Genomic DNA, 72,089 nt, shown 5'->3' on the forward strand with positions numbered 1-72,089 from the left:
CATTCTTCTTTCTCAAGATTGCTTTGGCTATTCAAGGTTTTTTTGTATTTCCATACAAATTGTGAAATTATTTGTTCTAGTTCTGTGAAAAATATCGATGGTAGCTTGATAGGGATTGCATTGAACCTGTAGATTGCAATTTCACTATATTGATTCTTCGGATCCATGAACATGGTATATTTCTCCATAATCCATAATTCAGTTCTTAAAGAAACATAGCTCCAGCTGCTCCAAAAAATCTTTTCAGTCTTGCTCCCCCCAAAGAACTCAGATCCTCCTCTTCCATAGTGAAACTCCTACCCCTAATGGATTTCCTGTGCTGTTAAATGTAGCTGGAATTATTTAAAAAATAATGAGCATCTTTTAAAAAGCAAAACACTGATGATTCCTCAAAGGAAAAAAAGAAATCTGTTTTGTTAACTAGTAGCCAGATACATTGATTCAGATATAGACTCTACATTTTTTAAAATTTTTAATTAGGATAAAACATAACATAAAGTTTACCGTCTCATTATTTTTAAGTGTACAGTTCAGTAGTGTTAAGTATATTCATATTGTTGTGCAACCAATCTCAAAATTTGCAAAACCAAAACTCTACACTCATAAAGCAGCTCCCTATTTCCTCTTCCCACACAGCCCTTCAGAGAACCATCGTTCTATTTTTTGTGTCTATGTCTTTGACTACTCTGTGAAGTGAAGTGAAAGCCGTTCAGTCGTGTCCAACTCTTCGCGACCCCATGGGCTATATAGTCCATGGAATTCTCCAGGCCAGAATACTGGAGTAGGTAGCCTTCCCCTTCTTCAGTGGATCTTCCCAACCCAGGGATTGAATCCAGGTGTCCCATATCGCAGGTGGATTCTTTAACAGCTGAGCCACAAGGGAAGCCAAGATTACTGGAGTGGGTCGCCTATCCCTTCTCCAGTGGATCTTCCCAACTCAAGAATCAAATCAAGGTATCCTGCAATAGCAGGTGGATTCTTTACCAACTGAGCTATGAAGGAAACCCAAAATTTAATAGAATTTTGAAATTTAGTTTAATTTCCCCCCTTTGTTGTGATAGAATGGATATGTAGCACTGAATAATGTAAAGGTGTACAGCATGGTAACTTCTCAAACATGTACTGTGAAATGATTACCACAGTAAGTTTAGTTAAATTTCACTGCCTCAGATAGTTTAAAAAAAAATGTTTTTTCCCTTGAGAAGTTCTAGTCTCTTGCTGCTACTGCTGCTGCTAAGTCACGTCAGTCGTGTCCGACCGTGTGTGACCCCACAGACGGCAGCCCACCAGGCTCCCGTCCCTGGGATTCTCCAGGCGAGAACACTGGAGCGGGTTGCTATTTCCTCTCTAGTCTCTTAGCAACCAGTCACCATGTTGTCCACGACATGCGCAGTACGCGTTTATCTTATGACTAGGATGTGTACATTTTGACCACCTTCATTCAATTCCCCCACCCTTTTCCTTCCTTTTTAAAGCTGCACGATAGTTCAGCCATATACCACATTTTATTTATCCCTTCACAGACTCCACGCTTTCGAGATATACAGAGTCTTTCCATGGCTGAAGAGATACAAGACTGTTTCAGTGGCTAGGTAACAGCTGTTGGATGTGGTTTCTGGATAAAAGAATGAAGGATCAGGATCTCTGCCAGCTCACCTAAACAACCAGAAGGTTTCATCTCTGCTATCAAAAATTCTGTTTATTTATTTATTTATTTTAATTGTTTTTTACATACTCTTATCTTTTATTTATTTATTTAGAAACAATGTGCAATTGAGATTTAGTTTTAATGAGAGAGGGAAAAAGCTATGGTACTTGCTAGAAATTATGAATTCTTTTAGAAAATTTAAAAGTGCTAACCAATAAAGAAAAGGTAAGATTACCCTTTATGCTCAAAAACTGGATTTTTCTGTGAAATTTTAGTAAGTGGAAGTAAGTTGCTGAGATTTATAGAAATTCTGCCAAGTATGTATTAAAAGGTATTGAATCAAGGTGAAATAAGCTCTATATCCATCCAAACTGCAAACGGTTCCAGCTTTCTCTTTTGATTTGCAATCTTACTGCATACTTTTAAAGGGAACAGCTAAAGTGATTTAATTGTCAAAGTACTAAAATGTTGATCTGTACCCTTTTGTTAAGCTATCTGTGGGAGAAGATTGGCTGGAGGTTTCAGAAAACAGATTTTGGTGTTGAATGCAAGAGAGTCCCTCCTCTAACATCAACATTTAAAAAATATAATCTGAAATGTGTGAAAGCTGTTTCAACAGTAACAAAGACAGAATTTCAGATATGTAGATCAAACTAATAAATACCTTTAGCTTGAACATTCAAAATATTGATGTTTGATTCACCACATTCACAAATTATTAAAAAAATTACATGACAGTTTCAATAGATAAAGAAAAAGCACTTGATAACATTTAATATATATTCATGAAAACTAACAAACTAAGAGTAGAATGACATTTCCTTAGCTTGATAAAAGCTGTTTACAAAAGCCCTGTAGCAAGCAACAAAACTTTCCTTTTGAGATTGGAACAAGACATGGATGCTTGCAATCATCACTTCTATTCAACACTGTCCTTGAGGTCGTAGTCTGTGATATATGAAAAGGGAAAAAAAATGAAAAGGTAAAGGACTGGAAAGGAATAAGCAAAACTGGCATTACTTGCAGACCCTATGATTTTAGGTATTTAAAAACCTTAAATAATGTAAAGATAAATAATTAAAACAGCACAGTTCTAGATATGAAACCAGCATTAACAAAACTAATTTTATTTCTACATTCTGGTAAGAAACCAAAATTGAAATAAAAAATTCACAATGGCATTAAAAAAAAATGAAGTCCTAGGAATAAATCTACCAAAATATGCACAAGACCTCTTTAGGGAAAATGGTAAAACTCTAATGATAGACATTACAGAAGATCAAAATAGTTTATGTGGTGCCGAAATGAGCACTGCAGAAGATCTAGAGAGATAGAAAGATTTATTTATAGATTGGAAGAGTAATATATTTAGTCTCTTCAAATAGATTTATAGATTCAATGCAATCCCAAAGAAAGTGCCAGCATAACAAGCATATTGTAAAATATTTGTGGGAATGTAATTGGATAAGAATTACTAATAACAGGAACAATGAAGAAGAGGGAAGAGTGATCTGTGGAGTAAACAAAACCTGTACATAACAACATCCCTGTGTATCTAACACCATTATGTGTTACCATTATGCTCATTATGCCCATTATGTGTGTCTACCAGTATGCCCAAGAGAAAGACTGAAGTGGATGCTACAGGAGATAAAACCAAGGTGAAGGACAAACCACAGAGAAGATCTACAAGATTATCTGCTAAACCTGTCCCTCCAAAGCCAGATCCCAAGCCTAAAAAGGCACTTGCAAAGAAGAAAAAGAAGGCACCCAAAGGGAAAAAGAGTGATGCTAGCAAGGATGGGAATAATCCTACAAAAATTCGAGCTGCCAAAACAGACAAGATGCAGAAAGCTGAAGGTGCTGGAGATACCAAGTGAAGTTTCATGATTCCATCCTATTCCTGTTTCCACTCCCATTCTACTTCCACTCTTATCACCATCTCTGTACTCCTCTCCTCAGCTCCATTCTCCATCCCTACAGATCCTTCTTTCTATCTTTATTCTCATTCTGATCCATATCATATCCTCAGATTCTATCCCATCCCCATCTCTATCTGGTCTTAATTCCATCTGCATATCCATCTTAATTTTTGTTTTCAGTTTCATTCATCTTTATCATCAGTTCCTGCTTCTTCCAGGGTTTATTTCTACCCTTTTCCAATGCCCATCCTTGGTGATGCTGAATCTGTCTTTATGGCCATCTCCATCTTATTTCCAATGCACACCATTCCTATTCGTTTTTTAAAAATAATTTATACATTTCTTTCCTTATTTTTGATTGTGCTACATCTTCGTTGCTGCTCACAGGCTTTCGCTAGTTGCAGGGACTACTCTTCATTGCAGTTCATTGTGGTGGCCTCTCTCGTTGTGGAGCCCAGGCTCTAAGTTCACGGGCTCAGTAGCTGTGGCACATAGGTTTAGTTCCACAGCACGAGGCGTATTCCCAGACCGGGGATCACATCTGTGTCCTCTGCTTCGGTGGGCAGATTCTTATCTACTGAATCACCAGGGAAGTCCATTGTCCCTATTCTTTTTTTTTTGGTTTGTTTTCATTGTCCCTATTCTTATACATTTCCTTCCCATCATCTCTTCCTCCAAGGTGAAAATTGAGGAAATTCATGAAGAAATCTAAAAGTTCAATGGAATGTTGGGGACTATGAGAGTTGATGATCCCTCTATATAAAATTTCCTCCTCGGTTTCCAGGTGAGAAACTTCAAAAGAAATCACTCAAGTTAGATTTCAGATAGAACTTCTCCACTGTTCATGGTGTATTTAGGTCAGGGTAGGGACCAGGATAGGAAGTTGGAGGGAGTAGAGGAGAGCTAAGGCATCCTCAAAGTGATGTGGAGACAAGTCAGAGAACAAAAGAGGCAAAAGAGAAAGATGTATATGGAGTAAGACATCTCAAGTCCAGTTTAATCTGAACCTCTTCCCCATTCCCTTCCCCTCTCTCCCACAGGTCATGCTGTGATACAAGGAATTCGAAGTGGAAAAAGTGAAAGTGTTAATCGCTCAGTCATGTCCGACTTTGTGACCCCATGGACTATAGCCTGTCAGGCTCCTCTGTCCATGGGATTCTCCAGGCAAGAATACTGGAATGGGTTGCCATTTCCTTCTTCAGGGGATCTTCCCAACCCAGGAATTGAACCTGGGTCTCCTGCATTGCAGGCAGATTCTTTACCAACTGAGCTATGAGGGAAGCCTAGAACATTATCTATGCTAACTGTGCTTCTTCACTTCTCCGTTTGATTCTTTGTTTTGGTTTCTGGTCAAGTCTGTCTGTGACTTGTCTAGTTTGTCTTTTGAGCTGTGCGCCTTTCCATAGCTGGTCCATGAAGGGACGGCACCAGACCTCTAGGCCAGGCTGACTTGCATTCCCGACAATCTGTTAATACTAGAAGTGAGTCAGGAAATTCCCTGGCATCCAGTGGTTAGGACTCTGTGCTGTCACTGCTGAGGGCCCAGGTTCAATCCCTGGTGGGAGAACCAAGATCCTACAAGCTGTGAAGCAGAAAAATAAAAATAAAAACAAAAAACCTAACAACAGCAAAAACAGAATTTAATTGTGCCAGGGTGATGAGTTTCTCTGAGACGTAGCAGCAAAGTCAGGAATCTAGTTTTATGATTGACATTTGGTAATCTCTGCCAAGGGATGGTGAGGTCTCTCTCTTGGGTGAGATATGATAGAGATTGTTTGGGAGACCCAGGTTTGACCCCAAAGTCAGGAATATCCCTTGGAGAAGGGAATGGCACTCACTCCAATATTCTTGCCTGGAGAATTCCATGGACATAGGAGCCTGGTGGGCTACAGTTCTTGGGGTCACAAAGGGTCCAACATGGCTGAGTGACTAACACTTCTTCAGCTATCTATTACCAAATAACAAAAATCACCTAGAATAGACTGTTGAGAAACTGAACCAAATCTATTACATCATTTATGAGGCATGTTACTTCCTACAAGGTCATGTCGGAGTCTGACTTTTTTTAAATCTCAATGGATACATTTTGTATTAATTTACCTCTCTTTTCCTCTTCAAAATAATATGAACAAGACTCTAATGTATTAGAGATGTTGAGCTGTAATACAGGGCTAAGGAGTCTCTACACTTGGAAGTATTTACATGGAAACAAAATGGGATTACAGTTTTAATGTTTCTCATTGCATGATTGGTTTCAGAATATTTGTATTAATTTCTGAAATAATGACCATGTCACTGACTAATAATAATGATCACTATTTTGTTACTGGTTTTATGTTGTGTTTAATAGTTAGTGAAACATCTAAGTATTATCAACCTTTATTCCTAGTAATTTATTACTGATTTGTCACAATACTCAGCACCCCTTTGCAGAGATAGTTGTCAAAAATCAAGTTGCTTGATGAGTGAAAGAAAAGATCTAAAAGGAATTGAAAACAATAGAACACATTTGTATCTGTTTGGATTTTAAATGGGCTCTAAAGTTGGACTGTGAAGAAAGCTGAGTGCCGAAAAATTAATGCTTTTGAACTGTGGTGTTGGAGAAGACTCTTGAGAGTCCCTTGGATTGCAAGGAGATCCAACCAGTCCATCCTAAAGGAGATCAGTCCTGGGTGTTCATTGGAAGGACTGATGCTGAAGCTGAAACTCCAATACTTTGGCCACCTCATGCAAAGAGTTGACTCATTGGAAAAGAGCCTGATGCTGGGAGGGATTGGGGGCAGGAGAAGGGGCGACAGAGGATGAGATGGTTGGATGGCATCACCGACTCGATGGACATGAGTTTGAGTAAACTCCGGGAGTTGGTGATGGACAGGGAGGCCTGGCATGCTGCGATTCATGGGGTCGCAAAGAGTCAGACATGACTGAGCGACTGAACTGAACTGAACTGAACAGAATATTATAAAATGGAAGTGAGATGAGAGACAATAAATTCTTCTGAGATAGATACATACCCTCTCTTATGTATGTGTCTGTGTGTGTGTGTCATGTTTGATATGCCTATTTTTTTTCAATTGGAGTAAAATTGCTTTACAGTTTTCTGTTTGTTTCTGCCATACAGCAAAGCAACTCAGCCATAATTATAAATATATTACCTCTCTCCTGACTTGTATATGTTTTTGATGTACATAAGAATAGAATGTATTTAATGAATTTCTTCCTTAAGCCTAAATAGATATGGTATTTTTTCACATGAGAATTAATTTGCAAGTTTTTATTTTTACTGTGGTAGTTGTATTATTTTTTTAAACAAAATGAAACAAACCTTCAATTCATGTATACATTTATCCAATGATAAAAGGAGTAAAAGAATTTTTGTGAGCCAACAAGAAAATAAAATCATTAAGAAATTATACTGTGGTTATTAAAAAGTTCAGGAAGATGGTTCCCAATCAGAGAAATCAATATTGTTTCTGGCAAGTAGATGCAGAGTTAATTGAGTAAGTAGGCATAAACGTTTCACTTGCAAATACATTTCTTCTTTCTCAAAAAGTTAGTTCCTCTTATATTATTTAAGATAGGACCTGGAAACCTACCTGAAATGAGGAGGTCTTGGGTAGCTAAATGCTAATAAGCAGAGGGTCTTTTATTTTACCAGGTATATGGGGACTTAATTCCCTGAGGTACTGCCCCTAGGTTTTGCTGTTAGCAAACGTTTCATTAATTATGTTTCTGCTTCTATGTATTCGCCTGTGAAGTCAGAAACAACTTTGCAAAGGCTGAGTTTTGAAGCTTCACTATTGCTGCCAGATTGACCTATGGTAGAAGAAAATAGCAATTTGTTTGTATGGTGTCCCTCACAGTTACCCTGAAACTATCTTCTTGTCCAGTCAAAGAGGAAACCTAATGAAACTCAAAAAGATCCTCCCTCCATCATTCTCAGCTCCTCTGGATTGGTCATTGTGTCTTTGAAACGGTCTCCTTCACTACGTTATTTAGGAATATCGCTATACTTTGACCATGGTTTCTTTTTTATTGAAATATGAGGCGTATACCATGAAATTGATCTTTCTTATGTAAGTATGCAGTTCTTGTTTTTATTGTTTTTTATTATATTTTCAAGATTGTTCAATTATCTCCAGTATCTAAATCCAGAATATTTTCATCACTTCAATAAGAAACCCTCACCTGCAAAAAAAAAAAAAAAAAAGAAACCTCACCTGCTACTTGCCAGTTCTCCTTCCTTAGCCCATAGCAACCACTAATTCTATGCGGTTTCCTATTATGGATGTCTCATACAAACAGAATCATGTGATACCTTTTTTTTTTTTCTAATATGTTTTGCTCATTTGTTTATTTTATTTTCCTGTCAGCCTTCTTTCCTTGAAGATAATTTTCTCAAGTTACATCCACGTTGCTCTACTTATTAGTATTTTTTTTCATCATTTTGGGAAAATATTTCATTTTAAAGATACCATACACTTTGTAGATCCTCTCTTCAGTTAAATGACTATCAGGTTTTTTCTACTTTTTATCTATTATGAATAATGATGCTATAACACTAGTAACAATGCTACCTTTAAAGGTAGCTTTCATCACCACACATTGTCTTATTTTCATCCTACCACATTTCTTACAAGCATTTCATTGACTTTATGACTCCCTCACATTTCCTAAATAATGTATTTTCTTCTTTGTGAATTACATTTCATTTATATAAGAATATTTATATTATATTTAAGACCTCAGGAATAAAATAAATGATTTTTTTTCATTTCCTGCAATTTCTAGTGCAAAAATTTGAAAAGGTAATACTATCTAAATATTTACTTACTACTAAGTATAGTACCAATATTTCTCTCTATTAAAATGGAGGCTGAGGAACAAAAAATAAGAATGTGACTGTGTTCAGAATTTTCTACCAAGGAAGTTCACATATGCAAAGATGACTCATTTAAAATTTTTTACACACATGATTTTTCTAAATAAACAGAGTTCATAATTTTTTTAAAGTTATTTGTTTGCTACTATCCACATTCATTCTATGAGACAGAAGTCTCAATATTACATCCTCCCAAATGCTCCCTTCTAGACAGCAACGGAACTCTTTCAGTCAGTCAAGTCAGTCACACAATCATGTCTGACTCTATGCTACTCCATGGACTGCAGCATGCCAAGCTTCCTGTCCATCACCAACTCCAGGAGCTTGCTCAAACTCATGTCCATTGAGTCAGTGACTTTGGTGCCCAAGAAAATAAAGCCTGTCACTGTTTCCATTGATTCCCCATCTATTTGCCATGAAGTGACGGGGCCAGGTGACATCATCTACTCCATGGACGTGAGTTTGAGTAAGTGCTGGGAGTTGGTGATGGGCAGGGAAGCCTGCATCCTGCAGTCCATGGGACTGTAGAGTCGGACATGACTAAGCTTCTGAACTGAACTGAACTGACTTGGTAATGCCATCCAACCATCTCATTCTCTGTCATCCCCTTCTCCTCCAGCTTTCAATCATTCCCAGCATCAGGGTCTTTTCCAATGACAGTCATGGTCATTGGACACTCATTTTCCAATGAGTCATAGTCCTGGTATCTTTGAAAGTAGCCCAATCATACCAGATATGAAGATCTTAGAGCAAATTTTGAGTATGAAGTCCCTTGGACAGAAATAAGAGCAAAGCAATCAATCCTAAAGGAAATCAGTCCTGAATATATATTGGAAGGACTGATGCTGAAGCTGAAACTCCAATACTTTGGCAAGCTGATGCAAGGAACTGACTCTCTAGAAAAGACCCTGATGCTGGGAAAGGTCGAATACAGGATGAGAAGGGGATAACAGAGGATGAGATTGGTTGGGTGGTGACCCAATGGACATGAGTTTGAGCAAGCTCTGGGAGATAATGAAGGACAAGGAGGCCTGGCATGCTGCAGTCCATGGGGTAACAAAGGGTTGGAAATGACTAAGTGACTGAACAACAAATCCTTCATTATAAACATGTCCTGTATCTTCTTTATCCATTCATCTGTTAACAGACATTTAGGTTGCTTCTATGTCTTGGCTATTGTAAACAGCACTGCAGTGAACATTGGGGTACACATATCCTTTCAAACTACAGTTTTCTCTGAATATATGTCCTGGATTGGGATGGTTGGATCTTGTGCTAGCTCCATTTTTCTTAGTTTTTAAGGGACCTTCATACTTTTCGCCTTAATGGCTGTACCAGTTTACATTCCCACAACAGTGTAGGAGGTTTTTCTATTCTCCACACCCTCTCCTGACCTGCCTCTTGAGAAATCTGTATGAAGGTCAGGATGCAACTGGCCATGGAACAGCAGACTGGTTCCAAATAGGAAATGGAATATGTCAAGACTGTATACCATCACCATGCTTATTTAACTTATATGCAGAGTACATCATGCAAAATGCTGGGATGGATGAGGAAAAATAGCAATAATCTCAGATATGCAGATGACACCACCTTTATGGCAGAAAGTGAAGAAGAACTAAAAAGCCTCTTTATGAAAGTGAAAGAAGAAAGTGAAAAAGCTGGCTTAAAGCCCAACATTCAGAAAACAAAGATCATGGCATCTGGTCCCATCACTTCATGGGCAAATAGATGGAGAAACAGTGGAAACAGTGGCAGACTTTATTTTTTTTTAGGCTCCAAAATCACTGCAGATGGTGATTGCAGCCATGAAATTAAAAGACGCTTACTCCTTGGAAGAAAAGTTATGACCAACCTAGACAGCATATTAAAATGCAGAGTAAAGTAATTAGCCTCCAACTAATAAAAATAAATGAAAAAAAAAAAAAAAGCAGAGACATTACTTTGCCAACAAAGGTCCATCTAGTCAAGGCTATGGTTTTTCCAGTAGTCATGTATGGATGTGAGAGTTGGACTATAAAGAAAGTTGAGCACCGAAGAATTGATGCTTTTGAACTATGGTGTTGGAGAAGACTCTTGAAAGTCTTCATTGGAAGGACTGATGTTGAAGCTGAAACTCCAATACTTTGGCCACCTCATGCAAAGAGTTGACTCATTGGAAAAGGCCCTGATGCTGGGAAAGATTGAATATAGGAGGAGAAGGGGATGACAGAGGATGAGATGGTTGGATGGCATCACTGACTCAATGGACATGAGTTTGAGTAAGCTCCGGGAGTTGGTGATGGACAGGGAGGCCTGGTGTGCTGCAGTCCATGGGGTCACAAAGAGTTGGACATGACTGAGTGACTGAACTGAAATGAACTGACACCCTCTCCAGCATTTATTGTTTGTAGGCTTTTTGATGATGGCCATTCTAACCAGTGTGAGATAATATCTCTTTGTGGTTTTAATTTGCTTTTCTTTAATCATTCATGTGCTGAGAATCTTTTGACATGCCTCTTGCCAACCTGTATGTTTTGTTTGGAGAAATGTCTATTCAGATCTTCTGTGCATGTTTTTGTTTGTTGTTTGTTTTGTATACTGAGTTGCATTATCTGTTTGTAAATTTTGGAATTAATCCTTAGTTACTCACATCGTTTACAAATATTGCCTCCCATTCTATGGGTTGTCCTTTCATTGTGTTTATTGTATCCTTTGCTGTGCAGAAGTTTTTGTTGTTGTTTTAGTTTAATTAGGTCCATTGGTTTATTTATGTTTTTATTTCCATTGCCTTAGGTTATGGATACAAAAAAAAAAAATTGCTGCAATGAATGTCAAAGACTGTTATGCCTGTGTTTCCCTCTAAGAGTTTTGTAATACCTCATCCTATGTTTATGCCTTTAATCCATTTTGCATTTATTTTGTGTACAGTGTTAGAGAATATTCTAATTTCATTCATTTACATGGGCTGTACAATTTTCCCAGCACCACTTATTGAAGAGACTGCCTTTTCCCTTTTGATAGTTTTTCCTCCGCTGGATTTATAGTCCTCAATTTTTATTTCAGAGTGATTTTTGAGGCTTCTTAGGAATTACTTGGCTGTGTAGTTAATTCTTTTATTAGCTCTAGCTTACAGTCATTAATATAGAAAATGCAGTGTGTATCATAGGATATAAAGGACCTAAATGCTCAAAGGTGTCTCAGTAAATATACAATAAATCTTAGTGTAATTGAAACAATATTTGAATGAAACAATTAACCATAATATTTAACAAAATTGCAAAATTCTGGAAGTATTCAGCAAAGAGGAAGTGCTATATATTAGTTGTATATACACAGTGAAGCATGCTGTGTTTTGGAATGGTAGTGTTTTTAAAAATTACACTTTATCACAAATATTTATTTACTCCTTTAAAGTATTTGAAACAATTTCATTTCCCTTGTGTCATGAATATAATTTTACAAAAACAACAGACATATGTATGTGTGTCTATATATTTATAGTACACCCTTTAAAACCACCTTTCATTTTCCAGTTTTCCAGGGCCTGTTTCACAACTTTGCTCTATAGGCTATATAACAGAAGATTTAACATGGGAATCACAAGGGTGTAGAACAATTAAGTCATTTTGTCTTGATCTGGAGAGTAGGAAGTATTTGGCCTGAGCTACAAGAAAAACACAGTTCCCTAGAAAATTGTCAAAACATTTAAATGAGAGGTATGGGTGGAGAAAGCTTTGAATTCCCCCTCAATAGAGTGGATGTTCAAGATTGATAGGATGATATAACAATAAGAGAAAAGGACTCCTGAAATGGTACTCAGTTCAATAAAACCAAAAACAATGAATAACGCTAATTCATTTACCAGAGCGGGAAAGGAGGAAAGGTGGAGGTAAGTCACAGAAGAAGTGGTTAATCTCATTTGACGCACAGTAAAATAAGCAGAATGCTAATGCCGTGTGTATCAAAACATCTGTCATCCCCACCAGGTAAACCCCAGCCATGAGCAGGGAGCACAGCCTGCTGGACATGCTGACCGCATAGAGCAAGGGGCTGCTGATGGCCTTGTACCGGTCATAGGCCATCACTGCCAGCAGGAGACACTCAGAATCTGCAAAGATACAGAAGACCAAGAATTGCACAGCAACAGCCACAGAAAGGGAAATAGGCCTTGGAATCTTGGAAAATAGGTCTAAGAGCATCTTGGGGTGAATTGCAGTGGAATAGCCGAGGACACATAAAGAGAGGTGACTGAGGAAAGAGTACATGGGTGTGTGGAGCTGCAGATCCATCTTAATCAGCAATATCATCCCAAGATTTGCCAAGTGGCCAATGAGATAAACAGTTAGAACCATGGTAAATATGGTCACTTTGTCCTCCATGTTATCAGTAATTCCCAAGAAAATGAACCCAGTCATGGAGGAGCAATTCCCTCCATCCATTTTTCTTTGTTCTTGTCAAGCTTTTAGAAAATGATCAAGAAAAGGACACATGGGTGTGTAACACTTCTGCACATCTGCAGTATATCATAAGATAGAACACAGTCTATCTGCAATTGTCTTTATATTCAGAAAATTATACATTCATGCACCTACTCTTTAAAAAGGCAGAACTACTATTACTCAATAAAAACAAGCACCTGGTATAGAACGTTGAGAAACTGAACCTAATCTAAATGTCATTTGTGAGGCATGTTACTTTCTACAAGCTTGTCTCTGAGTCTCCCTTTCTTTACTTGAGAGAATACATTTGATGAATTTACCTGTCTTCTTCTCTTCAAAATAATGTGGATGAGACTCTAATGTTAGAGATACCTGGCTGTAAGAGTCAGGACTAAGCATTTTCTTCAAATATTCATGTGGATATAAAACAAGATAGCAATTTTAATATTTCTCAAAACCATGATTGTTTTAAGAGTATCTGTATCAGTTCCAGAAATAAGGAGCATATCATGGATTGATCATAATAAAATAATTATGTTTCTGGTTTTGGTTTATGTTATGCTCAGTATTTGGTGAGACATTAAGCAGGTATTAATGAGCAGTTCTCTAGATGTGTATTTTTGTTTTGTCATAATATTAATTATCTTTTTGTGGGAATTGTCTCCTGCCAAAGAAAGAATCTCTTTACTCATTGAAGGGAAACATTTCTACAAACTTATTTAACACATGTATTTTAATCTCCTGAGTTGCCATGTATCTCAGCTGGTAAAGAATACAGGTCTAAAAAAAAAAAAAAAAAGAATACAGGTCTCCTGCAATACAGGAGACCCTGGTTCAATTCCTGTGCCAGGAAGATCCCTGGAGAATGGGTAGGCTACCCACTCCAATATTCTTGTGCTTCCCTGGTGTCTCAGATGGTAAAGAATCTACCTGCAATATGGGAGACCTGGGTTTGATCCCTGAGTTGGGAAGATCCCCTGGAGAAAAGAACAGCTACCCACTCCAGTGAAATATAAAAAACTCTTTTTTTCTTTATAAAATGAAAGTGAGATGAGTGATAATAAATGCTGTGGGCTTGCTTTGTAGGTCAGTTGGTAAAGAATCTGCCTGCAATGAGGGAGACCTGGGTTTGATCCCTGGGTTTAGAATGAGCTCTTGGAGAAGGAAATAGCTAGCCACTCCAGTATTCTAGCCTGGAGAATCCCATGGACTGTCTAGTTCAGGGGGTCACAAAGAGTCAGACATGACTGAGTGACTTTCATTTTCAATTGCTTCTGAAATGTATAGACTTATCTCCATTGTGTTTGCCTGCATTTATATGTGTGTCACATGTTTGCATGTGTGTGTGTCTTGGATAATGTGTGAAAATTGGAATGTGAATGATGTGTATATTTTTTAGACCTAAACAATATGACATATTGTTCACATGAAGTTCATTTTTTCACACTTTGTTATTTGTAAGATGGAATCTCAACTATTTTTGAAATAAAGGAACAAGAATCTTTAAACTAATGTTTATATTTGGTTGTTGTTGTTGTTTAGTCACTAAGTCACGTTTGACACTTTAGCAACCCCCTGGACGGTAGCCCATTGGGCTCCTCTGTCCATGGGATGCTGTATGGTTTGACACCATCTGATCATGGTCAACATGAAGAATAACAGAATACAGCCCAGTTATTTAACCTGTGCCATTTTGAGATAGTGTTTATAGAACAAAAGAAAACTGAAGCAGTATGAATAGAATATAAGCAGAGGGGAAAAATTGTTTTGTTGATTATTAATTATTCCTGTTACATAATTTTATGAAATAATTTTTAATGTTTTGTATTATTAGGTAATGTTACATATTATTATGTAATATAGATAGATGTTAGATTTATAGATGAAGAAAATATTTGCAAAACATTTTTGCAACAAAGAATTTGTAGCTAGACTATACAAAAATGTTTATAAATAATAAAAACACAAACCAGTTAAAAATAGGGACATGATTTGAACAGATATCTCACCAATAGATATATAAGTGGCAATTAAATAATGATATAATAAATAATAATGATGAAAATAATAATAAATAGCAAAAACATAAGTTATAGAAATATATTTTGCAATTATGCATGTCCTTTTATGTCCAGGCTTCAAGTAAATGTTCACTGTGGTGCTTCCCAATGTCACGTCAGTTGACCGGCCATTGAAAACACAGGTTATATGCTCAGTAGCTCATTGTGTTTCTGAGATACCAGAGAAGGATGTTCCACATTTTCAGTAATACTTTCAGACATAAAAAATAAAAGATAGGGAGGAAAACAAATACTTTGCTTGAAATTAAACTTTAGTCTACAAGATGCAACTAGAAAAAAGTTTTCAAATTAATTTGGATTAGGTTGGGTATAGAAGGCTCTTGACTTGTTATTGGACAGCACTTAAGAAAAGGTATTTGATTTTCTATGATTGCTTTCCTAGCATCCCTGCCTCACACGATCTTGTTGCACTTTATGTATTTTAATTGATTAAAGAAATGTATGTATTTAAGATCTATCAAGTATTTAAAATGATTCAGGCATGATTCTCAGCATTTAGTCAAACATACAGCAGTCACTGATGTAGGTACTATACTCTCCTCACTTTACAGGTCAGACAATTGAGACAGAAAAATTAACTGATCAAAGTGCAATTGACTAGTTGGGTACAAGAGATAGCACAGAAACCAAAGGAATCTGGCTTCCTCTCTAATCCAGTAATTTTGTAAATGCAATCTTCTTAAGGAGATATTCTACACATGAAAACACACACAGGCACAATCTCTGAAGTTCTTACTATATCTTTTCAGACAACCTAATACAATCTGTTCTAGTATTAACTCCCAGCTCCTAATGGTTGGACGTGATAGACTTTATTTTCTTGGGCTCCAAAATCACAGCATACGGTGACTGCAGCAATGAAATTAAAAGACACTTGCTCCATGGAAGAAAAGGTATGACAAACCTAGACAGCATATAAAAAGCAGAGACATTACTCTAGCAACAAAGGTCCATCTAGTTAAAGCTATAGTTTTTCCAGTAGTCATGTATGGATGTGAAAGATGGACCACAAAGAAAGCTGAGTGCCAAAGAATTGATGCTTTTGAACTGTCATGTTGGATAAGACTCTTGAGAGTCCCTTGGCCTGCAAGAAGATAAAACCATCAATGATAAAGGAATATTCATTGCAAGGACTGATGCTGAAGCTGAAGCTCCAACACTTTGGTCACCTGATGTGAAGAGCTGACTCATTGGAAAAGACCCTGATGCTGGGAAAGATTGAAGGCAGGAGGAGAAGGAGACGACAGAGGATGAGATGGTTGGATGGCATCATCAACTCAATGAACATGAGTTTGAACAAGCTCTGGGAGTTGGTGATGGACAGGAAAGCCTGGTGTGCTGCAGTTCATGGGGTTGCAAAAAGTCAGACACTACTGAGTGACTGAACTGAACTGAATAGTTGGAAATTTATTCAACTATTACTTTGCAGCAATTTTGAAACTTTTAAATGTTTCCTTTACCTTGAGGCTATGAAATATGCTTGGTTCTGTGAAAACAAGTGTTCCATAAAATGTTTGTGTGAGAAATTGTGTATATGCTGGCAAGGTTGTTGCAGGTTCTTAGTTACACTTTGTCCCAGGCATTGCAAGGGTAAAGACAGGCAGCTGTCAATGCAGGATAAGCAAGAGATACAGGTCCCATCCCTGGGTGGGCAAGATTCCCTGGAGGAAGAAATGGCAACCCACTCCAGTATTCTTGTCTGGATAATTCCAAGGACAAAAGAACCTGGCAGGTTATAGTCCATGGGATTGCAAAGAGCTGGACACGACTGAGCATACACACAGCTGGAGTTTGTAATCGGGGATTTAGATGAATCCTGGAACCTTATGTCTCAGGAGGAATTTATCTTTGGCTTTAAGACATTTTTAGCAGCATCTTTTACGTCTTTGTTTCTCAAACTATAAATCAAGAGATTCAGCACTGGATTGATGATGGTGTAGAACACTGAGATGATTTAATCAGTGTTGGGGGAATACAGGTAGCTGGGTAGTGAGTAAATGAAGAGCAGAGTCCCCTGGTAGATGGCCATGGATGTCAGGTGGGAAGCACAGGCAGAGAAGGTCTTCTTCCTTCTGGTGGAAGAACGGATCTTTAAGACTGAGAAGAGAATGTAAAAGGAGATGATGATGATGATGAAGTGGATAATTTCTACTGAGCTGCCATATGTGGAGAGAAGCCACTCATTAAGTGACATGTCTGTGCACGATAACTTAAGCAAGGGAGGTAGGTCACAGAAAAAAATGATTAATGATATTTTTATCACAGTATTTCAGAATAAATGCAAAGGATGTGTGCACCAGGGAACTCATATTGCCTCCAAAGTATGACAAGATGATCAACCATATGCATATGCCCCGAGACATCACAGCCATGTGTAGTAAAGGGTTACAGATGGCGACATAGAGATCATACGCCATGGCAGCCAAGATAAAGGATTCAGTATCTGCGAAAGTGCAGAAGAAATAGAACTGCAGGGCACAGCCGTGATAGGAAATTGACTTGTTCTGAGAAATGAAGTTGACAAGCATTTTGGGAACGAAGACAGAAGAATAGTGAAGGTCTACAAAGGATAAGTTACTAAGGAAAAAATACATGGGTGTTTGAAGGTGGGGATCAACCCCGATTAGCATCATCAACCCAATGTTCCCAATTAACATCATAGAGTACAAAGTCATAAACAGGAGAAACAGGACAATCCTCAGTTCAGGGCAAGTTGGAAACCCTAACCGAATAAACTCAGTCACCAAGGTATAGTTTCCAACTATAAAGTCCATATCATGTGCTGTTTTCTTCTTATGAGAATTGTAACATCTTAAGATGCTAAGTTGATGGAAAGAGAAAAAAAATAGATATAATTATAAGGTTATTTTATTGTTTCAACAAATAAGCAATCAAGTCAAGAGTCCCAGATCAAATCTCCTTCCAAATATAAATTCTGAGAAACATATTTCAGAATTTAGTAGCTTTTTCTCTTGGTTGATAGTTTTATTGTATTTGTTTGATCAATAGCTAGTTCTTCCACTGGACAGACATGTGCAGATAACATCTCATATTGCTTACTTTTTTTTAATTCTCAAGTATAGGGCTATAGCTAGTACAGAGGATTAAATGAATAATGAAGTAATAAGTGAAATGATGATAAGAGGAAAAATTTTTCTGTTATTAAAAGTATGTTAACATGAGTACATCTTGTAATGATAACTCTAGAAAAATGTACTCCTTTTGTCTAGTATTTAATAGATATTAATGTGTTGTACTAGAAAAGTCAGAGGAACCAGAAATCAAATTGCCAACATCCACTGGATCATCAAAAAAGCAAGAAAGTTCCAGAAAAACATCTACTTCTGCTTTATTGACTATGCCAAAGCCTTCAACTGTGTGGATCACAATAAACTGTGGAAAATTCCAAAAGAGATGGGAATAGCAGACCACCTGACCTGCCTCTTGAGAAACCTGTATGCAGGTCAGGAAGCAACAGTTAGAACTGGACATTGAACAACAGACTGGTTCCAAATAGGAAAAGGAGTACATCAAGACTGTATATTGTCACCCTGCTTATTTAACTTCTATGCAGAGTACATCATGAGAAACGCTGGGCTGGAAGAAGCACAAGCTGGAATCAAGATTGCCGGGAGAAATATCAATAACCTCAGATATGCAGATGACACCACCCTTATGGCAGAAAGTGAAGAACTAAAGAGCCTCTTGATGAAAGTGAAAGAGGAGGGTGAAAAAGTTGGCTTAAAGCTTAACATTCAGAAAACTAAGATCATGGCTTCTGGTCCCATCACTTCATGGGAAATAGATGGGGAGACAGTGGAAACAGTGGCAGACTTTAATTTTCTGGGCTCCAAAATCACTGCAGATGGTGATTGCAGCCATGAAATTAAAAGATGCTTATTCCTTTGCAGGGAGCCGGCACATGAGATCCCACCCATGACAAGGTCATGAGGGAGAAAACCTGATGGGCAAGGCGGATCAGGTTTTCAGGGATTCCGAAAAGCTGCCCCCGGCATTTACCTTAAAGATTATCTCTGTCCGATGCTTGCTTCAATAGACTACTCCCTAATTTCTGTGACACAGGCAGAAGGCCTTCCCTGATCTCTTTCCAAATAAGAATCAATTTAGAACTTTAACCAGTAAGTTTCCCAGGTGGTGGTATTTTATGAGATTATCCAGGGTGAAATGAGTGTTTCAATTTAAACTCTTTTGCTGGTATTTTAGTTTGTTTGGCAAGTGCATTTATGCCCTTGGTACTAATATGCATGATTGCTTATAACACCTTAATCATAAACAGCATAAAGAACCTGATCACACAAAAGGCCCTAATAGGTACAGAGCCCTTCGGGGGTGAGGAAGCCCTATTAGAGAACATAAAATATTATTCTAAAAGCGGTTATAGTTAAAGATTTAGAAAAATAAGAGTTTAGAATTGTTAATTTTAACCAGGAATGCTAAACAGGGGCTGCCTCACTGGAGCTGCAGAGTCTTTGTGTGGTAAACCTTTTAGATAAATTTAACTGATAACTTCTGCAAAAGGACTGACCTTTGTGTTCATTAAAGAATAGATTACGGAAAACAGCTTTGCATTCACCTAGGTCATAAAATGTCAATAGGCCCCAAGGCCAGAAGATAATGTACAAGACCCTCATAAACAAAGAAGTATGCAGAAAACACCCTGGTTTTGTGAAGAACAAGCTGATGTAATGTTAAACTATCTTCCCCCTTAGAAATGTACTAATTTAGGGTATAAAAGCCACGGTAAAAAATAAAGCATTGCCAGACTCTGCCAGACCCTGCAAACACCCCCGTCTGGTCATTCTCTCTCTCTCTCTCCCTCGCAGACTTGGCCCTATCAAGGCTGGTCTCACGTGTCTTCTCTCTCTCGCTGACGCCGTTCATCCTGAGGGTATCTCCTGGATTCTGCTGAGGCTGGACCCCGGGACTCCTTGGAAGGAAAGTTATGACCAACCTAGAGAGCATATTAAAAGCAGAGACATTACTTTGCCAACAAAAGTCTGTCTAGTCAAGGCTATGGTTTTTCCGGTGGTCATGTATGGATGTGAGAGTTGGACTGTGAAGAAAGCTGAGTGCTGAAAAATTGATGCTTTTGAACTGTGGTGTTGGAGAAGACTCTTGAGAGTCCCTTGGACTGCGAGGAGATCCAACCAGTCCATCCTAAAGGAGATCAGTCCTGGGTGTTCATTGGAAGGACTGATGCTGAAGACCTGAAACTCCAGTACTTTGGCCACCTGATGTAAAGAGTTGACTCATTGGAAAAGACCCTGATGCTGGGAGGGATTGGGGGCAGGAGGAGAAGGGGACGACAGAGGATGAGATGGTTGGATGGCATCACAGTCTTGATGGGCATGGGTTTGGGTATACTCCGGGAGTTGGTGATGGACAGGGAGGCCTGGCGTGCTGCGATTCATGGGGTCGCAATGAGTCGGACACGACTGAGCGACTGAACTGAACCTACCTGAACTGAATGTGTTGTATTCTTGACTGTGATTAGAGTCATGCCATGAAATATATTTTAGCTATTAAAAATAATAAAAGCAAAAATGATATTAGTGAAATGAAAGCAAATGTCAGTAATCATCAGCTGAGAGAATGTTTTAGACAGGGATTTAAGGCAAGTCCTTAAGTCCTGTCAAGATACTAAGTCAAGGAGATTAAAGTAATTAACTGCTTCTCTTTTTAGCATTCTTAATCATTCTTGGCTTATAATAAGCACAGCATAAATATTAGCTGACTGAGTAAAGTGGGCAAAAAATTAGTATTAAGTTAACTTCTCATCTTTAAATATCACTCTGTATAGCCACCTCACTAATTATATATGTGAGCAATAAAAATAGCTGCATTTAATTTTTATCCTAGTATAATTCAGGATGTTGAGTCTAAGAATTTTGTCAATTTCTGTTTCTGTAATCTTAAAGTTTTTCTAGAAGCAAGTAGAATTTGAACATGACTTTGAAATATGACTTTTTATTGTAACCTTGAAGGATGACTTGGAAATCTATGAAACATGCAAGTGAAACCTCCAATGAGCTTTGAGCTTTGTTACTACTGCCGCAGTTGGCTAGAACGAATGGTTGGGGTCATTCTCTCACTTGTATAAAACTATTGAGACAGCTGCAGGCTGAGAACTTCATTGTTGTAATATCATTTAATCACTAAAAGTATGCTATAACATAGGCACAGAAAAGTCTAAGAGGATTAGAAGGATTAGGATGCTGTCTTATGTTCTTACCTCAAAAAGTGTTAATGAGATGCAGTGCCTTGTTAGGATAGTTAATTTATACTTATTTTGCCTGTTTTCAAGGTAATCAGAGTGTTCAGGAATGATAAGACCTAAATTTAGAGTTAATAAGCATTTTATTAGAATCTCATATTAGCCACGTGGATTGTATGACCTTGCACAACTATGTGTGTGAGTGTGTGTGTGTGTGTGTGTGTGTGTCTGTGTGTGTGTTGAGAGAGAGAGAGAATCTGCTATACTTAATACATATACTATATGTATATTATATATAACATTATATATATTTAAAATTTTACTATAATAATGACAACAGTATTTCACATGGCTTCTCTGCGAGGTTAAATTAGGAAAACTATCTATCTATAGTTTCTTGCTGTCTCACTTTAGATAGACTGTCACATAATAGGTAAAGAGTGAAGATTAGTTTCAATTACTCCACTGCTGTGTGCTCAGCAGTAAAGAATCCATTTGCCAAAGCAGGAGATGTGGGTTCAATCCCTGATCTGGGAAGATCTTCTAGAGAAGGAAATGGGAACCCACTCCAGTTTCCTTGCCTGGAGAATCTTATGGACAAGGAAGCCTGACGGGCTACAGTCCACTGGGTCACAGAGTTGGACACGGGTTAATGATGAAACAACAACAGAAACAATTCCAGTGCTCTTGCTCATCCCTAGCTAATAATCAGAACAATGTCACTAAATTTTTTAAAATAATAGTTATCATTTATATAATGATTGTGATGTGAAATCAATATTCTTAACCCTTTACATATAATTCATTTAATCGTCACACAAAAGTATACTAACAACATTTCACAGCCGTTTCTGTCCCTGCCATCTTTCTCTTACAGTTGAAGGAGCTAAAGCAGAGAGCTGGAGAGCTAAGATGTGATGAAAACAGGATTGGAGCCCAGGCTGCTGCCTCCAAAATTTCGAGACAGATTGGCTGTGTAAGCTAGATTCTCATTGATTCTGTATGTTGCATGGGGACACTGAAGCTTAATGTTCCGAGTCACTCCACAAGGAGTTGACAGGTATCATTCAAATTCATGTATGTGTGAAGTCACAGTCCATGAGGACAGCCACGAAGGTGGTTAGAGATTTATTAGTGTGGCCTCTGGGAGACAGGCTGTGGTGCAGACTTGCTGAAGGCAGGGCAGAATGATGCAGTTATTTCCTGAAAACACAGTCCATTATTCTCAAGGACTCACAGTGAGCATCCCTTTCAATAGCCTAAGAATGGTTTCCCTGGTGGATCAGCCCTTAAAGAATCTGCCCACAATGCAGGAGAATGCCTACAATTCAGGAGACCTGGGCTTGATCCCTGATCAGGAAGAGTCCCTGGTGAAAAAAACAGCAACCCATTCTAGTATTCTTACCTGGGAAATCTAACGGACAGAGGAGGAGGGCGGGGCCACAGTCCACGTGGTTGCAAAGAGTCGAATACGATTTAGTAACTAAATCACCTCTACCACCACCACCACCGTGCGTGTAGAGAAACTTGAGCGAGAAGGGACGCACGAGGGGAAAAGTCAGAGGACAGTGAATCTTGGGTTCTTACTTTCAATGGGAATGACCAAAAAGATTCAATCAAACTGAAGTGATTCATTATTTTCTTTTTTCATAAGTATATAGCAAAACAATGTTAGAACAGAAAATAAATTAATTGGAACTATCAGGTAGCCAGTTATGTTTCAGTTTATTTCGGTTTAAAAAAAAAAAAGCTTATTTAAACAATGTGAGTGTATCAGATCCCTATAGAAGCTATAGTAGAATGACACAGGTCGATTTGTTTGTGGGTAATATGCTAATGCATAAGATTTTGTAACTATTTGGCACATCAGTGGTCTCAGATCCATAAAAGTCTATTTTTGCATCAATGAAGCCAAAAGCCAATCTGGTAAACACAGAAGCTACTTACCAAAGAAGGAGACATTTTCCTGTTACCTAGATGAATAATTTCACCAGTAGAACCAAGGACTTTTATATACATTCTCAAGTCATTAGGCACCTAATAACTGAAGATTCCAAACGTGTTCATTTCCAAGATATCCCTAGGGAATAAGTAGGAGGTTATTGTGAATTATTACTTTGAAACAACTTCATGATTATAATAGCAATTCTGTTAGTGTTAGTTTGAAGAGGCAATTTTTACTCTCAGTAATATTGTGGTTGTTTTTTCCTGACACTTGAAATCCCACTAGAGTCCTACACTCTAATACTGTAGAGGTTAGTTCAAATAATTCATATATTTTAAAATGTAGCTCTCATTTAAATTATTTCAAAAACCACATGGAATTTCCTAAAAATGCTACTTGATATCCTCAGCACTGAAATGTAATATTTTTTATTGAACTGAAGGGTGAGACCAGCGAAGGCTACTATAGAACATGTTATCAGTAGGTGCTTCCTGAGAAGATGAAAGGACTTTATTTTTAAAAATTATCTGTCTACCTATCTGCTTACTTTTGGCTGTGCAGGGTCTTCCTTGCTGTGCATGGGCTTTCTGTAGTTGCAGAGAGTGGGGCTACTTTCTGTTGCAGACCACGGGCTCTAGAACTTGGGCTCTAATATCACAGGTTCAGCAGTTGCAGTGCACGGCTTAGATGCCCTTTGGCCTGTGGTTATCTTCCTGGACCAGGGATTGAACCCATGTCCTCTGCATTGGAAGGTAGACTCTTAACCACTGGACCACCAGGGAAGTCCCACAAGGACTTTTAAATAAGAGTCTTATGCTTGAGAGCATCAAAAGGAGGCAAAACCATCCCAGTTAGTAAATACAGTTTTTCATCATCAACTTGATTGTTCTTATGTGCGTTTTGTATGACAGATTCACTAAAACAGTGATATTTCAGCTGCTCTAAGAAAAAAAACTTGCAGAACTTTTGGTAATTACACAGTACTAGAGTATCCAAACTGGAAATCTGCATGGCTACAAACACAGAGCTGTCTTCCATTCACAGCATTTGCCAAATTTCAAATTGCTTGGAGTGGGGGGTTAAAGATATGTCAAAAAGCTCTGAAATACAAGAGTATTACTTTTGTGCTGAAGAGACTAAGAAAGCTCAAGTACATATATGAAAATCCTAGGTCACTATGCCCTAGTAAGAGGGGTGAACTGGAGATACAGTGCATATTGCCAAAACCAAAAGAATCAGTGTTCTATTGAATGGAGCTGATCACTCTTAACAGCATCAGAAAAATAACGGAAGCTTCATTGATTTGAGAAATCCTGTAGAACATCTTTGTAGTCTGTATGGCATGTAATAAACAAATTACTAAGCATGATAACAGGAAAGATTTTATGCCCATACTAGGGAAAATGCCAAAAGCAAATGCACATTGAACCAAAATTGGAGTTAGCAAGCAAGAATTTAAAAATAATTCTAAAAACATCCTAGAGAAAATTAAAAAAAAAAAAAAAAGAAAGAAAATGACAAAAGTTGGGAGACATTCCGCAAATGATTGGAAACCTTAGAAAATAAAATAGAATTGAAAAATACATCTAAATTAGCAACTTATTGAATGGATTTATTGATACATTGAATTTTTAAAAGCAGAGAATTGGATGAAAAGTGGCAAGGGCAAAAAGGTTTGTTAAGGATCTTTGGTTTAGAACTTGTAACTAATGGGGTAAAGGAGGTCATCAGGAAAATATATGTTCAATTCAGTTCAGTCGCTCAGTCGTGTCTGACTCTTTGCGACCCCATGAATTGCAGCATGACAGGCCTCCCTGTCCATCACCAGCTCCCGGAGTCCACCCAAACCCATGCCCATCAAGTCTGTGATGCCATCGAACCATCTCATCCTCTGTCGTCCCCTTCTCCTCCTGCCCCCAATCCGTCCCAGCATCAGGGTCTTTTCCAATGAGTCAACTCTTCGCATCAGGTGGCCAAAGTACTGGAGTTTCAGCTTCAGCATCAGTCCTTCCAATGAACACCCAGGACTGATCTCCTTTAGGATGGACATGGTTGGATCTCCTTGCAGTCCAAGGGACTCTCAAGAGTCTTCTCCAATACCACAGTTCAAAAGCAGCAATTTTTTGGTGCTCAGATTTCTTCTCAGTCCAACTCTCATATCAAACTAGTCAATTCTAGAGGAATTAACTCTGAATATTCATTGGAAGGACTGATGCTGAAGCTGAAGCTCCAATACTTTGGCCATCTGATGCAAAGAGACAACTCATTGGAAAAGATGCCTTGATGCTGGGAAAGATTGAGGGCAAGAGGAAAAGGGGGCGACAGAGGATGAGATGGTTGGATGGCATCACTGATTCAATGGATATGAGTTTGAGCAATAGGGAGATAATGAAGGACAGGGAAGTGTGCTGCAGTTCATGGGTCACAAAGAGACGGACTTAGCCACTGAGTAACAGCAACTCTCCTACACACACACCACTGAAGGCATGATTGAGCTCTAGCAGGAGAGACGGGGAGAGAAGGCCTGAATCTGGGATAGGAACCTTTGCTTACACCTTGGGGACTTTTCTCAAAGAATAACAATCAAATTTATTCACTCAATTTATTCAAGCAATTAGTATATCAAGTTTCGTGGAAGAGATATGCTAAGCCTTTTACAAAAATGTATAGAGAATATTCAAATAAATTTATAATCTAATTATAGTTATTAGAAAAGTATAATATAAAGATGGACAATCTCAGCTTAATACATTCTCATACCTGAACTAACAGACACACACACAACAACAACAACAAAAAGAATGAATGTATTAAATGGCTAGCAGAACAATAGCAATTATAGAGGAAGGGGGTAATTTAGGAAGATTTCAGAGTTGAGTTGGGCTGATGTCTCTTAAAATAAGTGTGTGAGTGGTGAACATTCTTGTTCGAATTTCTTGCTTGAACAGAAGTGATAGATGAACATGCCTCTTACCTCTAGAGTTCCTGAATAGGAAGATGAGTTTAGTTTCTTTTCTTCTGACTGAAAAATCTGAATATAAATTATGACTGCTGTTTTTATATACCCTATGTTGACATGCATCACTTTAAATATTATTACATAATATTTATCATCCCATAATACTGATTGGTCAACATGTCAATTTTATTTTCAGATAAAATGGCCTAAATATGCGAATGTCCAAAGTAAACAGCAGCAGGGAAATCATCACTTTCAAAATTAAATACATGTCAATGTTTGGCAGAAACCAACAAAATTTTGTAAAGCTATTATACTTCAATTAAAAAATAAAGAAATTTAAAAAATTAATGGTAGTTACACCTAAAAATTTCTTAGGTGGCTTGCAAATAATTTACTTGTGCAGCCAAATTACTTTCACATTGAAAATGATTAAAAACAGAATTGAGAGATGAGAAGCAAAAGAGATCAGCCAGAATAAGGAAATGACTGATAGAACTGAATATAAATTCATATTTTGCATTTTTTATTGTTTAATTGAAGACACATTCTTACATTATAAACACATGAGCTTAAATATAAAAAATATATGATAACCCATGATAGATAAAAGAGACTGAAGAGATTTATTTTCTTAAAAATATATTTAATATTAATGAAAAATATATTTCACTATATTTTCACAGGTCTTATCAATAATAGGTTTTGTTTTTATAAGGAACTTGCAAAATAAAAGGCCATAGCATCCTGTTTATACATAAGGAAACAAAATTCAAAAAGTGAAATAATGGTATTTCTGATTGAATCATTCCCACAGATGAAATATGAAGAGATGGAAGCAGAAGACAATGTATCCACAGTGATACAACTTGTTCTCCTGTTGTTTTCTGACCTTCCAAACCTCCAAGGGTTGCTATTTGGGGTGTTCTCCATCATACATCATTACCTTAACTGGAAATAGTCTCATGATAATACTAACTAGGCTTGACCCTGCACTGCAGAAACCCATGTATTTCTTCCTGGCAAATTTTTCCTCCTTGGAAATCTGTTACGTGTCCATCACTCTCCCTAGGATTCTGGTGAACCTTTGGACTCAGGACAGAAGAATATCTATCCTGGACTGTGCCACGCAAATGTGCTTCTTCCTTATCCTCGGAACCACTGCGTGCTTCCTCCTGGTGGTGATGGCCTATGACCGCTGTGTGGCCTTCTGTGACTCTCTGCACTATCCCCTGGTCATGACCCCAAAGGTGTGCCTCCAGCTGGCTGTGGGCTCCTGGGTCAGTGGAATCCCAGTGCAGATAGGGCAAATGTGCCAGATCTTCTCTCCGCGTTTCTGTCATTCGAACCAGATTAACCACTTCTTCTGTGACATTCTCCCAATTCTGAAGCTGGCCTGCAGAGACACTTTGGCACATGAGCTCTCAGTCTGTGTAGTAGTTCTGCCAGTTGCTGCAGTGCCTTTTATGTTAATACTTCCCTCTTACGGTACAATCATCTGCACCATTCTGAGGTTGCCAACAGCCAGAAGAGCCAAAGCCTTCTCCACCTGTTCTTCTCACCTGTTGGTTGTGCTTTTATTCTTTGGATCTGCTACTATTACCTACTTAAGGCCCAAATCCAGTCATTCTGCAGGAACTGAAAGACTGCTCTCCTTGTTCTATACCATAGTGACTCCGATGATCAATCCCATGATATACAGCCTTCAGAACAAGGATGTGATTGCAGCACTGAGGAAATTGCTACTTAAAATATAGATTGGAGGCAGGTGATGGGATGACAGAGGATGGGATGGTTGGATGGCATCACCGACTCAATGGACACGAATTTGAGCAAACTCTGGGAGTTGGTGATGGACAGGGAGGCCTGGCTTGCTGCAGTCCATGGGGTCACAAAGAATTGGACACCACTGAGTGACTGAAAACATATAAATATAGTGTGATGAATATATTTATGAATGTTTTAGCTGTTTGTCACACAGTTATCAGAGAAAGATTTTAAATATCTATATTTTCCCCTCAAAAACTTAACTATTTCTAGCTTATAAGATAATTTTAGATACTTTAAAATAACCCACAGTTGACTGTGCTTAAATATTTTTTTGGCTTCCCTGGTGGCTCAGATGGTAAAGAATCTGCCTGCAATGCGAGAGACCTGGGTTTGATCCCTGGTTTGGGAAGATCCCCTGGAGGAGGGAATGGCTCCATTCCATTTTTGCCTGGAGAATCCCCACAGACAGAGGTGCCTGGCAGGATATTTAGTCAAAGTGACTTCAATATTTCATACCTAAATAAACCTGTATTGTGAATAAAGAACAATGTTCATGACATACTTTATGATAAAACAAAATAGAATTCAAGCTCTTAAGACTTTTGGCTTAAATATACCTTAAAACATGCAAGATTCCTTACCTAAATCACAGCTTCTATTTTTTCCACTCCTATTGTTGGCATTTTTTGATTCAGTTGCATGGAAACTGACCAGTAGCAGTTAAGTAATGACTATTTGAAGTAGGAATTGAACAAGTGAATGAACAAAATGCATATTACCTTGCCCTATGTCAGACTTCTGGCAAAATCTAGAAACTCCAAAGAATCATTAGACACTAGGAATATGTTTGCTTAGCCCACTGTACCTTCATGAAAAATTAACTCAATCATCATAACAAAAGAAAATCTTTCATGTACTGAGTACTCTTCCTAACTGCATGTTGTAGAAGAATCTCCCTGTTTGTCTCAACCCTTTTACTTTGTACATATTTCTATATTCTATGTAGCAATTTTGACCCCAATATAATCTGTTTTGAATTATTTCATCACTGCCTTCCAAACTACCCCAATGCTTATTCATATTTAAAAAATCAAATATATGCATTTTTAATGTGAAGACAATGTTAGAAGTTCTTTTCAGAATTACACAAAGCTTCCACAATTGCATTTACATTAGTGTGCCTTGCCTAATCCTCTATATTTTTAACCTTCTCTAAGTGAGATAATATTTAAACCTTTGAGCTGATATTCACCAGGAAAATGAGCATCTGTCAATAGAATCATTAACAGGTATCCTCCCAATTCCATTCAGATGGCATGGTGGTAAAGAATCTGCCTGCCAATGCAGGAGATCCAAGAGACACGAGTTCAATCCCTGGGTCAGGAAGATCCCCTGGAACAGGAAATGGCAACCCACTCCAGTATTCTTGCCTGGAAATTCCATGAACAGAGGGGCCTGGTGGGCTACAGTCCAAGCAGACACAAAGACTCAGACATGACTGAGTGACTGAGCACAAACACACATAAACACAATCAGCAACTCATTTGGAGAATACTTCTGCTGACAGTTCTTTTGACAGTTATGCTCGCTGTTTTGTCGATTTACTTATAATTGTGCACATGTGCTTAAGGCAATGTTAGCTCTTGTTGTGAAGCTAGTTATATTTCACTTCTCAGTCCATTTGCTTCCTTTAATATCTAGGCAGTAAATATGAGGTACTAGGTTTAGTTATTTATGCATTTTATTCATAGTGTCTAAATGCATATATACCTTCTAATTAAATGTTTAGTATGTTTATATACTTTTATATATAGTCCATAATGTAATCTAGGATGAGAATTATAATAGTGATGATAAGGATGATGATAGTAGTTTTGTTTTGGAAATTTAGGAAAGCAAGAATCACAGTGTCAAGGAAATAGTGCCGTTCCCTAAATTCACAAATTGTCATGTGTAAAGCAAGTGATTCAACTATATATATACATGTACCTTTTCTGTTTCAAACTCTTCCCCCATTTACACTGTTACATAATATTGAGCAGCATTCCCTGTGCAGTACGTAGGTCTTCATTCAACATCCATTTTAAATATAGCAGTGTGTTCCTCACATCTTTTCTTTTTCTTTTTTAATTCTGCATGTAAATGATATCACACAATATTCCTCCTTCTATGTCTGACTTCACTCAGTATGACAATCTCTAGGTCCATTCATGTTGCAAATGACATCACTTCATTCTTTTTAGCAGCTGAATAATATCAGGTTTTAATACTTTATTTTATTTTATTTTTTTCCATTTATTTTTATTAGTTGGAGGCTAATTACTTTACATCATTACAGTAGTTTTTGTCATACATTGAAATGAATTAGCCATGGATTTACATGTATTCCCCATCCCGGTCCCCCCTCCCACCTCCCTCTCCACCCGATCCATGGAATATTACTCAGCCATTAAAAAGAATTCATTTGAATCAGTTCTAATGAGATGGATGAAACTGGAGCCCATTATACAGAGTGAAGTAAGCCAGAAAGATAACGACCATTACAGTATACTAACACATATATATGGAATTTAGAAAGATGGTAACGATAATCCTATATGCAAAACAGAAAAAGAGACTCAGATGTATAGAACAGACTTGTGGACTCTGGGAGAAGGCGAGGGTAGGATGTTTCAAGAGAACAGCATTGAAACATGTATATTATCTAGGGTGAAACAGGTTTTAATACTTTTAATGTGTGTGTTATGACTGACATTTTGGATGTTCCAAGGGAAGTGTGCTTTTATTTTCTGTGCATGCATTCAACACAACTTCATCCAATTTCTGTACTTCTGTGGATGTAGACACATCCAACTTCTGTGATGTTGGAGAAGACTCTTGAGAGTCCCTTGGACTGCAAGGAGATCCAACCAGTCCATCCTAAAGGAGATCAGTCCTGGGTGTTCATTGGAAGAACTGATGCTGAAGCTGAAACTCCAATACTTTGGCCACCTCATGCGAAGAGTTGACTCATTGGAAAAGACCCTGATGCTGGGAGGGATTAGGGGCAGGAGGAGAAGGGGACAACAGAGGATGAGATGGCTGGATGGCATCACCGACTCGATGGACATGAGTTTGAGTAAACTCCGGGAGTTGGTGATGGACAGGGAGGCCTGGTGTGCTGCAATTCATGGGGTCACAAAGAATCGGACATGACTGAGCGACTAAACTGAACTGAACTATGGATGTAGACAGCTGTGAATATAGACACATTCCATAGGCATTTTGCAAGAATTTAATATATCCACAATGTCAATGGAAAAAATAGTAAGAAAGGCCCTGGAATGACCTCTTGATATTTCAAAAAAAAAAAAAAAAGAATTGTGTGTTTCTGTAAGTGTGACTTTCATAATTATGATATTCCACAGCTAGGAATTTGATGATCTGAAAGCAGTTATCAGACACATCTCTTACATTTTAAATAATGTTTCATTTTGTAATCAATTTTGTTGTTGTATAATTCTGGCATGTAAAACATTGTTAAACCTGCATGTTTTGAACTTTTCTTATAACTTGGTTCATAACAAGTATGACCCCTTCATCATTACTTGAAATAGTAGCCCAAAAATAAAAATGATTTCAAAAGACATTGTTAATAATACCTGTATCTGTACTGATCTGTACTTATCTTCAATCTAATTTTTGTTTTGAATATTCATACAGTCCTAATAAGCTCCTACATCTAAAATTCTATCATTAAGATAAAGTCAGCAAAATGTTTTTGAAAGGTCTCTAAAGGAGGAGTAAGTTGTGCTAACCGTCTTTACAAATATCAAGTGAAAGTGAAAGTCACTCAGTTGTGTCCTACTCTTTGTGACCCCATACAGTCCATGGAATTCTCCAGACCAGAATACTGGAGTGGGTAGCCTTTCCCTTCTCCAGGGGATCTTCCCAACCCAGGGATCAAACCCAGGTCTCCCTCATTGCAGGCAGATTCTTTACCAGCTGAGTCACAAGGGAAGCCCAAGAATATTGGAGTGAGTAGCCCTATCCCTTCTCCAGTGATTCTTCCTGACCCAGGAATCAAGCCAAGGTCTCCTTCATTGCAGGCGGATTCTTTACCAAATGAGGTATCAGGGAAGCCCAAAGAGAAAATACAAGCTAAAAGGGAAAATATTTGAAAGTCATACCTTTCAAATAAGAAATATACAGAAAGATTATGCAAGGAACTCTCAAAATCAACAGGAAGAAAAGAAGCAATCTAACATCAGTGTACAAGATTTTTCTTTTTTCCTTCATTGGAGTATCATTGCTATTCAATATTGTGCTAGTTTTTACTGTATAATGAAGTGAATTAGCTATATGTATGCATACATCTCCTCCCTCTGACCCCTGACACCCCATCGTCTAGGTCACCTCAGAGCACTGAGTTGAGTTTCCTGTGCTTTATAGCAGGTTCCTACTAGCTCTCTGGCCATCATCAAAACATCTCCAAACAGAGATGGTATGGAGAGAAGGTATGGAGAAAAGGGAATCCTCTTGCACTGTTGGTGGGAACTTAAACTGACATAGCCACTGTTCAGACCAGTATGAAGCTTCCTTAAGAAACTAAAAAAGAAGACCTGCCATTGACCAAAGAACCCCACTACTGGGCATATACCCTGAGAAAACCATGATTCAAAAGACACATGGACCCCAGTGTTCCCTGCAGCACTATTTACAACATCCAGGACATGGAAGTAGTCTAAATGTCCACCAAATGTACAAAACTCCTGGCTGGAACATAAGTGTCAGATATACCTGCTTCTTATCTCTTGGGTGTTCCTAGACAGAAAGATCAGTTTAATGATTCTTTTCTCCAAGTTGGAAAATCTGAATAAACCTTATGACTACTGGAACTTCCTTGGTGGTGGTCCAGTGGTTAAGTTTCCCTGATTCCACAACAGGGGGTCTGGATTTGATCCCTAGTCTGGGAACTAGGATCCCACATGCCTTGTGGCCAAACTAAAATAAATAAATGAATAAAAACAGAAATTATATATATTAAAAAAACTATGACTGTTGCTTTTATAGACATTATATTGAAATACACACTTTTAAAAAATAAATAGTATCCCATAATACTCAATGACTAGCTCATTGATTTGGATTTATAGTAGAAGAGCTAAATATTCATAACGTCAAAGACAAACAAGATTTGGAAATACCACTGGAAGATCATCATTTTAAAAATTATCTGTCTGTACCCCCAAAACAATTTTAAGTGGCTTACAAAATATTTACAGGAACAATAAAATTAGTTTTCTGAATGGATAATAGTGGAAAACAGAATAGAGAGGTGAAAAGAGCACGTCAGTGGAAAACATGAAATCATTGTTACAGTTGAACATAATTTTCCATTTGAATTTTTAAGTGTTTAAATGAATAGCAAAATTGCAATCACATGTTTTTATAATCAAGGCAATAAAATAATATATTGTAGAGAAAACAGAGTGAAGTTTTTTTCTTACAGATAGGTTTAATGATAAATAAAAGTATACTCCTCTGTATTTTTGGAGCACCTGGCATTATAAGTTTGATTTTTATAGGGAAATGAAAAGTAAGAAGACGTATAATCTAGTTTATACACAAAAAACAAGTCAGTAAAAATGAAATGACAGTGCCTCTGGTTAAATATTCCCACAGATGAAATATGAAGAGATGGAATCAGAAGACAACACAGGATATAATTTGCACTACTGGGATTTTCTGATCTTCCAAACCTCCAAGGGTTATTATTTGGGGTGTTCACCATCACTTACATCCTTATTTTAATTGGAAATGCCCTCTTCATAATACTAACTAGGCTTGACCCAGCACTGCAGAAACCCATGTATTTTTTTCCTGGCAAATTTTCCTCCTTGGAAATCTGTTATGTGTCTGTCACTCTCCCTAGGATTTTGGTGAACCTTTGGACTCAGGACAGAAGGATATCTATACTGGACTGTGCCACCCAAATGTGCTTCTTCCTTATCCTCGGAGCCACTGCGTGCTTCCTCCTGGCGGTGATGGCCTATGACCGCTGTGTGGCCCTCTGTGTCCCTCGGCACTATCCCCTGGTCATGACCCCAAAGGTGCGCCTCCAGCTGGCTGTGGGCTCCTGGGTCAGTGGAATTCCAGTGCAGGTAGGGCAAACATGCCAGATCTCTGAGTTTCTGTCATTTGAAATAGCTTAATCACTTCTTCTGTGACATTCCCCCCCTATTCTGAAGCTGGCCTGCAGAGACACTTTTGCCCACGAACTGTCAGTCTATGCAGTAGCTCTGTTGTCTGTTGTTGTACCTTTTATGCTGATCCTTGCCTCTTACAGCAAAATCATTTCCAGTATTCTGAGGTCGCCAACAGCCAGAGGAAGAGCCAAAGCCACGTGTTCCTTTCCTGGTGGTTGTGCTTTCATTCTTTGGATCTGCCATTACCTACTTAAGGCCCAAATCCAGTCATTCTGCAGGAACTGACAAACCCCTCTCTGTGCTCCGCACCATAGCGACTCCAACGTTCCATGATATACAGCCTTTGGAACAAGGATGTGATTGCAACACTGAGAAAATCATTACTGAAAAAAGTAGTGTGATGAGTTTATTTTAAAATGCTTTAAATACTGGCCACAGGGTTATCAGATAAATTTTTAAAGATGTCTACATTTCCTAGTTTTGAAGTTAACCACTTCTTTTAGTACTGTAATTTTCAGTTCAGTTCAGTTGCTCAGTCATATCTGACTCTTTGAGACCCCATGGACTGCAATATGCCAGGCTTCCTTGTACATCCAACTCCCGGAGTTTGCTCAAACTCATGTCCATCAAGTCCATGATGCCATCCAACCATCTCCTCCTCTGTTGTCTCCTTCTCCTCTAGTCTTCTATCTTCCCCAGCATCAAGGTCTTTTCAAATGAGTCTGTTCTTTGCATCAGGTAGGCAAAGTATTGTAGTTTCAGCTTCAGCATCAGTCCTTCCAATGAACACCCAGGACTGATCTCCTTTAGGATGGACTGGTTGGATCTCCTTGCAGTCCAAGGGACTCTCAGCAGTCTCCTCCAACACCACAGATCAGCCGTAATTATTCCTGTATCCCTTCCCTCCCCTCCCCCTCCCCCACTCCAGGTCGTCACCTGAGGCTGGGCTCCCTGAGCTACACAGCAGCTTTCCACCAGCTATCTGACCCACGCCTGATGGTGTATGCATGTTGATGCTACTTTCTCCATTCATCTTCCCTGTGTAAGTCCATTCCCTACATCCGTGTGTCCATTCCTTTCCTACAAATAGGTTCATCAGTATCATTTTTTTTAGATTCCATATATATGCATTACTTAATAAAGAAGATTTTACAAAATCGTGGAACACTGCTGTCCCAGGAGTTCGATCACTGGTTTTTAATCTCTTTACCAGATGTAGAGCAAGTCATTTAGCTACTATTTTTCCTTTCATTCTTTTAAAGAACAAAATTAAAATGAGTATGAAGCTTATTAAAAAGCACATGGCTAGCCATACCATAAATAAAATAAATGTGTTTTATTTTCACAAAATAAGTGTGAAATAAATAAATGTGTTTTCTTACACAGGCCTGAATATGATTCTAAAGAAGAAAATACACATTCATGTTTCACAGTGTTTGGTGGTGGTAGATAGTACCTTTTTAGTGGCTTTTCAGCTGGTGCAGAAGCTCTTTTATGGTAGGAAATGTTTCTCAGAAATGCAGGTTTTGGTATATTAATGTGTGTGTTATGACTGAGCACTTCGATGTTTAAACAGTGCTTTCCTCTGCTGTGTATGTATTCAACACAACTTCATCTGATATATGAACATCTGTGACTACAGACACACTTCATTAGTACTTTGCAAAGATTTAATATACTCATGGTATCAATGCAAGAGCAGTTAAAGAGGTCTTATTTTAAAGAAAAGCATTCCATGCTTCTGTAGGTGTGGATTTCATAATTAAAAATCCTATAGCTAGATATTTGACAGCACTTTTGCATGAATATCTACTGTTAAAAAAAAGTGTTTCATTTTATCATCCAGTTTGTTGCTACTCCTATATAATTTTAACATTAAAAAGCATCATTGAACATGCAGGCTTTGCAGGTTTTATTTACAATTTGGCTAACAGAGAGTATGACCCCATCATCATTATTTGAAATATCTGTAAAACCAAACTTGGGAAAACTATTTTCACAGTTTATGATTCAGTTCATTTCAGTTCAGTTGCTCAGTCGTGTCCGACTCTTTGCGACCCCATAGACTGCAGCACGCCAGACTTCTCTGCCCATCACCAACTCCCAGAGCTTATTTAAACTCATGTCCATCGAGTCAGTTATGCAATCCAACCATCTCATCCTCTGTCATCCCCTTCTCCTCCTGCCTTAAATCTTTCCCAGCAGCAGGGTCTTTTCAAATGAGTTGACTCTTCGGATCAGGTGGCCAAAGTATTGGAGTTTCAGCTTCAGCATCAGTCCTTCCAATGAATATTCAGGACTGATTTCCTTTAGGATTCACTGGTTTGATCTCCTTGCAGTCCAAGGAACTCTCAAGAGTCTTATCCAACACCATAGTTCAAAAGCACCAATTCTTTGAGGCTCAGCTTTCTTAATAGTCCAACCCTCACATCCATACATGACCACTGAAAAAACCATAGCCTTGACTAGATGGACCTTTGTTGGCAAAGTAATGTTTCTGCTTTTTAATATGCTATCTAGGTTGGCCATAACTTTTCTTCCAAGGAGCAAGCATCTTTTAATTTCATGGCTGCAGTCACCATCTGCAATGATTTTATTTCCCCATCTATTTGCCATGAAGTGATGGGACTGGATGATCTTAATGATCTTAATTTTCTGAATGTTAAGATTTAAGGCAACATTTTCACTCTCCTCTTTCACATTCATGGTAGCTTCAAGTAAATGTATGGCAAAACCAATACAATGTTGTAAAGTAAAATAAATAAATAATTTAAATTAAAAAAAATTTTTAAAAGAGGCTCTATAGTTCTTCACTTTCTGCTATAAGAGTGGTATCATCTGAGTATCTGAGGCTATTGATATTTCTTTCAGCAATCTTGATTTCAGCTTGTGCTTCATCCAGCCCAGCATTTCTTATGATGTACTCTGCATAAAAGTTAAATAAGGGTGGCAACAGTATATAGCCTTGACATACTCATTCCCCAATTTGCAACCAGTCTGTTATTTCATGCCCAGGTCTAATTGTTGTTTTTGTCCTGCATACAGGTTTCTCAAAAGGCAGGTCAGGTGGTCTGGTATTCCCATCTCTTTAAGAATGTTCCACAATGTGTTTTGATCTGCACAGTCAAAGGCTTTGGCATAGTCAAAAAAGCATACGTCAGATTTTTTTCTAGAACTCCCTTGCTTTTTCAATGATCCAATGGATGTTGCCAATTTGATCTCTGGTTCCTCTGCCTTTTCTAAATCCAGGTTGAACACCTGGAAGTTTATGGCTCATGTACTCCTGAAGCCTGTCTTGGAGAATTTAGAAGATTACTTTGCTAACATGTTAGATGAGAGCAATTGTGCAGTAGTTTGAGCAATCTTTACCATTGCCTTTCTTTGGGGTTGGAATGAAAACTGACCTTTTCCAGTCCTGTGGCCACTGCTGAGTTTTCCAAATTTGCTGGTGTATTGAGTGCAGCACTTTCACAGCATCATCTTTTAGGATTTGAAATAGCTCAACTGGAATTCCATCACCTCCACTAGCTTTGTTTGTAGTGATGCTTCCTAAGGCCCACTTGACTTTGCATTCCAGGATGCCTGGCTCTAGGTAAGTGATCACACCATCGTGGTTACCCAGGTCATGAAGGTCTTTTTTGTACAGTTCTTCTGTGTATTTGTGCCACCTTTTCGTCATATGCTCTGCTTCTGGTTAACACTGACCTATAGTTATGTTTCGATCTATCTTTCCTTTGAATGTTCAGCCAATCATGATAATAAGTTCCTATGACTAAAATTTTATCATTAAGATTAAATTAGTTAAATATTTATAAATAGCCTTTAAGGAAGAATGGGTTGTCCTCTAGTCTGGAAAGGATCACTTTATGGTATTTGAAATATAGCACAACTTTAACAGTATTGTGCATGTATCATCCAAACAACTGTGACACAATAGACATGTTTTAACATTAAATTTTACTGTCATCATCTGTGTGTTCCTGTATGCAAACTGTATCGATTAGGTGTATGAGAGTGTCTGTGACAAACAAGTAACTCAGGAACGACAAAGACCTCCTGCCAGCATCTAACTGAGATTATTTTTCAACCCACAGGCTGACCTTGGCAGTCTAGTTGTCAAAGGTAATTGATTGTTAAATGAGAATAAACAGTCCTCTTTAGACTGGTTCAGGGGAATAGCCATGTATAATACCATAGAGATGCTTTCATTTTATTTGATAGCATTTGATAGCATTTTAAAATATATTCTATAATATTTTAAATTTGCATGCAAATTAAAATGCACTTTTTTTTGGTAAACTTTTTGAGAAGTCTGACAAATCCACAGAGTTACATTACCAAAATCATGATCAAAATACAGAACAGCATGATGAATCTCCAAAATTCTCATGTTTCGTCTCTTTAGTTAATACCCTACCAATTTACTACCAGCCAACCAGTCCTCTGAGCATATGACTTTTTCAAAATGTCATATAAATGGAATCATAAAGCCTTTTAAGTCTGAATTTTCACTTTGCATAAAGCATTTAGCATATTGCTGCCACATCAATATGGTTTGTTTATTTATATTTCTTAGCAGTGTCTCACACTATGTAAAGTACCAGAGCTTGTTTACTCATTCCTTGGGTGAAGAACACGTGGCTGTTTCCAGAATTTCACTGTTAAAACTGTCCTGAATGTTTGATAATAGATTTTTGTGTAAATACAAGTTTTCTTTTCTCTATAAAGTGGGACTTTTGGATAAATGTGTTTTGTAAGTGTACAATTAACTTTATAATGAACCACCAACCTTCAGAAAAGCTGTCTCAATTTTCCATTCCTACTAGAAATGCACAGAAGTTCACTTGTTCTAAATCATCACCAGCATTAAGTATTATCTGTGCATTATTTTTGTTGTTGCTTTGATTTAATTAGATTTTTTTAAACTTTAATGTGTCTAGTGATATTTCATTTTTAAATTTTGATTTTCCTAATCAAACTCAGTAATTTCAGACTGAGTTTTTCATGGTGTAGTTTGTTATCTTTATATCTTCTTTGATGTATTATCTGTTCAAACTGTTTTCTAACATTTTACTTGTGCTGTTGCTTTATTACATAGTTTTAAGATTTTTACATATTTATATGGAAATACAAAAAGTATATATATGCAATGCATATGTATTCATATATATTTATATTCACTGACAGGCTTCCTTGGAAGCTCAGTGGTAAAGAATCCACCTGCCAAGCAGGAGATAAGGGTTCAATCCCTGGGTGGGGAATATCCCCTGGAGAAGGAAATGGCCATCCACTCCAGTATTCTTGCCTGGGAAATCCCATGGACAGAGGAGCCTGGTGGGCTATAGTCCGTGGGTTGCAAGAGTCAGACATGACTTAGGGACTAAACAACAACAACAGTACTCATTGACAGATTACAAAATGAAAGAAAGCCATGATCCAAAATTTTTACTGTCAGGAAGTAAGCTGATAGAACTGCTCAGCTGCACATGTATGCTACATTTCATGCAAAGAGACTTGTAACAAGAAGTCTGACTCCATATTTGATGCTTGACTGTGGACAGCTTTTAAAGCACACAGTTGAAACATTTGAAATGGCCCAGTGTAAAATAAAATGGGATCTTCTAAGACTTAAACTCATTATACAAGAACAATTTGAAAGAGAAGGGGAATTTTTTTTTTTAGTAATTAGGGCCAGAAAGCGCCTTCCTCTTCCCATCTTCCCCATCCTTCTGTACCCACTCCAGCCTCTGCAGGCCGTCCCTGGGGAGCAGACTCTCCAGGCTGTCATGCACAGCTTGTGATCAGTGGGGCTGTGTAAAGAGCAAGGCCTGACGAACCTGCACAGACCTGTCCACCCATGGGCTCACTGCACGCCCCCTCTTTGGGGCTGGCCTTGCACTGCCCCAGCTTCAGGCTGGGGTTCATCTGGGAGAGAATGGCAGTAAGCTGGACTCTCCTGTAGTCAGAGATGATGGGGGCCCCAGCAGCCCTGACCTCCTCAGGAAAGCAGGAGGACCTTTTCTTTGCCTCTGGTCAGGCCATCTGGGCTCAGAGAGTATAGGCTGGTCCAGAGGCAGCGTGTTCCCATTCTTGGGGTACATGCTGCAGGGAGCAGGGATGAAGGACTCCTTCCCCCCACCCACCCATCCACACACCTGGCACGGAGGAGCCGCACAATGCCCTGGGGCCCTTGGTTTGTGTCCTTGCTTTGTCTTCCACCTTCACCATCCCCTTTCTCCAGATCAAGTTGATTCAGGAAGAGGGGGGATTAGCTCCCAGCATTTCTCCATTTTACAACCCAATTAGGCCAATCCATAAAATGGAAGTAATGAATGACACCATATGATCACAACCTTAATGCCATAGCCCCAGCTCTGAAGGCTCCATAGGCAATAAAAATGAAATTACCGACTTCATTCCAATAGCAAATATCAAGTATTTCGTAGCCATAGATTTAGCTAATATATTCTGTTCAGTGCCTATTTCAATTGCCTCTGCGAGGAAGTTTGCTTTCACCTCTAAAGGGACACAAGATACTAAAGTATCTTGACTGCTCATAAGGTATCTCAGTAGCTCGGCCATCTCATACAATTTTTTCAAGATATCAACTGCATTCAACTCTTTCTGGAAATATGGGTGTGACATTGTGTGTAAACGGATCCGGGCTTCCCCAGCGGCTCAGCAGTAGAGAGTCTGTCCGCTGAGCTGTGGAGATGCAGGCTCAGTGCCTGGGTCAGGAAGATCCCCTGGGGGAGTATGGCAATCCACTCAAGTGTTCTTTCCTAGAGAATCCCATAGACAGAGGAGTCTGAGCTGCAGTCCAGAGCATCATAGAGTCGGACATGTCTGAAGCAGCTCAGGCCTCCCTCACATACAGGGATTCATTTGACAGATTCATTTAGGATCATTGGAGGAGGTCATCTGGAGAAGGTGACACCTGGAGATCTGCGTGCTCCTCACCCTCTCCCTTGTCTTTAGTATGTACACTCTGTCCATCATTCCTATAGTGAGAGATATTTTCAAAGACCACACAAGCAGTCTAGAGAGAGCAACTTACTGTTCAGATCATCTGAACAGTATATATGCTTGAAGCTAGTTAAGACCTCTATATAAATACTTGAAATTCTGACTGGTGGGTATTGAGATCTACTTGTATCACAGACTCCCATGAAAAGCCCTATATGTGAGACCACAAGCAATAATTTGATGCTTATTCTAGAATGTGAGTTCAACATTAATTCAATTGTATTTTACTGACCTGCTGTAAAATTAATTCAGGGCTTCCTCAGTGGTTCAGTGATCAAGAATCCACCTACAGTGCAGGAGACACAGGTTTGATCAATGGGTCAGCAAGATCCCCTGGAGGAGGAAATGGCAACCCACTCCAGTATTCTTGCCTAGAGAATTCCATGGACAGAGGAGCCTGGTGGGTTATAGTCCATGGGGTGGCAAACATTCAGACATGACTTAGAGACAGCAACAAGAATATTTGGATATTGATACCAATGTGAGAAGAACCAGAACTTTTTGTTTGATGATGGTTTACTAGAATCTGAGGGTTACAGTTTCTTGCACAGAGAGGAATGTTATCAATTTATCAACTAATGGGAAAATTTCTTAAAAAAAAAAACTGAAAAGAAAACAACATATATACTTGGTGAGAAACAGAGTACTAACAATTGGAAATCTCAATTACACAAAAGTCTTTAACAACACTGAAACTTTATTTTTCAGGACTGGCTTAGAGGCATACTAACTAGATTAGATAGGTGTCTCAGGTACTATCTATTGTCTGAAAGATGCAAGAATTTTAGGTTCTACGGTATATGGGAAACACTTTTTAAGTTCATTCCTCTCAAGCAGTGCCATGTGAAAGAGCATTTGCTAAGAAAGTCTGTTTTCTTAAGGCTGGTTCATGGTGAGCATTTAAGTGGAAGTAGCATATATTAAGAAGAGGTGGCAAGAATACACAGGAGAACTGTACAAAAAAAAACCTTCATGACCCAGATAATCACAGTGGTGTGATCACTCACCTAGAGCCAGACATCCTGTAATGTGAAGTCAAGTGGGCCTTAGAAAGCATCACTACAAACAAAGCTAGTGGATGTGATGGAATTCCAGTTGAGCTATTTTTCAAATCCTGAAAGATGATGCTGTGAAAGTGCTACACTCAATTTGCCAGCAAATTTGAAAACTCAGCAGTGGCCACAGGACTGGAAAAGGTCAGTTTTCATTCCAATCCCAAAGAAAGGCAATGCCAAAGAATGCTCAAACTACTGCACAATTGCATTCATCTCACACACTAGTAAAGTAATGCTCAAAATTCTCCAAGCCAGGCTTCAGCAATACGTGAACCGAGAACTTCCAGATGTTCAAGCTGGTTTTAGAAAAGGTAGAGGAACCAGAGATCAAATTGCCTATATCTGCTGGATCATCAGAAAAGCAAAAGAGTTCCAGAAAACCATCGCTTTTTGCTTTATTGACTATGCCAAAGCGTTCGACTGTGTGGATCACAATAAACTGTGGAAAATTCCAAAAGAGATGGGAATAGCAGACCACCTGACCTGCCTCTTGAGAAACCTGTATGCAGGTCAGGAAGCAACAGTTAGAACTGGACATGGAACAACAGACTGGTTCCAAATAGGAAAAGGAGTACATCAAGACTGCATATTGTCACCCTGCTTATTTAACTTATATGCAGGGTACATCATGAGAAACGCTGGGCTGGAAGAAGCACAAGCTGGAATCAAGTCTGCTGGGAGAAATATCAATAACCTCAGATATGCAGATGACACCACCCTTATGGCAGAAAGTGAAGGTGAACTAAAAAGCCTTTTGATGAAAGTGAAAGAGGAGAGTGAAAAAGTTGGCTTAAAGCTTAACATTCAGAAAAGTAAGATCATGGCATCTGGTCCCATTACTTCATGGGAAATAGATGTGGACACAGTGGAAATAGTGTCAGACTTTATTTTTTGGGGCTCCAAAATCACTGCAGATGGTGACTGCAGCCACGAAATTAAAAGATGCTTACTCCTTAGAGGGAAAGTTATGACCAACCTAGATAGCATATTAAAAGCAGAGACATTACTTTGCCAACAAAGGTCTGTCTGGTCAAGGCTATGGTTTTTCCAGTGGTCATGTATGGATGTGAGAGTTGGACTGTGAAGAAAGCTGAATGCCAAAAAATTGATGCTTTTGAACTATGGTGTTGGAGAAGACTCTTGAGAGTCCCTTGGACTGCAAGGAGATCCAACCAGTCCATCCTAAAGGAGATCAGTCCTGGGTGTTCATTGGAAGGACTGATGCTGAAGCTGAAACTCCAGTACTCTGGCCACCTGATGCGAAGAGTTGACTCATTGGAAAGGATCCTGGTGTTGGGACGGATTGGAGGCAGGAGGAGAAGGGGACAACAGAGGATGAGATGGCTGGATGGCATCACCGACTTGATGGGCATGGGTTTGGGTAGACTCCGGGAGTTGGTGATGGACAGGGAGGCCTGGTGTGCTGCAATTCATGGGGTCGCAAAGAGTCGGACACGACTGAGTGACTGAACTGAACTGAACATATATTTTCCTGATGACCTCCTTTACCACATTAGTTACGAGTTCCAAACCAAAGATCCTTAATACAAACCTTTTTGCTCTTGCCACTTTTCATCCAATTCTCTGCTTTTAAAACTTCAATGTATCAATAAATCCATTCAATAAGTTGCTAATTTAGATGTATTTTCAATTCTATTTTATTTTCTAAGGTTTCCAATCATTTGTGGAATGTCTCCCAACTTTTGTCATTTTCTTTCTTTCTTTTTTTTTTTTTAATTTTCTTTAGGATGTTTTTAGAATTATTTTTAAATTCTTGCTTGCTAACTCCAATTTTGGTTCAATGTGCATTTGCTTTTGGCATTTTCCCTAGTATGGGCATAAAATCTTTCCTGTTATCATGCTTAGTAATTTGTTTATTACATGCCATACAGACTACAAAAATGTTCTACAGGAATTCTCAAATCAAAGAAGCTTCCGTTATTTTTCTGATGCAATTAAGAGTGATCAGCTCCATTCAATAGAACACTGATTCTTTTGGTTTTGGCAATATGCACTGTATCTCCAGTTCACCCCTCTTACTAGGGCATAGTGACCTAGGATTTTCACATAAGTACTTGAGCTTTCTTAGTCTCTTCAGCACAAAAGTAATATAGAATTGTCTACTCTTGTATTTCAGAGCTTTTTGACATATTTAACCCCCCACTCCAAGCAATTTGAAATTTGGCAAATGCTGTGAAGGGAAGACAGCTCTGTGTTTGTAGCCATGCAGATTTCCAGTTTGGATACTCTAGTACTGTGTAATTACCACAAGTTCTGCAAGTTTTTTTTTTTTTTAGAGCAGCTGAAATATCGTTGTTTTAGTGAATCTGTCATACAAAACGCACATAAGAACAATCAAGTTGATGATGAAAAACTGTATTTACTAGCTGGGATGGTTTTGCCTCCTTTTGATGCTCTCAAACATAAGACTCTTATTTAAAAGGCCTTGTGGGACTTCCCTGGTGGTCCAGTGTTTAAGGGTCTACCTTCCACTGCAGAGGACATGGGGTCAATCCCTGGTCCAGGAAGATAACCACAGGTCAAAGGGCATCTAAGCCATGCACTGCAACTGCTGAACCTGTGATATTAGAGCCCAAGTTCTAGAGCCCGTGGTCTGCAACAGAAAGTAGCCCCACTCTCTGCAACTACAGAAAGCCCATGCACAGCAAGGAAGACCCTGCACAGCCAAAAGTAAGCAGAGAGGTAGATAGATAATTTTAAAAAATAAAGTCCTTTCATCTTCTCAGGAAGCACCTACTGATAACATGTTCTATAGTAGCCTTCGCTGGTCTCACCCTTCAGTTCAATAAAAAATATTACATTTAGTGATGAGGATATCAAGTAACATTTTTAGGAACTTCCATGTGGTTTTTGAAATAATTTAAATGAGAGCTACATTTTAAAATATTTGAATTATTTAAAAGAACCTCTACAGTATTAGAGTGTAGGACTCTAGTGGGATTTCAAGTGTCAGGAAAAAACAACCACAATATTACTGAGAGTAAAAATTGCCTCTTCAAACTAACACTAACAGAATTGCTATTATAATCATGAAGTTGTTTCAAAGTAATAATTCACAATAACCTCCTACTTATTCCCTAGGGGTATCTTGGAAATGAACATGTTTGGAATCTTCAGTTATTAGGTCCCTAATGACTTGAGAATGTATAAAAAAGTCCTTGGTTCTATTGCTGAAATTATTCATCTAGGTAACAGGAAAATGTCTCCTTCTTTGGTAAGTAGCTTCTGTGTTTACCAGATTGGCTTTTGGCTTCATTGATGCAAAAATAGACTTTTATGGATCTGAGACCACTGATGTGCCAAATAGTTACAAAATCTTATGCATTAGCATATACCCACAAACAAATCGACCTGTGTCATTCCACTATAGCTTCTATAGGGATCTGAAACACTCTCCTTGTTTAAGTAAGCTTTTTTTTTTAAACCGAAATAAACTGAAACATAACTGGCTACCTGATAGTTCCAATTAATTTATTTTCTGTTCTAACATTGTTTTGCTATATACTTATGAAAAAAGAAAATAATGAATCACTTCAGTTTGATTGAATCTTTTTGATCATTCCCATTGAAAGCAAGAACCCAAGATTCACTGTCCTCTGACTTTTCCCCTCGTGCGTCCCTTCTCGCTCACGTTTCTCTACACGCACGGTGGTGGTGGTGGTAGAGGTGATTTAGTTACTAAATCGTATTCGACTCTTTGCAACCACATGGACTGTGGCCCCGCCCTGCTCCTCTGTCCATTAGATTTCCCAGGTAAGAATACTAGAATGGGTTGCCGTTTTTTTCACCAGGGACTCTTCCTGATCAGGGATCAAGCCCAGGTCTCCTGAATTGTAGGCATTCTCCTGCATTGTGGGCAGATTCTTTAAGGGCTGATCCACCAGGGAAACCATTCTTAGGCTATTGAAAGGGATGCTCACTGTGAGTCCTTGAGAGTAATGGACTGTGTTTTCAGGAAATAACTGCGTCATTCTGCCCTGCCTTCAGCAAGTCTGCACCTCAGCCTGTCTCCCAGAGGCCACACTAATAAATCTCTAACCACCTTCGTGGCTGTCCTCATGAACTGTGACTTCACACATACATGAATTTGAATGATACCTGTCAACTACTTGGGGAGTGACTCGGAACATTAAGCTTCAGTGTCCCCATGCAACATACAGAATCAATAATGAGAATCTAGCTTACACAGCCAATCTGTCTTGAAATTTTGGAGGCAGCAGCCTGGGCTTCAATCCTGTTTTCATCACATCTTAGCTCTCCAGCTCTCTGCTTTAGCTCCCTCAACTGTAAGAGAAAGATGACAGTGACAGAAACAGCTGTGAATTTTTTTTAGTATACTTTTGTGTGACGATTAAATGAATTATATGTAAAGGGCTAAGAATATTGATTTCACATCACAATCATTATATAAATGATAACTATTATTAAAAAAATCTAGTGACATAGTTCTGATTATTAGCTAGGGATGAGCAAGAGCACTGGAATTGTTTCTGTTGTTGTTTCATCATTAACCCGTGTCCAACTCTGTGACCCTGTGGACTGTAGCCCGTCAGGCTTCTCTGTCCGTGAGATTCTCCAGGCAAGGAAACTGGAGTGGGTTCCCATTTCCTTCTCTAGAAGATCTTCCCAGATCAGGGATTGAACCCACATCTCCTGCTTTGGCAAATGGATTCTTTACTGCTGAGCAGACAGCAGTGGAGTAATTGAAACTAATCTTCACTCTTTACCTATTATGTGACAGTCTATCTAAAGTGAGACAGCAAGAAAGTATAGATAGATAGTTTTCCTAATTTAACCTGGCAGAGAAGCCATGTGAAATACTTTTGTCATTATTATAGTAAAATTTTAAATATATTTAATGTTATATATAATATACATATAGTATATGTATTAAGTATAGCATATTCTCTCTCTCAACACACACACAGACACACACACTCACACACATAGTTGTGCAAGGTCATACAATCCACGTGGCTAATATGAGATTCTAATGAAATGCTTATTAACTCTAAATTTAGGTCTTATCATTACTGAACACTCTGATTACAGGCAAAATAAGTATAAATTAACTACTATCCTAACAAGGTACTGCATCTCATTAACACTTTTTGAGGTAAGAACATAAGACAGCATCCTAACCCTTCTAATCCTCTTAGACTTTTCTGTGCCTATGTTACAGCATACTTTTAGTGATTACATGATATTACAACAACGAAGTTCTCAGCCTGCAGCTGTCTCAATAGTTTTATATAAGTGAGAGAATGACACCAACCATTCGTTCTAGCCACCTGTGGCAGTAGTAACAAAGCTCAAAGCTCATTGGAGGTTTCACTTGTGTGTTTCATAGATTTCCAAGTCATCCTTCAAGGTAACAATAAAAAGTCTTCTTTTTCAGTAATGTTCAAATTGTCCTTGCTTCTAGAAATCATTCCAGAGATCATTCTGCCATTTTTGCGATTGCATCCAAGTACTGCATTTCAGGCTCTTTTGTTGACCATGATGGCTACTCCATTTCTTCCAAGGGTATTCTTGCCCACAGTAGTAGATATAATGGTCATCTGAGTTAAATTCACCCATTCCAGTCCATTTCAGTTCACTGATTCCTAGAAGTTGACATTCACTCTTACCATTGCCTGTTTGACCACTTCCAATTTGCCTTGATTCATGAACCTAACATTCCAGGTTCCTATGCAGTATTGCTCTTACAGCGTTGGACATTGCTTCTATCACCAGTTCCATTCATAACTGGGTGTTGTTTTTGCTTTGGCTCCATCCCTTCATTCTTTCTGGAGTTATTTCTCCACTGATCTCCAGTAGCATATTGGGCACCTACCGAGCTGGGGAGTTCCTCTTTCAGTATCCTATCATTTTGCCTTTTCATACTGTTCATGAGGTTCTCAAGGCAAGAATACTGAAGTGGTTTGCCATTCCCTTCTCCAGTGGACCACATTCTGTCAGACCTCTCCACCATGACCCGTCCGTCTTGGGTGGCCCCACACGGCATGGCTTAGTTTCATTGAGTTAGACAAGACTGTGGTCCGGGCTGAGAGGAGCTACCCCACGTCCGAGGTCAGGTGCCATGGCCGAGAGGAGCTACCCCACCTCCGAGTTCGGGGCAGCGGCCAAGAGGACCTACCACATGCCCGAGATAAGTGGCAGTGGCCGAGAGGAGCTACCCAACCCCTGAGGTCAGGAGCGGATGCCGAGATGAGCTACCCCATGCCTGAGGTCAGGGGCTGTGGCCCAGAGGAGCAACCCCACGTCCAAGTGGGGCAGCTGCATGGGTGCAGGGTGGCCAATAGGCCACCCCTCCTGACGTTCAAGGCCAGGAGGGGTGGCTGTGAGGAGACACCCCTCATCCAAGGTAAGGAGCAGTGGCTGCACTTTGCTGGAGCAGTTGTAAAGAGATACCCCACGTCCAAGGTAAGAGAAACCCAAGTAAGATAGTAGGTATTGCAAGAGGGCATCAGAGGGCAGACGTACTAAAACCATAATCACAGAACACTAGCCAGTATGATCACACAGACCACAACCTTGTTTAACTCACTGAAACAAACAGTCCAGTGCTATGCAAATGGAAGTGATATCATCATTATTATTGTCATTATACTAAATTAAATAAATTTACAGGGAGTCAGTTTGTGTCACATAGTCCTAGCATTATCTCTTTTCTTAATCACTGAAATACAGAAGGGATCAGCAACTAAAATACTAAGGTAGTAAGAGGATGTTATCTTCCTCTTCCATCTTCTCCTTCATAACCAGGGATTCCCAGATGTGAGTGATGACTGCTGAGAACTGCACTGCTTCCTGAGTTTGCACTGCCGGGACTTCCTGGCAGATGGGATGGGCAGCAGGCGCCCTTCATTCTTCTCCTGCGGGTTCACAGCGTAACTGTGATTGTCAATGTAGGGATGGCCCTGCTGCTCAAGGTGGGCCCCAGACTCCACACACCCCTGTATTAGTTCCTGAGCAGTGTGTCCTTCTGTGACGCTCGCTACTCCTCCACTGTCTCTCCCAGTATGCCAGCTGACTTCTTATCCGAGCTAAAGAAGATTTCATTTAATCTGTGTGCCGTTCAGGTGTGTTGTTTTGGTACCTTTGCAGATGTGGAATGTCTCATGTTGACTATCGTGGCTTATGAGCTTTATGTAGCTGTTTGTAATCCACTTCTTTATACAGTTGTCATGTCCAGGAGATTCTGTACTCAGTTTGCAGTTTTTGTGTACTTAGAAGCTTTGATCTATCCAGCAGTTTTTACCTATTGCACAATTCAGCTGTCATTCTGCAATTCCAGTGTCATAAATCACTTTTTCTGTAACTTTCTACCCATATTAGCCCTCTTTTCCTCAGATACAACCATCAATGAGATTGTGATGTTCCCTTATAGCAGCTGTGTTCCGGGTTGCAGTATCATCATTGTCTTCCGCTCCTACAGCCACATCATAGCAACCATCCTTAGAATGAACTCAGCCAAGGGGAGACGCAAAGCCTTCTCTACATGTGCCTCCCGGTTAACCACTGTGGCTACATTTTTAGGCACACTCCTGCTCATATATCTCAGATCCAGCTCGTGACTTTATGGACACAGACAAAATGGCCCATGTCTTCCACACAGTTTTCATCCCAGTGTTAAATTCACTGATCTACAGTTTAAGAAACAGGATGTGAAAACTGCACTGAATTCCTCAGTGTGTATGCCCAGAAGTGGTATTGCTGGGTCATATGGCACTTCTATTTCCAGTTTTTAAAGAAATCTCCACACTGTTTTCCATAGTGGCTGTACTAGTTTGCATTTCCACCAACAGTGTAAGAGGGTTCCCTTTGCTCCACACCCTCTCCAGCATTTATTGCTTGTAGACTTTTGGATAGCAGCCATCCTGACTGGCGTATAATGGTACCTCATTGTGGTTTTGATTTGCATTTCTCTGATAATGAGTGATGTGCACCCCAATGTTCATCACAGCACTGTTTATAATAGCCAGGACATGGAAGCAACGTAGATGCCCATCAGCAGATGAATGGATAAGGAAGCTGTGGTACATATACACCATGGAATATTACTCAGCCATTAAAAAGAATTCATTTGAATCAGTTCTAATGAGACAGATGAAACTGGAGCCCATTATACATAGTGAAGTAAGCCAGAAAGATAAAGAACATTACAGCATACTAACACATATATATGGGATTTAGAAAGATGGTAACAATAACCCTATATGCGAAACAGAAAAAAAGACACAGATGTACAGAACAGACTTTTGGACTCTGTGGGAGAAGGCAAGGGTGGGATGTTTCGAAAGAACAGCATGTATATTATCTATAGTGAAACAGATCACCAGCCCAGGTGGGATGCATGAGACAAGTGCTCGGGCCTGGTGCACTGGGAAGACCCAGAGCAATCACGTGGAGAGGGAGGTGGAGGGGGGATCGGGATGGGGAATACATGTAACTCCATGGTTGATTCATGTCAATGTATGACAAAACCCACTGAAATGTTGTGAAGTAATAAGCCTCCAACTAATAAAAATAAATGAAAAGAAAAAAAAAAAAACTGCACTGAAAAGAGCAATTGGCACTAAATTTTCTTTTTACCCAAAATGATTCATTTAAAGATTCTGATAGCTAATGTTCAGGTACTTTGACTAAGTCTAGTAATCTCACCAATACAACTTCTAGATATTTTCCATCACTTATCTTTATGCCTAAATTGAATGTAGGAGTCAGAAATTATTTATCTTCATTGTCTCTCTAAACTAAGGAAGAATAGTAATGGGTTCACTTTGCTATTTTTTAAAAAAGACATATTATATCTCTTCTCTGTTCATGTGTATGCTTGAGAGAGATATCATGAGCAGAACAATCCTTCTTCTCACACCAATTCAACTTATGGTCCAAATATTCCAATATTTTTTAAAAACAATGGGATTAATAAACTTTCTCCCTCAAAAGTGAGAGTTAGTGGGTTAAAAGGTTTGTTTTTGCCTTTCCTGTGTAATAGTAACACCTACACATGTTCCATCATGACACTTAGTAGTACTTAAGTAATAAAAATAAATAAATAAATAAAAGAAAAACCTCCTACCTTAACTCAAAGTTTCATAGGTACAAGACCCTAGCCTGTCTTGTTCACAAAGCTTCTACTTTGCCACTTAAAATGCTTGGTTTCATGATGCCATTCAGAAATATTTAGTGAATAAGTAAACAAGTGTCCCTTGAAAAATTGAGGCAAAAATGAGCTTTGTCAATTTTTGACATTTAAAAAAATTCTATTTTTAATAGTTTTTTTTCCAGAATATCTATTTTAGGCAAAATTCACTTATGCTTCTATCTTTTGGCATAGGTTAAATATGTATCAGAGGCAGGGATCATCAGATATAGAGAATTTCTCAATCTTCTATCCTTCATAATTCTGCCCTGATTGCATCAGTGGGAACAACTCTATAGTAATTACATGAATGGGAGTTGGGGGCAATGTACCAGGACCTTCTCTAAAGCTCACTAGAAAAGAAGACTCCATCTCTTTTCATGTGCTCATAGTATTATTCTTCTTAAAATTAGGGAATAAAAACCTGGTTAATACAGTTGCAGTTGTAAAGGAATGGTTATTAACAAATTTGTGTTCAATGGGGAAAAAAGTAGTATTTGCATTAGTATCCCATTTGTAAGTACTTATCTCCTCTCTCTGTGTATTTGTGAAATAAACAGGAACTGTATTCTTAACAATTTAAATAGTAGTGATTGCCAAGTTGATGGATATTAAGTAATCCTCACTTTGTAACACTAAATTAAGTACTTATGTTGTTCTCACAGTAATAAATTAACAGTTAATCCATTTATGAAAAACATAGCATTATATCAGGTTGTCATGACCACTCATTTTACTTTACATCATCAAAAATGAACATGGAGTCACCCTTCTCTGATTCCAGGAGGATGGGATGATGAGTTATACAAGGTTTTCAATTTAACTTCTTTTTGAAGTTAATTTAATTAATTTAATTAAGTTAATTTAATTTTCCCTAATTCTATATATCTCATTAGGCATAAAAAGTGCTGAACATAATGCACTTTAAAATATCATAAGAATATAGGGCTATCATTTATAATAGCCAGGACATGGAAGCAACCTAGATGCCCATCAGCAGATGAATGGATAAGAAAGCTGTGGTACATATACACAATGGAATATTACCCAGCCATTAAAAAGAATTCATTTGAATCAGTTCTAATGAGATGGATGAAACTGGAGCCCTTTATACAGAGTGAAGTAAGCCAGGAAGATAAAGACCAATACAGTATACTAATGAATATACATGGAATGTAAAAAGATGGTAACAATAACCCTATATGCAAAACAGAAAAAAAGACACAGATGTACAGAACAGACTTTGGGACTCTGTGGGAGAAGGCGAGGGTGGAATGTCCTGAGAGAACAACATTGAAACAAGTATACTATCAAGGGTGAAACAGATCACTAGCCCAGGTTGGATGCATGAGACAAGTGCTCAGGGCTGGTGCAGCTGGGAAGACCCAGAGGGATGGGATGGGGAGGGAGGCAGGAGGAGGGATTGGGATGGGAAACATGTCAATATGTAAACATGTAAATCCATGGACGATTCATGTCAATGTATGGCAAAACCCACTACAATACTGTAAAGGTAATTAGCCTCCAACTAATAAAAATAAATGGAAAGAAAAAATAAATTCCACATATATGTGTTAGTATACTGTATTTGTGTTTATCTTTCTGGCTTATTTCATAAAGCAACACATTAAAACATAATTATCAGCAGGTTATTTGCTTTCAATTACTGATTGAATTGAGTTTTAATACAAGAGTATACATTACTCTAAAATATTTTAGTTTATATTCCAGATAATATATTTGCTGTTCATAGAATATTTCACATATCAGAAAATTAATTACAGTCCAACTCCTTCCACACTCAATTTACTAATAAAAACATACTAAACATATTCATGTCTATAAAAATTAAATCTTTTTGTGTTGCATAAAATTAGATTCAATGACTATCTTTCACATAAGTGTTTAAGATAAAGAGACATCCCTTAATCTCTTTACTTTTTTTTTTTAAACTCTTTTCTTTAAAGACTGCTTTAATAGGATTTGCTGGTTCTGTTTGTGTTTAATTTTAAGAAAATTATCAAGCAGTAAACACTCAATGTTCTGTCTGATCAAGTATGATGTAATTTTCTAAAGAATATTTGGATGACATTTTTAAAGTATGAAAATATAGTGTGTATGAAAGTATAAAGTATGAAAATATGTCTGTGCCTGTGTATGTATAATGATTCTGCTGTGTGTATTAATACTCACTACATCAATAAGTGTGTGGCTTGATCTTAATTGGCAGCAAATTTAACCTAGTTTGAAGTCATCTTCTTCAGAATTCTATGAACTGAAGAAACAATAACGGAATTGGGTCTGAATTTGTATTTCAGCTCACCAGCAATGTGACCTCCAGCAAATCACTTTTTCTCTTTGGGACATAATGTCTACTCTGCTTAAAGATGGGCTTAGCTTGAGTAATCTTTCTTGTCTATTCCTGCTACCACATTCTGTAACTACATTGGTATGAACCTCTCAAGGCAATAGCCAATTCTATTGGTGTGCATGCTTTTTTCTTTTTAAGCATATTCATAACAATAGAATATGTGATATCCCTAGGCCAGTTAGACCTTGGATAAAGTGGCAATCATAAGATAGTTAGCATGTGTTTCAGGAGCCCTAATGCCATCAAGCTGGACCCACTAAACAATTATTTCATCCTGAATTTTTTTAAAATGGGTAATCAACTGTATTAGTCATGAGGAAAAAAAAATACATAGTAGCTAAAATTAAAATGAAAGACATCACTGGTATTGATGTTTAATAACCAGAGGATTCACAATGATAGAGTGTTAGTGGAGGTGTGGATTGACATATGTCATAGAAAATTATATGATGATATAAATATCAAGCACTGTTGATAGTTATTTACAGAAAAAACTACTTATGATAACACCTGAAGACTAGAAGAAAAGATTTCCACACCTAAGGATACAAAGAAGGACTACTGTGAAATGGGTAGGCGGGATAGAGACATGGTATGGTCAAAACCCACACCCCCAGGTGGGCAACTCACAAATGGAAGGATAAAGACAATTGTAGAGTCTCTCCCCAGGGGAGTGATGGCTCTGAGCTCCCACTGGACTCCCTAGCCCAGGACTCCTCCATTGGAAAACAAACCCGGAAGGTCTGGCTTTGAAAGCTGGAAAGGTTTGCCTATGAGAGAGCTGGATGGCTGCAGGAAACAGACTCAACTCTTAAAGGGTCCATGCATAATCTCATACACTCTGAGTCTGAGTGTAAAGGCCTTAATTTTAAGGGAGCTCAGATCAAATCCATTTGCTGGTCTTGGAGAGCCTCTTGTAGAAGCAGGAGCCAAGTGGAACTCCTTTGGTAACACAGATGCTGGCAGCAGCCACTTCTGAGACTCAGTTGGGCACTAGGACACTCATGGCAATCAGCATTGCCCAGTCCTCACTCTGGTCTGTTAGTGCGAAGGGCTTACTCATCCGCTAGATACTTGCCATCAGACCCAGGAGCCCCAGGTGCTGTAGCTGGATGTCCAGGGACCAGACCTCTCCCAGCAATGGGCTGAAATGAGCTCTAGCCTCTCCAAGCCCCTGACCAGGCACAGGGACCCCAGTCCTGTCCACTAGCAGGCCTGGAACAGTCCTAGCCCCTCCATGCCTGTAGCCAGTCACCTGAGGACCTAAGCCTGCCCAACGGTGGGCCAGCAGCCACTGTATCAGGCAGAACCTTTTAGCCAAACTGGCCAGAGGGCAATTCGCCTAGGACTGCTCCTGCAGGAGCTGGCCCCATCACAACAGAAAGGCTCACACAGCTCACATACAGGGAACCCTATGTGGTGGAGAGATAGGAAACATAACTGACTTACCTAATACATATAAAGAGCTCAGCGGGTAAAGAAGCTGCCTGCAATTGAGGAGACCCCAGTTCAATTCCTGGGTCAGAAAGATTCCCTGGAGAAGGGACAGGCTATCCACTCCAGTATTCTTGGGCTTCCCTGGTGGCTCAGCTGGTAAATAATCTGCCTGCAATGTGGGAGAACTGGGTTCAATCCCTGGGTTGGGAAGATCCCTGGAGAAGGGAATGGCTGTCCACTCCAGTATTCTGGCCTGGAGAATCCCATGACTGTATATCCATTGGGTCGCAAAGAGTCAGACATGATTGAGTGATTTTCACTTCACTTCACTCCATGTAAAGTGAGGAAGCAGAGAAAAAAATTCCAAACAAATGGACAAAATAAAACCTCAGAAGAATAACTAACCTAAGTGGTGATAAGCAACTATCTGACAAAATTTCAAAGCAACCATCATAAGGATGCAAATTAGTGTGATACATCACATTAACAAGTTAAAAAAATAAAAATCATCTCATATGCTCAATTTGCTTCAAGTGTGAATAATTAAAATTCGGCCCTTTCTAAAGTTGTTACAGCATTCATGGGGGAAAATACAAAACTAGAAATCTAATTAATCACAGGATTGCATAACACAGAAGAGTGAGGGCAAATGCCTCAGAGATTTAACTCCCAACTGTCACTAAGTAAAACTTAAGTGTGATCTATCTATATTGTTCACCTTCTAGAGGCAAGCACAGGAGAACTTGCTCATCGCAGGTAAGTTTCTGAGTTGCCAAATTTGAAGAATGAAGAATAAGAACCTTAAATCTCAAAAACTAAGGAAGCAAATATTTAGAGACTTGTAAATGAACACTTTATTTACTTATTTCCTTTGGTTAATAATCTGTAATCTAATGGAAAAAAAACATTGTATTTCTATTTTTTTTAAATTACTTTACAATATTGTGGTGGTTTTGCCATACATTGACATGAATCAACCATGGGTGTATATCTGTCCCCCATTGTATTTCTTATTAAAGCAGGAAATATCAGATTTATTTTGATTAGCAAACAATTTTATATATGTATATTTTAAACAAAATTAAGGGTGAAAGTTGGATTTTTAAAAATTTTTATTTTATTTTTTAAAATTTTTTTAATTTTTTATTAGTTGGAGGCTAATTACTTTACAATATTGTAGTGGTTTTTGTCATACATTGACATGAATCAGCCATTAAAGCACTGTGAAAAGGTATAACCAAGATTTAAGATTTTTTTGAATATCTTAACAGTAAAAAGTGTCATGTTTTTCGTGCTGTGTGTGCTCAATTACTCGGTCATGTCTGACTCTTTGTGACTGCAAGGACTGTAGCCCAACAGGCTCCTCTGTCCATGGGATTTTCCCAGCAAGAATACTAGAGTGAGTTGATATTTCCTTCTCCAGGGGGTCTTCCTGAGCCCCAAATTGAAGCCCCAACCTTGTCTTTAATTAAAGTGTTACTTTCATATTATGTTTGACATGCAATGAGCTTTCAGTAAAGAACTGATTGCTGAGATAAAGCAGTGAAGGTTCCAACTAGTCACATACATCATAGATGACATCCAAATTTAGAGTCAGACTTTCTCAAAACTCCTATCCCACACTTAACCTTTTAAAATCAAATAGTGAGGAAATGTGTATGGGCTATTTTCTCAGAATAAAATGTACTGGAATGAATTATATCTGATTTACAGATAATATTTTGTCTCAAAAAGAGTGAAAACATTGATCTGTCATTGTCTCAGTCATTTCTGGAGCATTTTTACAAGAAGAATAAAGAAGAATGGATGGGGAAAATTGCACTTGAAAGAATTCCTTCTCTTGGGAATTAGTAGTAGCCCTGTAATCAAAGTGACTCTATTTACCATGTTTCTGGTTGTTTATCTCATTATTCTTGTTGCAAATCTTGGAATGATCATTTTAGTTAGAACAGACCCCCAGCTGCACACACCCATGTGCTTTTTCCTCAGCCGCCTCTCCTTCAGGAACCTCTGCTATTCCACAGCCATTGGACCCAGGATGCTGGTAGGCTTCCTCATCAAGAACAAATCAATCCCCTTCTATGGCTGTGCTCTGCAATTCCTGATCTTCTGTACCTTTGCAGATTCTGAGTGTCTGCTGTTGGCAGTCATGGCCTATGATCGGTACATGGCTATTAGCAACCCCTTGCTTTATACAGTCAAGATGTCCGGCAAGGTGTGCTCGCTGCTGATGGCTGGGGTTTATATGGTGGGAATTATGGATGCTTTGATAAGTACAATATTAACTTTCCACTTATGTTTCTGTGGGTCAAATGAAATTAACCATTTCTTCTGTGATGTTCCTCCTCTCCTCTTGCTATCTTGCTCAGATACACAGGTCAATGAGTTAGTGATATTTATCATTTTTGGCTTCATTGAACTGATTACCCTTTCAGGTCTTTTTGTGTCTTACTGTTACATCATCCTAGCAGTGATAAAGATCCACTCTGCTGAAGGGAGGTTCAAGGCTTTCTCCACCTGCGCCTCCCACCTAACTGCTGTGGCAATTTTCCAGGGAACTCTGCTCTTCATGTATTTCAGGCCAAGTTCTTCTACTCTCTAGATGAAGACAAAATGACCTCCTTGTTTTATACCCTTGTGATTCCCATGTTAAATCCTCTGATTTACAGCCTAAGGAACAAAGATGTGAAAGAGGCTCTGATGAAATGTAAAAATAAAAAATGGTTCCATTGAAAATTTGCTCGTATACATTTTCCTCCCAATGTTACACAATAATTTATGAAAATCAAAATTGGTTTGACTAATGTTGTATGATTCTGTTTGTATTTATACTATCTTCCAATCCTAGCAATATGTATGATTTCCTAAATGCCACAAGTTTCATTTTATATCTTAAACTTCTGTTTAGTACTCCTTATTTGTGGAAAGTTTTCAGACTCTTCATTTGCCAAATTTGTGTTTCTTCAGTATTTATATGTGTTAATTTTGTTTTTTAAATTTTCTGAAAGTTATTGTTTTCTAAGTTGCTATTGTCCTCTATGTGGGCTTTATTTCATGGTCAACCCATCTGCTTATTTACTAATGAATCTTGCCATATAATGGAAGTGACCAATGTCAATTAAATAATTATTCAAATTATTTCTAAGAGACTGTAATTATGACATAATATAAAAAGCCTTGCTGTTGTTCAGTCACTGTGTCCAACTCTTTGCGACCCCATGAATTTAAGCACGTCAGGCTTCCCTGTACACACACATAATCCTAACATCATTTTTATTTAAAAACTAAAAGTCAAATTGTATAGAAAACATCTAGCTATCCCTATGGAATATAAATATGTTGAGGTTTTTGCTGTTTTTTTTTTTTACAAAATCTTTGTTTCATGAATGTGTTTAATGGAGAGTGTGTTTGTGTGTCTGTGTAAGTGTGTGAGGGTGAATGGGTATGCATTTGTTTTCTAATGTATTGAATGAAAACAAAGTGGCCACATAAGGATTGGTGAACTGGGAATTAGGAATGCTTGCAGATGAGAGGCATTCACTGTTTCTGAATAAGTGTAATATTGGGCATTAAGGTAGAGGGGGACCAAAGGCAAACTATTCTAAAGGTCTATATTCATGTGCAATCAGCTCACTTGTATGAAATATCAGATGATAAATTACATCATATCTGTTACTTATTCCTGAGAGACCAAGGGTTCACCACCCAGGGACCAGACTCAGAGATGATTGTATAATCTGGGTCAGGCAGGAGGCAATGCTGAGCCCTCCTGCAGACAGAACTGCATGCAACAAACAAGTCAGGAGTTCTGGGACAGGTCCTGGTATCTTTGTTGTTTCTTTGATTTATATTTGAGATTTCTTATTTTTTAATGCTTTTTTGAAAGAAGGTATTTTATATAAACAAAGGAACATATGAAATAGTACACACATTTTTATTTTAGCTAGTTGTACAACTTGTTTATTTTAAATACATATAAATAGGGAATATAAAAGGAGCAAACATGCATTATGGAAATGGTCAGATGTTTTTACTCTTTTAAAAATTTATCTGTTATATTATGCATTATGTATAACATATTATATTTCTATAAATGCTTTAAGTTTTTTTTTTGATTTTTTTTTTTTAATTAGTTGGAGGCTAATTACTTTACAATACTGTAGTGGGTTTTGTCATACATTGACATGAATTAGCCATGGATTACATGTATTCCCCATCCCGGTCCCCCCTCACACCTCCCTCTCCACCCGATCCCTCTGGCTCTTCCCAGTACACCAGGTCCGAGCACTTGTCTCATGCACCCAACCTGGGCTGGTGATCTGTTTCACCCCAGATAACATACATGTTTCAATGCTGTTCTCTGAAACATCTCCACCCTCGCCTTCTCCCACATAGTCCAAAAGTCTGTTCTATACATCTGTGTCTCTTTTTCTGTTTTGCATATGGGGTTATCGTTACCATCTTTCTAAATTCCATATATATGTGTTAGTATACTGTATTGGTCTTTATCTTTCTGGCTTACTTCACTCTGTATAATGGGCTCCAGTTTCATCCATCTCATTAGATCTGATTCAAATGAATTCTTTTCAATGGCTGAGTAATATTCCATGGTGTATATGTACCACAGCTTCCTTATCCATTCGTCTGCTGATGGGCATCTAGGTTGCTTCCATGTCCTGGCTATGATAAACAGTGCTGCGATGAACATTGAGGTGCACGAGTCTCTTTCAGATCTGGTTTCCTCGGTGTGTATGCCCAGAAGTGGGATTGCTGGGTCATATGGCAGTTCTAATTCCAGAATTTTAAGAAATCTCCACAATGTTTTCCATAGTGGCTGTAGTAGTTTGCATTCCCACCAACAGTGTAAGAGGGTTCCCTTTTCTCCACACCCTCTCCAGCATTTATTGCTTGTAGACTTTTGGATAGCAGCCATCCTGACTGGCGTGTAATGGTACCTCATTGTGGTTTTGGTTTGCATTTCTCTGATAATGAGTGATGTTGAGCATCTTTTCATGTGTTTTTCAGCCATCTCTATGTCTTCTCTGGAGAAATGTCTGTTTAGTTCTTTGGCCCATTTTTTGATTGGGCCATTTATTTTTCTGGAGTTGAGCTGGAGGAGTTGCTTGCATATTTTTGAGATTAATCCTTTGTCTGTTGCTTTGTTTGCTATTATTTTCTCCCAATTTGAGGGCTGTCTTTTCACCTTGCTTATAGTTTCCTTTGTTGTGCAAAAGCTTTTAAGTTTCATTAGGTCCCATTTGTTTATTTTTGCTTTTGTTTCTAATATTCTGGGATGTGGGTTATAGAGGATCCTGCTGTGATTTATGTCGGAGAGTGTTTTGCCTATGTTCTCCTCTAGGAGTTTTATAGTTTCTGGTCTTACATTTAGATCTTTAATCCATTTTGAGTTTATTTTTGTGTATGGTGTTAGAAAGTGTTCTAGTTTCATTCTTTTACAGGTGGTTGACCAGTTTTTCCCAGCACCACTTGTTAAAGAGGTTGTCTTTTTTCCATTGTATATCCTTGCCTCCTTTGTCGAAGATAAGGTGACCATAGGTTCGTGGATTTATCTCTGGGCTTTCTAGTCTGCTCCATTGATCTATATTTCTGTCTTTGTGCCAGTACCATACTGTCTTGATGACTGTGGCTTTGTAGTAGAGTCTGAAGTCAGACAGGTTGATTCCTCCAGTTCCATTCTTCTTTCTCGAGATTGCTTTGGCTATAGGAGGTTTTTTATATTTCCATACAAATTGTGAAATTATTTGTTCTAGTTCTGTGAAAAATACCGTTGGTAGCTTGATAGGGATTGTATAAATGCTTTAAGTTTTAAAGGAAATTATTTTTGCTTAATTATGTCTTTCTAAGCAGATATACGAGTTAAGTCCTAGGGTTGGAAACCTGCACAGTGATCACTAGACCACTGTTCCAATGCTCTTCTCTATCCCTCATCTACATTCAACTCCTGTTTTTTAAATTCTCCTAGAATATAAGAGGACAAGTGGAGGAGAAGGGAATGACAGAGGATGAGATGGTTGGATGACATCTTCGACTCAATGGACATGAGTTTGAGCAAGCTCTGGGAGTTGGTGATGGACAGGGAAGCCTGGCATGCTGCAGTCCATGAGGTCACAAAGAGTCAGACCCAACTGAGTGACTGAATTGACTAACTGATGACATTATATATCACATAATTGGTTTGGGTAAAATATAACAGTGGGACATAGAATTCCATTGTCCTTCCAAAGACAAGTAATTCTTAAGCCAAAGAAAGGCAGAACTCAGAGATACTGAAGAGAAATCTGGCTCAAATAAAATAATCAAACAATATCAAAATTTTTAGGGAATTGGAGTGGGGCCTCAGCTCAGATGTGAATGTCTCTGAGGTTACAGAAGTGTCATCATGAGAATATTTATGTTATGTGTCTTACAAAACCGTTATGGCAGAATACAAAGTGTGGAAGGGAGTAGGTTAGGGCAGAAAGGACTCATGCAGCAAACCAAGCCTTCTTTCTTGCCTCTATGACCCTTGCTACCAGCATCTCTGCAACTGGATCTCAAATGTTCTTCCTCATCTCCCTAGTATAACTGCAACTTCCAAACAGGAGAATGGTCCGCACTGGCATGTTACTCTATGTGCATTTCAGCATTTAGTTCATAGAGACCCTTCCACCCTCTTATCCAAAAATCACCACCCTCTCTGTCCCAGCGGGTCCTGAATCATGAATCATCTATCCCTCCTATGCTGAGGTTTGAGGGACTTGAGAGGTTAATGGGGAAGTGAAGACTTCTTATATTCAGAAACTGGCTATAGTCCTGCCCTCTCCAGAGGGGGAATAAGAAAGCAATATATTCATCAATATATTCATTACCATTCTTCTCTAACACAGGGTATAACATTTCTACATCATTGAGAATCAAAACAAACCAAAACACCCAGCAATCTTGTCAAAAGACAAGTTATGTGAACCACCCAATAGTCAGACCCTTGCTTTACTCAGAGCACATCCTTTCGTTAGTATTAGACAGAATAGCAAAGTGTTAGTCACTCAGTCGTGTCTGACTCTGTGACCCCATGGACTGTAGCCCACCAGGCTCCTCTGTTCATGGAATTCTCCAGGCAAGAATACTGGAGTGGATAGCCATTCCCTTCTCCAGGGGATCTTCCCAACCTAGGGATCAAACCCAGGTCTCCTGCATTGCAGGCAAATTCCTTACCATCTCAGATATCAGGAAAGCCACAAACATGGTCATAAATACTATACAAGTTGGATTGGAAACAGTCTGATTTAGTTCGAATGAAAGGGTGCTGCAAAAATATACTGCTGCTGCTAAGTCACTTCAGTCGTGTCTGACTCGGTGCGACCCCAAAGATGGCAGCCCACCAGGCTCCCCCGACCCTGGGATTCTCCAAGCAACAACACTGGAGTGGGTTTCCACTTACTTCTCTAGCGCATGAAAGTGGAAAGTGAAAGTGAAGTCGCTCAGTCCTGTCCGACTCTTAGCGACCTCATGGACTGCAGCCTACCAGGCTCTTCTGTCCATGTGATTTTCCAGGCAAGAGTATTAAAGTGGGTTGCCATTGCCTTCTCGGCAAAACTATACAGTGCTTTGCAAATGTATTGTTGTCAACATTTTTTTTTTCATTTATATAAATTTGGAGAATATTTCTGAGTCTGTTGGCCTCATGTAGTCCTAGGAAGGTTTGTTTCTTTTCCTGATTACTGAAATCTAAAAAAGGACCAGGGGTTTAACTATAAAGATAGTAAATTGATATATTTACCCTCCATTTCCAATTCCTCTTTCACAACCAGGAATTTCCCAACAGATCTGAGTGATGACTGCTGAGAACTGCAGTGTGGCTACTGACTTCACATTCCCAGGACGTTCAGGCAGAAGGCACGTGCAAGAGAGGCTTTTCCTGCTCTTCCTGCTGGTCTACGGCATAACCGTGGTTGCCAGTGTAAGGATGAGCCTGCTGATCAAGGTGAACCCAAGACTGAATACACCCATGTAGCATTTCCTGAGCAATCTTTCCTTCTGTGCTGTTTGTTACTCCTCTGCTGTCTCTCCCAAGATGCTGGCTGATTTCCTATCTGAGCATAAAAGGATTCCATTTGACTTGTGTGCTATACAGATGTATTTCTGGGGGACTTTTGCAGATGTGGAATGTCTCATGTTGGCTGTCATGGCTTATGACCGTTATGTAGCCATTTGCAATCCACTTCTTTTTTTTTTTTCCTTTATTTTTATTAGTTGGAGGCTAATTACTTTACAATATTGTAGTGGTTTTTGCCATACATTAACATGAATCAGCCATGGATTTACATGTATTCCCCATCCCAATCTCCCCTCCCACCTCCCTCTCCACCTGATTCCTCTGGGTCTTCCCAGTGCACCAGGCCCGAGCACTTGTCTCATGCATCCAGCCTGGGCTGGTGATCTGTTTCACCCTAGATAATATACATGTTTCGATGCTGTTCTCTTGAAACATCCCACCCTCGCCTTCTCCCACAGAGTCCAAAATTCTGTTCTGTACATCTGTGTCTCTTTTTCTGTTTTGCATATAGGGTTATCGTTACCATCTTTTTAAATTCCATATATATGTGTTAGTATACTGTATTGGTCTTTATCTTTCTGGCTTACTTCACTCTGTATGATGGGCTCCAGTTTCATCCATCTCATTAGAACTGATTCAAATGAATTATTTTTAATGGCTGAGTAATATTCCATGGTGTATATGTACCACAGCTTCCTTATCCATTCGTCTGCTGATGGGCATCTAGGTTGCTTCCATGTCCTGGCTATTATAAACAATGCTGCGATGAACATTGGGGTGCACATGTCTCTTTCAGATCTGGTTTCCTCAGTGTGTATGCCCAGAAGTGGGATTGCTGGGTCATATGGCAGTTCTATTTCCAGTTTTTAAAGAAATCTCCACACTCTTCTCCATAGCGGTTTTACTAGTTTGTATTTCCACCAAAATTGTAAGAGGGTTCCCTTTTCTCCTCACCCTCTCCAGCATTTATTGCTTGTAGACTTTTGGATAGCAGCCATCCTGACTGGCGTGTAATGGTACCTCATTGTGGTTTTGGTTTGCATTTCTCTGATAATGAGTGATGGTGAACATCTTTTCATGTATTTTTTAGCCATTTGTATGTCTTCTTTGGAGAAATGTCTGTTTAGTTCTTTGGCCCACTTTTTGATTGGGTCATTTATTTTTCTGGAATTGAGCTGGAGGAGTTGCTTGTATATTTTTGAGATTAATTCTTTGTCTGTTGCTTCATTTGCTATTATTTTCTCCCAATCTGAGGGCTGTCTTTTCACCTTGCTTATAGTTTCCTTTGTTGTGCAAAAGGAACAAAATGTTTTAGGTTTCATTAGGTTCCATTTGTTAATTTTTGCTTTTATTTCCAATATTCTGGGAGGTGGGTCATAGAGGATCCTGCTGTGATTTATGTCGGAGAGTGTTTTGCCTATGTTTTCCTCTAAGAGTTTTATAGTTTCTGGTCTTACACTTAGATCTTTAATCCATTTTGAGTTTATTTTTGTGTATGGTGTTAGAAAATGTTCTAGTTTCATTCTTTTACAAGTGGTTGACCAGTTTTCCCAGCACCACTTGTTAAAGAGATTGTCTTTTTCCCATTGTATATTCTTGGAATCCACTTCTTTATACAGTCTCCATGTCCAGAAGACTCTGTACCCAGCTAATATCTGTTGTCTATGTGGAAGGTTTGGTAGATTCAGCAATCCACACCTGTTGTACATTTCGATTATCATTTTGCAGTTCTAATGTCATCAATCACTTTTTCTGTGACATCCCAGCCTTGCTAGCCCTCTCCTCCTCAGATACATCCATCCATGAGATAATGCTGTTCATATCCAGTAGCTGCGTTGTGGGGACCAGCATTATCACTGTCCTCTTCTCCTAGAGCTACATCATAGCAACCATCCTTAGGATGAACTCAGCCAAGGGAAGACACAAAGCTTTCTCTATGTGTGTCTCCCATTTAACCGCTGTGGCTATATTTCATGGCACACTCCTGTTCATGTATTTCAGACCCAGCTCGAGTTACTCCATGGACACAGACAAAATAGCCTCTGTCTTCTACACAGTTGTCATCCCCATGTTAAACCTACTCATCTACAGCTTAAGGAATAAGGATGTAAAAGTTGCCATAAAAAAAAGCAATCAGTACTAAACTGTGTTCTGAGTGATAGAGTGTTTTCAACCAAAACTACATATGTAAAGATTCTGAGAGCTGAAGTTCATGTACTGATAGATTCTTGTAGTCTCATCATTACAGTCTTCTGGATATTACCCATTACTTACCTTTGTGCCTAAATTGAGTGTTGAAAGTAGTCATTGGTGATCTTAATTTGTCTCCAGACTAAGAAAAGGGGAGCAATATGCTGTTTTGCAGAGAGGGTCTTTTTTATACCTCTTTCCTTGGGTAAGCCTCCTGTGAGATAACATTCACCAACTATCCCTCCACTTATGTCAATTCAACTTACCATCCTTTGATTCCAGTACATTATTTAAACAATAGGTTTAGTAAAATTGCTCAGCAATAAGGGAATATTAGTGATTCAAATAGTTTTTTTGTACACTTTTTATGTACTTGTAGCACTCTATAACTGTGTCATCATAGCATGTCAAATTGCATAGGCAGTGAATAAATACTTTCTTATACAGATAAATTCAGAAATAAACAAAAATAAACATAAAACCATGTGTTGTAATTCAAACCTTGATAAATGCAAGTTCCTTTCCTTTCTTGTTCACCCATTATCTATTTTGATATTTATATTGCTTGGCTTCAGAATGCCATTCAAAAACACTTATTGATTAAATGAGCGAGGGCCCCTTGCAATATCAAGCAAAGGAGTCCTTGTAAATTTACCAAATACACTAGCAAGAACCCCTCTCTTTATTTCACTTTATTCTAGTATATTTACTGTGCCTTCTAGATGGTAAAGAACCTACCTGCCAGTGCAGGAGAAATAAGAGATGTGGGCTTGATCCCTTAGTGGGGAAGATCCCCTGGAGGAGGACATGGCAACCCACTCTAGTATTCTTGCCTGGAGAATCCCATGGACAATCAAGTCTGGTGGGCTTTAGTCCATGGGGTCATTAAGAGTCAGACACAACTGAAGTGACTTAGCATACATGTGTATTCACTGTAAAAGAAATATGTCTCTGTTTCACGCCTCCAGACACAGTTGAATGAGTAACAGATACAGGGATCACAGGGATTGACAGAACTTCTTGAATAGCCTGTTCCTTATAATTCTGCCCCAATTATATCACTAAGTAACCCTAGAATCATATGTACTAGATCGCTATTGCACTCCAGAGACTGGTTATCATCCTGTGCATGTACTCTCTTGCCAATATTGCGGAGAACAGATACTGTATTCTTCACAGAGGTACAGAAACTCATGATTGGAAGTTGGGGGATGAAGAACCTGGGTCTTCTTTAAAGGTCACTGGAAAAGACAACTCCACCTCTTGAGGTGTTCCTAGCATTGGCCTTTTGCTGTCATTGCTTTCAGTCACAAAGTCGTGTCTGACTCTATTATAGACTGCCAGGCTCCTTGGTCCATGGGATTTCCCAAGCAAGAGTATTGGAGTGGGTTGCCATTTCTTAATCCAGGAGACCTTCCTGACTGAGGGATTAAACTCTCATCATTTACATTATTAGGCTGATTCTTTACCAGTGAGCCATTATCTCAGTTAATATAAAAAAATTTTTTTTGCTATCTTTTAAATGAAAGAGAAAGTTATCATCTTAAGCATTGGTATACAGGAAAATAAGAAACAAACACAAGGTAATGTTTAGAATTGTATTATATTTGCAGTGATTGATATTGACTCTCTGTGTATCTGTGACATGTACTGGAACACTGAATGACATGTTGTTCAGTTGCTAAGTTGTGTCTGACTCTTTGCAACCCCATGAACTACAGCATGCCAGGCTCCTCTGTCCTCCACTATCTCTCAGAGTTTGCTCAAATTCATGTCCATTGAGTGGTGACACTGTCTAACCATCTCATCCTCTGTCATCCTCTTCTCCCCCTGCTTACAGTCTTTCCCAGCACCAACGTTTTTGTTTTGTTTTGTTTTTTTACAATGAGTCAGTTCTTTGCATCAAGTTGGCAAAGTTTTGGAGCTTCAGCTTCAGCATCAGTCCTTCCAATGAATATTCAGAGTTGATTTCCTTTAGGATTGACTGGTTTGATCTCCTTGCTATCCAAGGGACTCTCAAGAGTCTTCTCCAGCACCACAGTTCAAAAGCATCAATTCTTCATCACTCAGCCTTCTTTATGGTCCAACTCTCACATCAACACGTGACAACTGGAAAATCCAGAGCTTTGACTACACAGGTCTCTGTCAACAAAGTGATGTCTCTGCTTTTTAATACTCTGTCCAGGTTTGTCATCACTTTCCTTCCAAAGAAAAAGCATCTCTTGATTTCATGGCTGCAGTCACTGTCCCCAGTGATTTTGGAGTCCTGGAAAATAAAATCTGTCATTGCTTCCACTTTATCCCCTTCTATTTGTCATGAAGGTCAGTTTATATTCCAATCCCAAAGAAGGGCAATGCCAAATAATGTTCAAATTGCCACACAACTGCACTCATTTCACATGCTAGCAAGGTGACGTTAAAAATTTTTCACCTAGGTTTCAACAGTACATGAACAGAGTGTCCAGATGTACAAGCTGGATTTAGAAAATGCAGAGGAACCAGAAATTAAATTCCCAACATCTGTTTCATCACAGGAAAAACAAGAGAATTTCAGAAAAAAAAAATCAAAACATCTGCTTAAATGACTACTCTAAAGCCTTTGACTGTGTGGATCCCAACAAACTGTGGAAAATTCTTAAAGAGATGGAAATAGCAGATCACCTTACCTGCCTCCTAAGAAGTTTGTATGCAGGTCAAGCAGCAACAGGTAGAGCAAGACATAGAAAAATGGATTGGTTCAAAATTGGGCAAGGAGTATGTCAAGGCTGTATATTGTCACCCCACTTATTTAACTTATATGCAGAGTACATCATGTTAAATGCTGGGCTGGATAAATCATAAGCTGAAATCAAGACTGCTGGCAGAAATATCAACAACCTCAAAGATGCAGATAATATCCCCCTAATGGCAGAAAGTGACAAGGAACTAAAGAGCCTCTTGATGAAGGTGAAAGAAGGGAGTGAAACAAATAGCTGAAAACTCAACATTCAAAAAACTAAGATCATGGCATCTGGTCCCATCACTTCATGGCAAATAGATGGGGAAAAAATGGAAACTGACAGACTTTATTTTATTGGGTCCCAAAACCACTGTGGATGGTGACTGCTGCCATGAAATTAAAAGATGGTTGCCCCTTGGAAGAAAAGCTATGACAAGCTTAGAGTATTAAAAAGCAGCGACATCACTTTTCCTACAAAGGTCTGTGTAGTCAAAATACGGCTTTTCCAGTCGTCATGTACAGAGGTAAGAATTGTACCATAAACAAGGCTGAGTCCAAAGAATCGATGGTTTTGAACTGTGGTGCTGGAGAAGACTCTTGAGAGTTCCTTGAACAGCAAGGAGATCCAACCAGTCAATCCTAAAAGAAATCAACCCTGAATATTCATTAGAAAGACCGATGCTGAAGCTGAAGCTCCAATATGTTGGTTACCTGATCCAAAGAGCCAAATGTTTGGAAAAGACCTTGAATTTGGGAATGACTGAAGGCAGGAGGAAAAGGGTACAACAGAGAATGAGATGGCTGGATGGCATTGCTGACTCAATAGACATGAGTTTGAGCAAACTCTGGGAGATGATGAAGGATAGGGAAGCCTGGTGTGCTGCAGTCTATGGGGCTGCAAAGAGTTAGACATGACTTAGTGAGTGAACAACAAAATTTGCCATGAAACGTTGGGACCAGATGCCATGATCTTAGTGTTTTGAATGTTGAATTGTAAGCCAGCTTTTTCACTCTCCTCTTTCACCTTCATTAAGAAGCTCTTTAGTTCCTCTTCACTTTCTGCCATCAGAGTGGTATCATCTGCATATCTGAGGCTGTTGATATTTCTCCTGGCAATTTTGATTCCAGCTTGTGATTCATCCAGCCCAGCATTTCTTATGGTGTATTCTGCATATAAGTTAAATAAACAGGTGACAATATACAGCCTTGTCATACCCCTTTCCCAATTTTGAACCAGTCATTTGTTCTATGTCCAGTTCTAACTGTTGCTTCTTGACTCACATGCAGTTTTCTCAGGAGACAGGTAAAGTGATCTGGTACTCCCATCTGTTAAAGAAAGTAAATAAATAGTCTTGTTTAGGCTTCAGAGACAAAGCAGAGCAGGCCTGTGACCTTGCTTCTAAGCTACCTGGGCACTGCCCTGACTGGGAGTGACTGGGATTGACTGCTGTGAGTGCAAGGCTTGCAGCATCATAGATAAGATGGGGGAGGAATCCTGAGACAGTTGAGCCCCTGGAGGGGGCCTGGCCAACCAAGCCCCAGGCTTCACCACATTCCAGGTTTTCCATGGCAAAGTCAACAGCATTACCTTGAAACCAGGCTTGCATTTTGGTCCCAGATTGATGAATGTATCTGTTTGAGTCTGTCCTGGGATTATAAATCGAAAACCAGAAGGACAGTCTTTGAAGTCTCACCCACAGAGCAGAGCGGAGGTGCTGCCTGGGACCTTTTCCCAATTGGGACTCCAGATGTGCTGTGACATGGGACTTCCCAGTGCTGTTTAAGTCTGGATGTTGGTCAAAACCCAATTTGGTGATGTATCCTCTGCTCTTTCTATTTCTCTTTTCTTTTAATGTTAGTATATTGAAAGTAAGCTAGATAATTCTCTAATAAATATCTGCCTTTTTTTTTTTATTTGTATATAACAAGTGGCTTACTTTGTTAACAAATCCTTTGAACCTGAGACAGAAGTGAAAACTTTTGGCAAAACACCATCAATTCTAAGATTTTTCCACAGATTTTTGTGATCCACATAGTCAAAGACTGTAGCACAGCCAGTGAAGCAGAAGCAGATGTTTTTTGGAAATTCCCTTGCTTTCTCCATGACCCACATATTTTCTTATAACCTCAAATAATGGATTTTTTCTCAGTATATTTTATATATCAGTACCTCTTAATTATTGCCCAAATCCTTTCCATATTCAATGTACTTTGTTAAAAACCTATTAAAGATAGTCATGCCTATTAACAATAATTTGTGTTATGTAAAATTGGATTCTCTGGCCATTATTTACATATAAGGTGCTGATGTGATAGTCACTCAGTAGTGTCTGACTTTTGCTGAGCCCATGTGCTATAGCCCATGAGGTTCTTCTGTTGATGTAATTCTCCAGGATAAAATACTGGATTTCCTTCTTCAGGAGATCTTTCTAACCAGGGAGTGAACCCTAATCTTCTTCACTTTAGATAGATTCTTTACCATTTACACACTGTATGTTGAAGGAAAAAAAGATAGACTTTACTTTGTTCCTTTAGCTTTTTATCTAATGACTCTGTACTAATGCCTTTACATATGATAAGGAAATCAGGATTTTTTGCATTTTTTCTGTTTATTTTTATTTTAACATAATGGTTAAGATGTGAGAGAGGTGAGTATTCAATCTGGATTTTTTTTAAGTGGGGTTCAGTTGCTTTACAATGTTCTGTTAGTTCTGCTGTGCATTAAACAAATCACCCATGTGTGTGCATATGCCCCCTCCCTCTCACCCTCCGCTCTGGCACTGCACCCCTCTAGGTCACTGCAGGTACCACGTTGAGCTCCCTGTGCTGTATAGCAGGCTGCCACTCACTATCTCTTTTACACAAGGTTGCACAATCATATAAAGATTAATAAGTCCCTCAGGGACGAGCCCTGAAAAGAGATGGTATCATTCACAACACCAGGTCATGAGTGGCATCTTCAGGATCCATCTTTATCCACTTCAGAGGCAGGTCATCCAATGTTTCAGATCTCACTACACATCCCATCATCATATTATGTTTGGAGTTCTTTGCCCTTAGGACTGGTTTTTCCAGACCCTGCATTCATTCATTGTCTGAGCTGAGCAGAGGTTACTTCACAGTGATCTATGTTGGGCACACCATTCCCAAATCAGTCCAAATGCCTGAAACCACCCTAATGATGCAATTCCCTGCTTGCACCTTGCCAAGAAGTAATTTGGCTAATTAATCCTGGAGTACTTTTCTTATGTAATTCTCTGGTCCTGTCCCAAGGGCCATGGTTGAAATGGCACATTTAACTGCAAAGGAAACAATATCTATCTTTTGTGATGAACTCATGCACTTAGGACATTTCCTGTTCCATATTTAGGACAAGACACTTGATTCTCATCACCTTCAGGCTACCATTCCATTCTTCCCCACCAAAAGTCAGCATTGCCCACACCTTACCTTCACATTGATCTGTATTGGACAAAATTCTACCTTTTAATTTCTATTTTATATTGGGTTAGAGTTGATTAAAAATTTTGTCTTAGTTTCAGTCGTACAGCAAAGTGATTTGTAATACAAATCCATGTATCTATTCTTTTTCAGATTATTATCCCCTATAGGTTATTACAGAGTATTGAGTTCCCTGTGCTATAGAGTAAGTCCTTGTTGATTATCTATTTTAAACATAGTAGTGCATTTATGTTGATTCCAACCTTCTAACTTATCACCTAGTCTGAAAAAATTACTGTTAAAGATAGTCTCCACTGCAATAAATGCAACTCTCATGTAATTTATAACACAGCACACATTTTCACTAAAATGTCTTTCTTCTCTCTTGCTAGTTCACCCTCTCCCTGACTACTCAACCTCAACTTTGAGTTTAATACTTTATTTATATTTTCCAGTCCTATTTCCTCTCTGAGTCATTTGTCAGCCTCTCATCAAGGTATCATCCCAACAATTGTAGGCTTCATTTACCATCTCTGACTCCCATTGCATGGCCTCCTTCAGTAACCATGCA

The 72,089-nt window shown here is 38.8% G+C and overlaps 3 protein-coding genes and 5 pseudogenes across 3 annotated transcripts; 6 read left to right on the forward strand and 2 right to left on the reverse strand.

Annotated features, from left to right (window-relative positions):
- The first annotated feature begins 1,837 nt into the window (after positions 1 to 1,837).
- On the forward strand, positions 1,838 to 4,342 carry LOC110146838 (non-histone chromosomal protein HMG-17 pseudogene; annotated as a pseudogene).
- A 7,601-nt stretch (positions 4,343 to 11,943) lies between these two features.
- LOC110146839 (olfactory receptor 5W2-like) lies at positions 11,944 to 12,876 on the reverse strand (annotated as a pseudogene).
- A 3,909-nt stretch (positions 12,877 to 16,785) lies between these two features.
- Positions 16,786 to 17,728, reverse strand: LOC110146840 (olfactory receptor 5I1-like). The gene is given in 2 exon segments (XM_020907905.2): positions 16,786 to 17,193; positions 17,195 to 17,728. Coding segments are annotated over 2 exon segments (942 nt in total).
- A 9,160-nt stretch (positions 17,729 to 26,888) lies between these two features.
- LOC110146842 (olfactory receptor 10AG1-like) lies at positions 26,889 to 29,050 on the forward strand. The gene is given in 2 exon segments (XM_070463139.1): positions 26,889 to 27,026; positions 27,028 to 29,050. Coding segments are annotated over 2 exon segments (939 nt in total). The 5' UTR covers positions 26,889 to 26,910; the 3' UTR covers positions 27,851 to 29,050.
- Positions 29,051 to 33,527: 4,477 nt separating this feature from the next.
- LOC110146844 (olfactory receptor 10AG1-like) lies at positions 33,528 to 34,472 on the forward strand (annotated as a pseudogene).
- A 14,468-nt stretch (positions 34,473 to 48,940) lies between these two features.
- On the forward strand, positions 48,941 to 50,760 carry LOC110146828 (olfactory receptor 8U9-like; annotated as a pseudogene).
- A 6,154-nt stretch (positions 50,761 to 56,914) lies between these two features.
- LOC110146845 (olfactory receptor-like protein OLF2) lies at positions 56,915 to 57,845 on the forward strand. The gene is given in 3 exon segments (XM_020907907.2): positions 56,915 to 56,930; positions 56,933 to 57,700; positions 57,703 to 57,845. Coding segments are annotated over 3 exon segments (927 nt in total).
- Positions 57,846 to 62,946: 5,101 nt separating this feature from the next.
- On the forward strand, positions 62,947 to 65,311 carry LOC110146829 (olfactory receptor-like protein OLF2; annotated as a pseudogene).
- The last annotated feature ends 6,778 nt before the right edge of the window (positions 65,312 to 72,089 follow it).

The sequence above is a fragment of the Odocoileus virginianus genome, unplaced genomic scaffold, assembly GCF_023699985.2.
Source record: "Odocoileus virginianus isolate 20LAN1187 ecotype Illinois unplaced genomic scaffold, Ovbor_1.2 Unplaced_Scaffold_34, whole genome shotgun sequence".
Lineage (NCBI taxonomy): Eukaryota > Metazoa > Chordata > Mammalia > Artiodactyla > Cervidae > Odocoileus > Odocoileus virginianus.